This window comes from Sturnus vulgaris, chromosome Z, assembly GCF_052056855.1.
Source record: "Sturnus vulgaris isolate bStuVul1 chromosome Z, bStuVul1.hap1, whole genome shotgun sequence".
NCBI lineage: Eukaryota > Metazoa > Chordata > Aves > Passeriformes > Sturnidae > Sturnus > Sturnus vulgaris.
Genome location: NC_142283.1, coordinates 14,552,534 through 14,624,622, shown reverse-complemented (window position 1 = coordinate 14,624,622; position 72,089 = coordinate 14,552,534).

Here is a 72,089-nt window from a genome sequence, read left to right as displayed (position 1 = left end):
GATCCACATAGATAAAACCATTCAAAATCTGGTGATGGAAGAGCATTTGAACAGTAATGTATCATAAGATCTGTGTACTTTGTTACGCTATGGTCACACGAAAATCATCATGCTGGTCTTAACACGAGCTAAATGGATCAGGCATGATTGTGGCACACAAAAGAGGTTTTTATTAAGTAGATTAAAATAGCGAAACAGAATAGAATGAGAGAAGTGTAGTGAGAACCTGACTGCAGATGCATGGATGCAGAGGATAAGCTTTTTGAGGAAACCCTAGACAATTGGTGACTCAATGGATTGGCTAAGAGAGCACTGCATTGGTTGTTGATATGCTATGAAATATCATGGGGATCATATCAGTTAATTAGTACTATTAATACAGTTTTCTTAATTGCTTAGCAAGACTATAGATTACATTTTAACAGGTTGTGTGTCAGACTAAGAAAAGAGAAGTGCATTACTCGACTAGAAACAGCTGTCTTGAGCTCTTTGACCCAGCTGCCAAACATGCAAAGGTGAATCCACTGCAAATTTACTGCTCTCTTAATGAGTGTTGGGATTTCCCTTAATGCAGAATCTGCACCAAGTAATTTGTGAGATTTATGGCTTCTTTCCCAAAAGCAGAGCAAATTTTCTAATATATTGTCTCTGTATAGTTATTAGAGATTATAGATAACCTATTTTCTGGTACTAACAGACAAGGCATTTTCTTGAAATTCCAAGACAGACTGTAATAACACTAATCACAAAAATTCTGTCATCTATTTTTTTCTTTTTATCAAATAATCTTATCCTCATAAATGAAAAGTATATGCACAAAGGAAAAAAGAGTAATAGTTCAGATTATTTATTCCAAATTTAAATATAAAGTCACGCCTTTATAAGTGTATAAATCAACAGAGCTCATACCCTTCTAATTACAATAAGTTTTCAGCCTTCGATCTTAACTAGCTTCTGAGGTCTTTTCTGGATTTAAGCAATACATTTGGAATAGTTGTAGTCCTTATTGATAGGACTGAGATTTTAAAACTTGGTTCTTGCATGAAATGCCAGTAAATCAGTAAATTTTGCTTATTATGAAATAAAACCACACTTGCAACTATGCTAAAGGCCCAGTAACCTTAGAAACTAGCTCAAGATGTCAAGAAGTAGCCCATATTAAAAAGAAAAAAAAAATCAAAGGAAAACAAAACCAAAAACCTGTGATGTAGATCCTTATTATCCAATATTTAATTCTAAATGAAAGTGTGTGCAGGTGTTTAGTAACTGATCAGTATCTGAGAGCAGCATATGTATCCAGATCTGAAAATATTTGTACTATTATTCACACTAACAGTACTGACAATTCTGTTAGGGAGATATAATGAATATTGCCCATTGTTGTTATCAAGTTCAATATAAATTTTCAAAGAATGGAATCTCTATTTTAATATTTCAACTTTTGTTGTCAGCTTATGAGTATGAAAGTGTATGATACTGAAAATATCCACAAAACAAGGATGGTCAGAAAGTACTTATTTTGTAAAATATAAAGATGAGTTGTTTTGATATTTTCAACAGATGTTAAAAGTTTTCCTTTTAAAAGTCAGAGTACTTAACATTACTTATTAATACCCAGAAAAAACTTGTGTGTACTAATGAGGTATGGAATCCATTTATGGATCCACTGAACAGATACTAGATTTGTGATACTGTGCATTGCAGAATATGTCTCAATTTCTTTAAATTCATAGGGAGACAAAAGAAAGCAAACAAATTTAACACTATTAAAATAGCTCTTTTTAAAAAGGCAACCGAACAAAACCCCCAAGGAAACACAAACAAACAAAATTCCACATTTTTTGTAATTTGCACTTTTTCTTCCATTCAGTAAAAATTCCCCATTAGTGACAAGGAAGGGATAAATAGTATCTTACTCTTACTGTACTCAATGCCCTCCCCTCTGTTTTTCTTTTCCTTTCCCTTGTTTTTTTTCAAGTATCACTCACTGCCATGGAATAGCAGAAGGTTTTACCTAAACAACAGCCTGTAATTTTGTGGATACTTAACACAGTTCATATACAATATCAGTAAGTATGAGACATTTGCATTTCTATAGTTTATTCAGCAAATATGAAAAAACATGAGAGACCTAACCTGAGAGATCAAAACTGTTTTGGTTCACTTGACACCTTTTATTTTAAAATTGTGATAGAGCTAAGCCTAGCAGAGCCATTGTAATCAGACAAGGCTATCCCATGCTATTCTTCTATAATTCTTCTGGCTGATTAGATGTAACAACTGCTATGAAACCGAGCACTTTAGAGATGAAGACTTGGTAATTTGACCACTTGAAGAGCACTTCTCTCTTCTAGACAATAGTAATTATATCTCTTCTGGTGAGCTCAATAGGGTGAGAAGTGTGAATCTCAGACCATTCCCATCAGTTCAGTAACACGTACTGCGTTTTGCAATGTCAGAAGTTCACACCTGAGGTCCATGAAAATTAGTCAGCATTTTCACCACGATCTTTCCAGCCAGCTGTACTGTGACAGTATTAGTCAGGGGAGTGTTAATGATAGGGGAATCTACAAGACTTGTAAGGCATTTTACTCCTTTGGTTTCACAGGTCTTCCTCTCTCTTCCAGACGTGGTTTATCCTTCTGCCTTGCTGGAGTACATGGAGTCTGTGAGCCCCTAGACTGGCATTAATCTTCTGTCAGTGCAGCCTGTTTGTTGGGTTGCACACACGAGGCAGCATGTTGCCAGTTTTAAGAAAAAAGGATTTGAAACTGACTAATGAAATTTAAATGGGATTTTGTTTTAAATCCCCTCTAAAACTCTGACTGTATGTCTGGAAAATGGTATTATATAATCTGAATACTTAAAATACATAATATTCTATTTCTGTTAGAAAGTGTGGGCAAAGATTCATTGTTCCTTCACTATGCAGGGAAAGGACTCATAGTTGAGCTCTTCTATTTTCCCTCTGCATTAATCAGTTTCTTTCCCTTAAAATGTACATTTTTTAACGGGGTATTAAAGAAGAAGGGAGGAAAAAGAAGAAGTAAATTAATTTGTCTTGGACTTAAGATACTAAAATTTCAGTCAATTTTTGCTGTCATGGAAATCATGCTGTAATAACTGAAATACTTAAATACAAATCACTTATTTTAGCTAGATATGTTTAATTAAGACCAGGCTGGTTCATTATACTGGTGCAATAATTATGAACTTCTTGGATCACCCTGAGTATCCAAAGATTCTGACATGAAATTGATAAAGTAACAGACATTTACTAATGATTTAAATCTCTGTCAAAAAAATAATCTGGAGTCTAAAAAATCAATTGCTCTTTTATTTATATTTAATTTCAATTTCTGATCATAGATGCTTATTATATACTTTTGCATACTAAGCTACAACTCACACATCATCACTTCAGCTATTAAGATAATAGCAAGTAAAACCCAAGGGCACAATTTTTCTTTTTTCTTTTTTTTTCCTTTTTTTTGCCCCTTTTTTCCTATAGAGAGCCAAATTTTAAAAATATGTTATTTTATCAGTTTCAATTGAGTATCGAATACAATAAATAGGTATTCTGAAGTAAGTGTTTGGGTTTTAATGTTGAAAATAATCAGGTAAGGGATAATGACCCTTTTTGATTACTTCTATTTCTGTTCAACTCTAATGTGAGATGATCATAGAAAAAAAGGAACCACATAGGTTGCATTTATAGGCATTTTCAAATTCAAAAATCCAAATTTCAAAATCATTTAAAAATTACCTGATTTGCCACCAAATTTAAATGCTAAAATTGTATAATTTCTATAAACCTGAAAAGGCAATGTTGTCTTTGAAAATATCTCCAAATGCACAGGTCACCTCCAGTTCATTCTCCATGTCAGGTATGAAAGCTGACCATTTCACAGGAAGGTCTGAAGATTGATAACAAAACAAAAATATCATTGCTTTATGTGAAGAAAAATCTGATTGATCACTGCTGTTTATCAGTTTACCACAGTTCTTTAAGAATGAGACAGCTGGTTACAGCTATTTTAACCTCTTTTTACTCTTTCCCCTTAACTCATATAACTGCTGAAAGCACTTATAGAATTATCATATTTAGGAGAGGAAATAATGTTACTTAATATTTCTTCCAGGCTTTAAGAAGAGATATTTTCTACTAATTAAAACAAATATTTAAAATTATTTTATATTTTTGTTGTATCACATTTTACAGAGCTGGCTTTGCTCCAGCAAAGGAAATTGTATCATACATAGAAGTTTCTGTTCTGTTATTATTGTCATATGAAATTCTTCATACCTAAAGATGCCTTTGATAGATAAGGGAATTTTGGTGGTAATATTAAAAAGCATGAAATCGTGCAGAGTGGAAAAACATGTATAAAGCTTGAAAATAAATATTCTCATGCCATTTTTAAATAAATGCCATCATTTCATCATTTTTAGACATTGAGATACCTTCTCCTAGTCTTCAAATTTTTGTATGGATAATGAGATTAACATAAAACCCTGTAATTTATTTGAAAAGGCTTACATTTTAAGCAATACTGAGTAGTTTAATATTTCTTCTCCCTTTTCCAAGTCATGTGCAAGTTCCATAAGCCTTTACTTCTGCAAAGTCATTTTTCCTAATAAACATTTTTGCACTAGTGTTATGCCCCATATGGTTTTAAACAGACCAATAGTAAGCCATGATTAATAGCAATAACTCTCGTAAGCCATTGATCTAGATGACATCATCATACTAAACCTTCAGCTTCTTGCATGGATTTAAGAAATGAAGCCTGGTTCATAGCAGATAGAAAAAACATATGGTGAATTTTATTAGCCTTCCAAGCCAACTTGAAAATCCCAAGGCCTTCTGTGATTGCTTTTTTTTCCTAATATATTCACAATATTATAGAAATAATGCCTGGTGCAGTGGAGTGATGAGGAGGAGGCGGATTATCCTTGCATGCAGAAGGTATATTATGCAGTTAGGCTGTGGTGCCACACTGAGAGGAAAACTCAGACAATAAATGCTACAAAGCATCAGGAACCAGCAGGGAGGCATGAGTGCAGTCCTGGTAAAGTGCTCCAAAGTGAAAATCAAAGTAAGCATATAAGAGCAGACATTGGTCTGGGCTTTTTAATCAGGTGCCTGGAGCAAAGTAGAGGCAGGGAAGATAAATCTGTGGCTGTGTTATAGCAAAATGGAGCACTGCAGTCGATCAGGTCAATGTTTATGTTAACTGTGGTGGAAGTAACTGAACATTCACCTTTCACCCTTGCAAATGAATCAGCAGGTTAGAAAGTGCTGTTAATTTATAAAATAGCATGCAAACTCACTATGTGAATGGAAACTGGAAGGTAGGCAGTTTGAAACAATCCCTGATTTAGATGGGGTGTTGATATAGTGAAATGTGTAATCTGAATGCAAGTTGGTATTTTGAAACATCCACTTGCAACAGTGACAAGCAATTAGAAGAAACATGCACAAATTTGGATCAATGTAAATGAGTCAGATAAACATCTGCATTTTGAGAAGCTGAACAGGAGTTCAGCCAGGAGTTCTGGTCATTGACTTTGAGATTGTCATACTTGCAGTTTTTATGAGGAAATAATAGTAAAAAACCCCAAACAAACAAATAACTCCCCCATACTTCTCTATTTTCAAACTGTCTTCAGTATACCAGAGCAATTATTTTCCTGAGAATCCCATGAAGTTCTCAGGGAGTGACCTGAAGGATGGAGGTGCACAAATGATGGAAAGCAGAGGAGTCTTCAAACATCTCAGTATGAACTTTTCTCCAGCGTCCATATTTGGAGACCATGCCCTATCAGAGGCCAACTACAAAAGCTTTTATTCACCCCAGTGATAAACAGCAAAATGTCTAAGAGAGCAACTCACAGAAACCCCTTCAGCTACACTCACTAGCACTCTGGGAGTGCTCTCTCATCTGTCCTTCCAGAAGGCTCTTGGAGACTCAGCTTCAATCAGTCTCTCAGCTATCTCAAGTGCTTTCATATTTCCACAAGACAAACTAGCTTCCTCAAGGATGGAGACAAGCAGTTTAAAGTTATGTCAGACGTCTTTGGAAACAACTTACTTCCCTGAAGAGCTGGTGAAGAGCAGAGCACAGCACTCTGTCTCGAAGGTAAGCAATATCACCTTTAGGCACAGGGAAATGCAATTATTCTACAAACATTTGTGGGTGACACTGCATTGTGTTTTGAATTGGTTTGAATTTTTTTTCTGTCTTTCCTCAGATTTTGTGTATTTCCTACATCTAAAGCCAGTCAGCTCTTGACAGTTTCCAAATTGGAAATGTTGATCTTCACAACTGCTGCATTGTTTGCTCTTAGCTGTGAAGATTTCCAGATTTCCTCAGAAAGAGCTCTTAAATTCCCTGCTGCATGCTGTTTTAAAGGCTACCTATCCACAGTGTTTAGATGATAGTCACCTACTATGGTGCAGTACCCTGCCAGTGAGTTAACATAAATGGCATTGTTGTCCAGCAGGAGGCAAAGAATAGAGGTGGTATTAAGCTAATGCTGGGGGAATTCCCTAAGATGAAAAACAGTTCTATGCAATTTTTAAATTCATTATCTTTTCTGCATCATCCTTCCCTGAATGTTAAAAATATAGCATTGAAAAAACTAAAAAGATGAGCACAACCAATAATGCCCACAGAGGAGCTGAGTAGAGTTGAAACTGGTACACAGACTGCTTTGATTCATTTGAATACTTGTTATTTTATTCTTTCTTACTTGAATGAAGGTTACAGTCATTACTCACACTCTGATTTTGTTGTAAACACAGAATTTAATGAAGGGAAGAATCACCTGAATGCAGCCACTGTGGCTACATATAGGAACCCTGTTCCAAGTCCATAGGAAGCTAGTATGCAATGTAGAGAAAAACAGTGAGAGTAATGTGGGGGAAGAATAAAAAAAAAAAAAAAAAGCTTTGAGTACACAGAAATACGTTTTGAGTCTATTGAAAAGATTAAGAGGTCATTGTGTAAATTACAAATAGCATGATCCTGCCAGTTGCAACATAATGATCCAGAAGTTATTAAAGTCAAGAAATACCATGTCTAGAAATACTACAGTCTGATGTGCTGCAAAGATTTATACATCTTAAGACCAAGAATACGATAGCTGAAACCAGCTCTGTACAAGTTTCCATCACCATGTCTGGACAAACATCGCCACAGTTTATTGTATTCACTTTTCTAAGTCCTGAACTTACAAATGGCTAAATACACAAAAAAGACTAAGAGGGCAGGAAGTCCTCAAATGAGAAAACACATGCTGACTAATACCTTCAGTGTTTGTTTGTGTTCTTTTTCATTATCATCTGAATTGGATGATAATGGGCAAAATTATTGGACAAAAGATGCACCAGAGGCTTTATTTATTATAATTTCTGTAGGAAAATCAAACCAAGCCAAACCAGACCAAACTAAACCTCTCCCCTTCCCTGCCCCAGTTTTCTATACTTTTTTTTTCTTTTTCCTTTTTTCTTTTTTTTTTTAAGCATGATTTCACATTTACCTTCCTTTTGCATTCTTCACAATGATTAGGAGGCCCAGAAAGCAGAAGCAGCTGATAAGTGAGAAAGCCCTTTTTACTTTAGCTGGTGCCAACAACAAAGCAGATGCTCACAGTCAGGAGAAATAGGTCCTTCTGCTCTGCAAAGGCATCCTGTCAGGCGTTAGCCTCTGACAATCACATCATGAGTTACATGGTCTTTGTTAGCAATAGACGTTCCTTACAATATCAGTTGCAGAGACAATGCTAGGACTACAAACATAATTTACCACAGAAGTGTTGAAAAGAAAAGGACAAAGGACAGTGAAGATAATGAATAAGTTACCAGTATCATCCTAGTTACTCAGTTACTTATTCATTATCTGAATATTTGTATAGCTCTTTCAGTCTCAGGGAGCTTTATTTGCCAGTGGTTTTTAAATTAATTATGTATCTATTTATTTTTATTTTGTTCTTTTTGATAATTGTCTTGTTTTTCACCTCCTTTTCTTCTCACAAATTTCATTAAAATAACCACTTAATATGAATACAGAAAATGTTATGAACTTAAAATTACAGCAGCCAGGAAATTGAAACACTGATATTTCCATGAAAAGACTAATTCTGATGTAATACATATACTGTACAGTCTGTATGAAAGCATCTCTCAGTATAGACAGTAATCCAGCATGCCACATACTATAAGTGTACTGTGATCGTTTTAGCATTCCTATGGGAATTTTAACACTGTAAACTCTTGTAAAACCATCTGCATTTGATTTCTCACACAAAAAGTACATGTAGATGGGATTTCTAAGTGCTATAAAATGTTATAGTTGGACTGAAATCCTTAGGTCTATATTGATCCACAAAAACTGAAGTTGTACTTTTATGTAATTGGTAACTACTTATGCACCAAAGCACCTCTGGACAATAGTTATGCCATTTACATTGTTGGATCATACACACACAAAAACTGACCCTGCTATTTTGTTAATAAGTGAAAAAAAATAATAGCCTATGGTCCAAGATAGGACAATCTTAATAGCGTTCATGTCACTTAATTTCACTCCATGAATGAAATTATAAAATATGGATTCTGAACCTAAACCTGTGTGGAAGACCTAGTATCTGTCTTTGCCATTAAGAAGATTAAAACGTTTTCTTAAACGTCACCACTTATTAAGGCTATTATAGGGAAAAGGAAAGCCTTTCCAGGATATAAACAGAGAAAATGAGATTCCTGTGGTGAACCAATTTTAGGATAATAAAAGGTTTGGCTGAATCTGGAGATCTGAGGTAATCCACATTGAATTTAGAGTTTAACTTCCAATTGGACATATTCAAATTTTCCAGTTGATGTGGCTTGATCTTTCACACTAGGTAAACATCATTTTCTCCATTAAGGTGTTTTTGTTTGTTGGAATTTTTTTTGTATAAAAAAAAATTATGCTATATAATATAGAAACTGGAAAGGGATCTTTGCAAAGGAATTCATATTCTGTGGCAAAGCAGTCCACCTTTACTCATAATATATAGAAGAATGGAATTTTGTTCAAAACTGGTTGAGTGGTAATCAGCTAGTCCATTCATTTATTTTATACATGAAGAGCTGAGAAATTTTTCATCTCTTGCAGTGTTTTAGCAAAAACTTCTTTCTTGGATTTGTTTTACTTCTAATAGATTTGTACTTTGAACCTGTTCAAGAAATAATGCAACTATTATTGCAATATAAGGAGGACATCACACTAAAAATATGTCCAGAGAAGATATACTTTGATTCAATGGTTCTGTGAAATACTGTAACTAAAATAAAGGTGACTCACGTATAAACAAGTAATAAACTCATTAACTGATTTTTTTCATTTGCTTAAAAAAGGAACAATGCATTTTAAATCCGCACTCAAGAAGTTTTATAGAGGAATAAAGGGAAAAAGGCACTTGGGTATCCTAAGTGTAAAAATGATACAGTCTGAACTGTAATCAATATTTAAAATCCACTCAGCCTACTTAAATTTTGGTCTTTGTCAAGAATCAATCCTTTGTTTAAAAAAAAAAAATCCTTTTAACACCTTGGGTCTAAACGTCCTTATTCATAATCAGACGATAGACATGAGGAAGGAATCATAGCCTCCCTTTTTCAGAGGAAAAGAGGTACTAAATTAATTAATGAATTCCAGATTGAAAATTAAGTGCAACATCTAAACACCAACAATGGGCTGAATTATTTGGTATTTATTGGCAATGCACTAGTAGCTACACGATGACTTCTTCAAAATGTTTTTATTAATGAAATTAAATATTTGTGGATATCTACATTCATGTAGCCATAGATCATATAATAAATTTTATTTGCTCTCTCCTTTCTTGGCTGCCAAGATTCACATGAAAGCATCTTGCCTGCATGTGCTAGGAAAGCTTTTATAGTATCTATTAAACTCTAGATTTATTACCCCATGGCTAAATATACTCATTACATTTTTCTACCATATAGCAAATTCACCATTCTTTCTTTCCATATGCAATACAACAAAAAAACAAACAAACAAACAAAAAAACCAAAAAGTAATTACTTTTTCGTGAATGAAAAAGGGGCAAATTGGAAGAATTTCCAATCATGATTTGGAAGAACAAAACATTAATAGTGATTCTTTATTATTAATTTTAGTTTTGATTTATTATATATGAGATCTAGCTCTTAGTATTAAACTCTTGCATTCCATTGCAATCCTCAGCAACCAGTTTCAATAACTCATGCAAGATAATATATAGAATTAGCAGGTATTTTAAGGATAATATTCTATTAGTAAGGGTAAACATGCCTGCAATTTTTATCCTTTTAAAAATAATGCCAAATTTAACAACCATTTGCAAAACATTCAATAATTTTATCCATAAATGAGAGAGGAAATAGCACTAGCCCACACTGGCTTGCATCCACACATACATATATCCTATATTAGAAGGCTCCACGTCCTCTTTGTTTCACTAAGTGTTCATAGCTCCTTTCCCCTGGAGAGGATTTCTTTTTAATGATCTGGGCGTTCAAAGACAGCCCTAAGTTAAAAAAAGTGCAATGTGTTGTGATTTTTTGTTATTTCTTTTTGCCTGAAAAATATTGCTTGATTTTATTTCAGTTTGAACTGTCATATATGCATCAGTCAGTATATGTTTTTTCCCTCTTCCATGCATTTTAAGTCAGAAAGAACCACTACAGTTGGATGTTTTGTCCCCAGTGTATCAGTCTCATCTAGCAACCTAGTCTGGGCTACAGCACAATGACTTTTAAGATTATCCATAATTCTTCCATAAGAGCTCTACCAGTTAATAGCCATGGCAGTTTAGAATCTGCACCTTATTTCTACTCCCTCTCTGTCCTAGTGTTTTGTGGTAATGTTTATACTACTTGTATCATGATCACTTGTATCATGAGTACAATAGAAACTCATAAAGTAAGTTTTCATCAATGCCTTTAATGTTTCTAAAATACAGAGGATCTGACCATAGGCCTGTAATGAGTTTTGTTTCATCCTACCAGAGATTAAATACTTTGTGACTATAAACAATATGATTTACTCTGGAGATATGTACTGTGAAGTTTCCTTTGCATACAGGATGAATTTTCCTAAGAATTTACTAATAAATCTACTAGTTTCTGGACCATTAGGAAAGAAATTACTTTCTTGTCTTCCTCCTGGGTGCTCTAACCAAAGAAATAACACGGGCAACATAATTTGCATAAAGTTAAAACTAATTGATATTGTTTCTTTTCGGGGTTTTTTTAGGAAATCTATTTGTAATGAGGGAATGATTATTTTTGTTTGCTTTTACTGTTCAATTTTCTTTAATTAAATCATTTTGTTTATCAAATTTCTTTCTGTAACCTGGAACTGTAGTAGCACTGAAAAAGACCACACACTCCTCTGTGGGATATATAGACATTGAATCTGAATTCCCACCCTCTGGTGACTTCTTATCTTCTAAACAATGGTAACTCAAAAAAGTACATTCAAATTAACTGCTGAATCAGACTATTTTTAGCAACAGACTGAAAATACGTAATTTTAATTATCCCACAGGAATGTTGTATTGCTAATAGGCAATATCTCAGCTATCTTTTCCTCCCACCTCCAGCTCAGGCAGAAATATTATAACATCCATGTACAGCCTTCTGTAAAATAGAGATGAAAGTGAAATATACAGAAATATGACATTTTGAAGTAATTTTAACTTTATCGGAAATTATAAACTATGACTGCATATGTACTGCAAAGCATCACCATAGGTCTGAGTAGTAATTTCCCTGAATCCTAAATACGTAAGATCTTCTGTAAGATGGCTATATTTGTATAAAAAAAATTCTACATTTTCCTTTAATTAAATTTTCCTTACAAGTTCAATATTTTATTATTATTATTATTGTTGTTATTATTATTATTATTATTTCCCATGCACATACTGCACTTTAATTCAAATCTCTGCTATTTCCTGCTGAGAAATTCTACGTGTACAATTGTTTAATTATTTATGGTATAACAAATGAGGCATGCCATGTACTTTATATGACACAAGGATCAGTGTGTTTTATTCTAGTTGTGTCAGTAGGTAGCAGCAAAGCATATACAGAGGCATGTTCTGCATGCTGGATATCCTCCTGGTCAGTGTGCTGGTCCCAGAGATAGTCTTGTTATGCATCCCCAGCCAATTTCAGAGTTAACATTCAAGGCCCTTAGAGTCCATGCTGCCAGAGGCTGAATCCATTGATGAGATAAATTATCCCACTCCTCAGGGACAGAAACAAGCCAACTATCACTTGTCAAAGGACCAGCCCTAGTGCAACAGTACCTAATGTCCCACCATCCCACCTGCAGGCAAAGTGGCTGTTATGAAAGTGTAGTCACAGATAAATGTGATAGAAAATATGCTAGGATGAGAAGAATTTAGATAAATGAGAGCAGGTACAATGAGCCTAAAAATGTGCTTGCAATGGCTTTATTAAAAAAACTCTTAAAGCAACAGTGACCTTTTTTCCTTACTGAATTATACTCAGAGAGACTAGTGTGTATCATATTTCTATGAAATCCGTATCTTATCTTTTGCTAGTCAACCCTCTGTTGCTTCTGTTAAGGCTGACACTCATTCAATTTGTGTTTTTCTCAGGTTTGGAGAATGTGCTTTCCATTCAACGGCAAGCAATGAATCAGGGTCACACTATCCTGAACATAGACACTCCTTATCTGGTTTTCCAATTAATCAGATCCAGAAGATTAGCAGCCAGAGGAGTCACAACGATTGCCAATGTTGTATTGGCATTATGAGAAGACAGTTTCAGTGAGTGCCTCTTGAAATTCAGCTCCATTTGTGCTCCACACTAATAATGTCTTCAGTTGACTGAAACCAGCAAAAAAATATCCAGTTAAGTGTCATTACATGACTTCAGTTAAATGCTTTGTTTGAAAAGTCTCTCAGATGATATTAAGTTTCAGTGAGTTTACTGCAACATGATGTGAGTGAATATTTTATTCTAGAAGCTGCACTGTCATTTTAGAGCAGTAGTCTGTGCAGTTACAAATTAATTATTAATTTTATATTCTATTCTTTCTATTTCCCTGAAAATTAAGAAACTTAGTGTGACAAAAATTGCCAGAGAACAAAACAAACAAACAAACAAAAAAATTTAAAACAGATTAATTACAGTGCAGTCTGTCTGTATCACAGCTTCAGAGACATGATATGCCAAACTAAGCATAAGCTCTGTACACTAACTCAGACATGTCATGTATCATTTGTCTTCACATTCTGCAAACACAGACTCATATAAACCAAGATGAGATAGCACATTCCAACATAATATATTTTTGTCTGAATAATAGTTAAACAATTGCTTAATCCTATATTCTACCACAGAAAACATAGACATGATTTCACAAAGATGATAAAGTCTTTAAATTGGTGAATGGTAGGGCATTTAAAACAAAATAAAGAAAGGAAAATAGCAATACAGAATAAAGATGGAAGGTGGTGGTCTAAAGAAATTTGAGAAGGAATTACATCATAAAGAAAGACAATTTTCAGTGTCTATGATTGCACATGCTTGGCTACCCTGCTAAAACCTTAAGAGTTCTTACATTACTTATATAGTGACTAATCCATTTGACATCACAAATCTGTATTGAAATGTTTACAGAGCTTTAATTGGTTTAATTGATTTAATTGCTTTATTTGGTTTAACAGGGCTTATAAAGTAAATCTCACTTGAATATATTATCTGTCTCAATTTATAAGCCTCCATGACAGCCACTTCATCCACCAGTTCCCTCAGGATGTGTAGATGCATTTCATCAGGTTCTGTGGACTTGTGCACCTTCAGTTTCCTTTGATGCTCTCAAGCCTGATTTTCTCCTACAGTGGCTCTTCATTCTGCCTGTCCCTTCCTTTTCCCTTTGTGACTCAGGCAGAGAGGCTGAAGCATTTGCTGGTAAAGACTCAGGTAAAAAAAGTAATTGTGTATCTCAGCCTTCCCCATATGCTTGCTAACCATGTCTTCCCTTACCTTCAAGACAGGAATTGCATTTTCCCTACCCTTTCTTTCACCACCAATGTGCTTTTAGAAGCTTTTCTTGTTCCCCTTGACATCTCTGGCCAAATTTAATTCCATCAGGCTTCAAGCTTCCATAACCTGATCCCTGTCTGCTCTGACAATCCCTCTGTATTCCTCTTGGGGTACTTGTTCTTGCTTCCATGCTCCACAGGTTTCCATTTTTTGCTTGAATTTGTTCACATAGACTGGTGTTTCCATCTTTGTTGGGATACTATCCCTCCTGAGATTGGAGGAGGTGATATTTGAGTATTTGCTAGCTTTCTTGGGCCTATCTTACCTCCAGGACTTTATCCAATAATACTCCATGAAACAAATCCCTGAAGAGACCATGTCTTTTGTCATAAAGACCAGGACTGTGAGCTTTCTGAGGGCCTTTCTTTCTCCTTTAAGGATTCAGATTCTACTGGTTGATGGTCACTGCAGCCAGGACTGCCCTTGAGCTTCACTTTCCCCTCAAGTCCCTCTTTCTTGGTGAGAATGAAGACTAGAAAAACACCTGTCCTTGTCATATCCTCTATCACTTGGAGAAGGAAGTTACCATCAATGTTTTACGGGAACTTTTTGGATTGCCCGTGCCCTGCTGTATTGTCCCATGAGCAGATATTAGGGTGTTTGAAGGCCACCAGGGCTTGTGAATGTAAGGCCTGTCCTCTCTGTCTGAAGAGACACTGATCTGTTTGGTCTTCCTCGTCAGAGAGCCTGTAGCAGACCCCCACTGTAACTACACCTATCCCTGCCCTCCCTTTAATCCTGACCCATAAGCTCTTAACTTCTCATCCATCCCCAGGCTCCATGCACTTCAGCTGCTCACTGACATAAAGAACACCACTGGCTCCTCATCTCCCTGCCTGTCCTTCTAAAAAGCCCCCATCTTTCCACTCCAACTCTCCAGTGTAGGAGCAGAGAAATATAGGAGCTGTCTCACTATTTCTCTATGATGCTGCAAGATCACAGTCCTGCAGGTGTGCCCACATCTCTGACCCCTCTTGTTTATACCCCCATGCTACCTGTGTTTGCATGGAGGAAGCTAAGCTGACCTCCCCATGGAACCAACTTAGTGTCCAGAGGTGGCTGGAATTCCTTTGCACTGCCCTTGAAGTGCTCTCCTGTGGACCTGCAACCCCTCTCCCCACTCTGGGCCTCTCTCCCTGGCCCTGGCATTAAAAACTGGTAGGGATGGGATAGACGTGGAGCTCCCCTCTATTGGCAACTTCTCTTCTATTTCTCTTGTACTAAATCACAAGCCAAACTTCAAGGAGTGTTAAATTAAAGAAGAGAAAGCAAAGGAAGACAAAGGAGTTTATATATTTTTATATTTAGCATCAGGGCGAACAGTCCTCATCTATTCCTCAACATATCCTTTGAATTAATTGAAAAGTTGCAATTGTGAAATTGAAGCTTAGTCTTTGCAACTGAGTTTGATGGAAAACAATTAAAACACCTTGTTCTTTTGGGGAAGAAAAGAAATAATAAAATTTAAAAAGCAAAAAATGAGAATGAGTTCATGAGAAGCTGACAAACAAGGAATTGACCATCAGAAAAAAAGAGAATGGTCAGTTTTGAAAGAATTTAAAGGAGAAGGCCAAATGTGCTTTGCAGTTTGTAAAGCTCCTGACAAAGCACAATGAACCATAGAATTTTCCCTTAAAAGCGAAAAGTGTTGTGTCATAATTTGCTAAAATACACGATTAAACTCGATGTGTTTAGAGGAGCAGATGGCTCTGCTTCCAAGTGCTCTCCCTTTGGGCTTTCAAACAGCAGAGGAAGCATGAACAAGAAATAAAAAAGACTATCAATATACACTCATTCAGCTTAAATTCTAAGCTCCACAATCAAGAATATTTTGTACTGAGTAGAAATTTTCTGCATTTCTTCTATTTGTAAACAAAATGTTTAAAATATTTTCTTTAGCTAAGAATCTCTGATTCTTTATGGAGGTCAAATCTGGTCCCTCTCATCTTCACTGAACCAAGACTCTGAAAGAGATTCTGGGATTTATAAAAGGAAGAGATATCTACAAAAGGAAGTAACAAGCATTTTCCTTTTTATTTTTTTATTTCTCCATTATTGTCTACTGACAATATTTGAGGAAGATTTACACATTTTCCAAGGAGCTAAATTACTGAAAAAAACCATTTATCTACTTACTTTGAAGTGCTTTTGTCAGGAGATATAGCACCAGTCCTTCACAGCTATCCTAGCATTCAACTGATTTATTACTGATACTAAAATGACCTTTAAAAGGTCTAATGGTTTGGTTCCTTGTTTCCTTAGCAGATACCATTTTCGCAGCATGAAACCTCAGAAATTGCAATCAGTTTTCTGTTCTGTTTCACAGAAAGACAGATACTTTAACTTCAGACCTCATCCTGTTTTCTTAGAAGACAGTCTTGTAGACCACCTAGTCTGCTCTTTTCCTGAAGCAAATATAGGCATAGCAACTGAGTAAGAATGGCTTGGGCTGTCAGTCACTGAACAGGCAGCAGAAAGGGTTCATTCACTGACAATGAGGCTATTGCACTGTCAGATTTTCCCTCAGCAGCATATCATTTCAGCTGCAGAGGTGCTCTCCAGCTCATATTACTCAACAGTCCTGTGATGTTACTTTCTCTGAGAACTCCAGATGGGTGCTCTTATTTATAGTGGAATAAATACACAAATTGCCTAAATTTTGGTATACTAGGTTTTGGAAGGTGTGAAATGTTACACTTTCATCAATCCAGGAAGGGGGTGCTTTTAGCTTGTGACGTTTTGTCTCTGCAGTTACATGCAAATGCATGATAAATTCCAGAGGAACAGTCCTGAATGGTCATTGTGTCCATCTTGCACTGGGTCACCTGGTCTCTCTCATCTTCATCATGACTTCAGAAGTGACCATGGAATCTGTAAAAGGAAAAGACATCTACAAATCTCTTGCAAATATAAACCCAGATTTGCAAAGATAGACACATCACCAGCAGAGGTTTCTACTTACTGCAGTCTGGATATATCTTCTACCAACAAAAGGAAAATATAATTTTGAAACATTAGACCATGTGTGTAGACAGAAGTAAAATGCTAATAAGGCTGTGCTCAGTCTGGCCATTAAACTTCTTATGGGATTTAGGTTTTATTTTCTTGCTCCACTCCCATGTAATTTCACATGCCTTGAAATTCACTGTGAGCGTCTTGTGATGCTTGAGTGACTTTTGCTTCAAATATATCTACTGCAAAAAGATATAAGTCTTCCAGAAAAGCATGACCTACTGACTCTTCTGGAAAAGATTTAACATTAGAATCCCCCTCCAAACAAGAAAATATATGTCACTGTCCCAGACAGTGTCCCCTGTACTGTCTTCAGCCACTTAGGCTTGCTTGCTTTGGAGATCATGATGGTTTTTCTCTACCAACACTTTGATATTTGCTTGACCAGCAGCTAAATAGGCTCCCAGTCCTACCTGTTGAAAGTGTGCCTTGCAATGATAAGCTATGGTGCAAACAGGTAGAGCAAACCAAGCCACTGTGATTTATTCCATGAGAGTATATGAGTGTTTCAAGGATGCTACAGAAAGCTATCAATGTAAAATCAGATTTAAAGAAAGCAAGTGGAGCAGAAGAGATATGTCTCTTGGAATAATTTCAGCTAGAATAATCAATCCCAAGGTTTACAGGATTTAATAAGGATTTAATGGGGCTTCTCTGCGGCTACACCTCTGAAAGGTTAGCAAACTATTTAAAGAAGTTAAGCTGGACAAATTCTTTCAAAGCTCCAAGTTTGCAGTGCATTAACCTTGGTATATTCCACCTGCTTTCAGTGTGTATCCTTGTACAACTCATCGTTTCTCCTACTACTGAAAGACCTTCTGAAAACTATATGAACATACTGGATAGCAGTTTACCCTAACACATTATATATCTAAATGGTATTATATGAAATATTAAAAAAGAATTGGAAAATAACACTGAAAAAAATTCTACCTTTATTTTCTCTCCTGACTTGTTGGTATCTGGCCTCACTGACTGACTCAGAGACAATCATAACAGTCTTTTTCCTGTCAAACAAGTAAACTAAGAAAGTAAAATAAAGAATAAATCTATCTTCTTATAGATTCGAGTATGGAAAGCCTGACTCTGTAAAATAAAAAAATAAATGAAATAAATAAAATCCTTATTCTGTAAAATACAGAGTTACTCCAGTGTCTAGATCCAATTCTTTACATCATTCTACTGAAGACTTTACCTTCAATAAATTTCCAAAGGTGTGTGTTGCAGATTTATTTACTCTGAGTCCCTCCAGCAGGAAAAACACTTTGGATATTAAAGCTAAAATTTCAGTGTTGGGGTTTTCTGTGGTTTTGGGTTGTTTGTTTTGTTTTGTTTTGTTTTTCTTTTCAGCAATTGCCTTTTAATTCAGAGACACATTAGTGGTTTTATATTCCCTTTTTAAATTATGAAATGCTATACAATTAGAATTTATGTTACATCTTTTCTCTGATGAATAGTTGCTTTTTCTTGAAAAAGTTATTACCTATATGTTTTCTTCTGCTTTTTTTTTTCTCTTCTGCAGAAAATATATTTGACTCTTCTGCAGAAAATATTTACCTTAGAAAAGGTAATTATAAGCCATCACCTTTATTTTGTTTCCCTGTAGCTATTAATAAAAAGCTCAAGTAGTCTTCCAGGCCTGTCAAAAACACACACTGAAAAGACAGCTTTGCAACCAACATAAAACAAAGGAAGAAAGAAAAAAAAAAAAAGTGTGTACTAATGAAAAATTAAAAAGGTCAACTTGGTGACTGCAAGCCTGTCTTATTTAATAATTTCCCTGAAGAATAAAGACAATCTAAAATAATATATTATACTGGGAATAAATAAAACAAAGTACACAGGTGTAGTCAACTTGAGATTAGGGTATCAACAATAGAGGAATAAGAAGTACAGTCTTACATCCCAGATAGAATTGTTCACATAAGAATTTTTAATTTTTTTCTTTCAAAGAAAATATTTTGGTCTGCAGTGGTAACACAAGTGATGAATTAGGGAGTGTTGATAATATCTACATGGAATAAGCATGCTTCATTTGCCAAAATAAGCAATTGAACAAATTAACTAGATATGTGTTTGTATCAATGATAGTTTCAAAAGCTTAGAAAATGTGGGTTTTTTTCACTTGGCTCCTTTCTGACCACAAAAGCATAGTAAGAAACAGAATTATACTAGTCTTGTAAAGCACATGCACATAGACAAAATTTGGTGTAAGACATTTTACTCCTTTACACTGATTTCTAATATCCTTGATTATTTTCTACATGCACTCCTAATTCATCTCTTCCTGACATGGCAGTGAACATATTCATACCCAATTAAAGAAAAAATGAGTTTTGAAAAACTTGCCCTTAAGTGAACTTGAACTAGAAACTGATTTATATTTTTCAGCAAATGTGTGGGAATACTGAGCCCTTTCAGGAAATTCCTTGCTTTCATTAAGACACTCTCAAAGAATAAGATGAAATAACTTCCTTAGGACTCTGACCTACATCCAGCCCAGCTGGATGATCAAGAGAAAGTTCTGCATGCACTGAATTCAACAGCATGTCTGCCTACCTTAATAAAAGTAACTTGGTCATAGCAAATCATTGATTCATTACAATTGAGCAAAATAGAACTTTTATGTCAGACATCAAATTTAGTTTCTAGTTGTGTGTGGTAAGAGGGAAAATGAGAAAAAACATGGGTTGTAAAGGGGCTCATAAAATACAGAATCAGAATTTGGATTCAAACTTTCAAAGACTTATGAGTGGACACAAAAGAGAGATGAAAATCTAGCAGTCCTTTTCATTAAAAAACTCCAACCCTTTCTGAATGAATTATATGTTGCATAAATGGCGAAAGTATAGAACGTGTTACCTATGAAAGCCAGTCCACTCTGTGATTTATTATACTTTTTTTGCCTGCAAAGTAATACTTTGTTATTATAGCTGAATGGTACACAAATCCAAGGAAGGATAATGTCAACGGGAGGAAAAGGTGGAAAAGAGCACTCTTTCTTTACTTTATAATACACAGTATGTCTATTTTACAAAGCAGAATTTCCAGAAAAGCAGCACATGTAATTAATATATTGTGCCCCTTTGGGAAACAACTACAAATATGTGCCCTAAAAAGTAACAAGGCAGTTATACAACTTTTTTTCAGCATTCCAATAAAAAGCTCAAGCTCTTTTCAGGAGATCCCTAATGTCTCATGTCTCATATGCGAGTTCTAAGACCACAGATAATCTTTTTTACATGATCATAATCTCACACTTGCATGGAAAAACCTTTTGAAAATTTTAGTAGTATTTCAAGGAGGAAATATGTGTTATTTCAAGTAGACACCTTTCTTCCAGGTGGTTTTTAATTTCTTGAGTTAAGACCAATTTTTTTCTACTTAGAAGAGGTCTCTTTTCAGGAATAAGACACATATGAGAAAGCTTTTGATTCAAAAGTCTTTCTTTTTAAACCAGGTAAATGTTTTCCACCTGGTGAGATACATCACTAATGAGCAAAGACATATAATATAAGCTTGGACATTTATTTTGAAATTAAACTCAGGTGGGCTAACCTTAGGTCAATACAGACAGCAAAGCCACATATAGTCCCCGGACACACACAGAAGTTTTAATTCCAATAGATCAAATAAGGCCAAGACTTCCCTGCACACTCTTGTAAGTCCCTGTGCTCCCAAAAGATACAATGGAGAGGCCAGAAAATTTAGGATAAATGGAACATCTTTCATAACTTCTCAGATCTTACGTTGATTATGAAGAATATGTTTATCTCATCACATATCATAAAGTTTTAGCCTCTTGCTGTTCTCTGCTACAAATAAAAAAGTTCCATGCCATTATTTCCTACATGTTAGACTAGAGTCTGTAAAATACACCTTGGAGAAGAGAAACAGGACAGAGGCAGAAGATCAGAAGAATGAAAAAAGAGCTATCTTTAAGGGTTAAAATCAAATTTCCAAATAAAATCTGAAAACTATTTAAAACATTTTTATTTCTTTTATCTCTAGTACACTCAAAAGATGTACAATTTAACAGAACTTACTTAATTTCTTCCATAAAAGTGCATCTGATGTGAAAAACATATTCAAATATGCTAAAATAAGTAAAAGAAAAAAGGTGTCTATCAAATATAAATTGCCCATCAAAAAGTTTCATGTTTTAATGTGGCACAGATGGTTCAACAACCATTTCTATACTCCTCTTTATTCCATCAGTCAAAATATGTGACATTCCATTCTTCTCAACTGATAAACTTATTTTTTTGTTGTTAGTAAACATAAACTCTGGGCAGTATCATCTTCCACAACTGTTGGCATTGCAATTCCTGATACAGAAAATTCACTCTAATAGAGAAGGCAGCTGAGGGACAGTTTGCTGAAGCTAATAGGGATCCATATTCCCACAGAAATATTAAAAACTCCCAACAACTCAGATACTAGAGCAGCCCTTAGTCCTCAGTCTGTATTCCCATACTGAAAAGATTTTTTTAAAATCGCATGACCTGACTCAGGAGTGTTGTATGAGCATAGTTTATCTGCACCCAAGACATGACCTTGATTGCTAGCCAGTTCCAAAACAGAGCTCAGTATCCTATTGCAATCCCTTGAGCCACGCAGCTCCAAAAATATTTTCTACAGTGTGAAAGCTTCTGTTTTTTTCTCTCTTCTTTTAGAATTATTGAGCTCTTGCTAACCCTTGCACATAACATTCCTTTTTCCTTTGCAATGAGAGTTTTACAAGAGCATTTAAGGTGTAGAGTGAGTGAATATGCACAGCAGACAAATGGCCTCAGGATTTAAGAGTCTCCAAGTACGCTCAAACATGAATGGCTGAAACATCTCCAAGAAATCATTGCAAACTATTGTATTACAAACCTCCCTTTAATATGGATAAATTAAGGAAATTTGAGTGTTCTGAAACATAAAATAACATCTCATTTAAAGCATTCTGGAATAAAAGATCCACATCTAACATGGAAAACACAGACATTTTCAAGTAAAAAGAGTGACATGAAGTGTTAAAACAATTTTTTATTCTTACTTCTAATAAAGGTATATTTTTGATAGTAAAGAGTATTATTTCTTATCGGTTTTACAAAACTTTTAGAGAAAATTGATTAATATTTTTATTAATTAATGAGCATACCTAAAAAAAAATAAAGGAATATTGAAACATACTTTTAAAATCAAGCTAATCAAACTAAACCAGGTACAAAATATTTGTCTATTTTCATTCATTTTAATTTTAAATTAAGCTTTGACTTTTCCGTCCCTTTCCATTCTGAAAATCAGAATTAAAATATATTTGCCTCAGCTCTCGAATGTCAACATTGATCACAAATATGTATGTGGTGCATTCTCTGTGTTACTAGTATGATCAAGTATCAGAGAGACAGGACCAGCCTAGAGCAGAATGTCTTCTGGATCACATGAACTTCTGTACAGACAGATAATGGAATAAGTTACATGCAGATTTCCAGGATTAACTCAGAACATCTTGGCCTTTTAGCATTTAACCTAGACCATTACCATTATTTTTAACAGAGTTCTTATGTGTGAATAATCTATACCATCTGTTGGGCATAAAAACACAGTAGAAAAAATATAAGCTGGACACAGAAGTATTACTTCAACTGGTGTATTTTATGAACAGATGCTCAGAATAAAACCTTTATTCAGACAGACTCTGAAGATCAATGAACTTTGATTCTTCGCCCACATCCTAACCCTTCAAAAGACTAAATATGAGAAAAATCCTTATCAATCATGCTCTTTGAACAGCAAAATTACAAAGGAAATAATGACGTTTTCTTTTGCTGTGGTGCTTTTAAGCACTACATGTGAATATTTGAAATGCTAGAATGACAATGGCTAAAAAACCCTGTTTGACATGGTGCGAGTGCAGTAGATAGACTCACAGTGGAATCAGGCCAAAGAGTAAAAATAAAAAGAATGCAAATTAAGTGGTTAGACTCTGTATGTGGATGTTTACTGTCATTTTCACCATTGTGGGAATCCTTAAAATCAGAGGGTTTTGGGGAAGCTGCAAAAACGCAGACCTCAGAGACAGCAAACAGCAATTAGAGCTAAGCAGAAAGCATAAGGCATGTCAGCAGAAAAGTTATATGAAAATGTAGAAAGCAAGGACAAATAGAACAATGGTATGTGTATTAATGCTTGGCTAGAATAACTCTCTAAGCTGCAGGAAATTGTATCTAGCAAGATATTAGGAAGGTCTAAGCTTAATAATGGAGCTCTGTGCATTGTATTTTAAGGCTTACAAGTAGGTATTGTATTCGAAATAAGCAAGCATTGTTTTAACCAAAGGTACGTGTACTTATAGTGGTTGGATAGAACTACTGTCAGTATGTTTTTGCTTTTGTGATTGGTCAAAAAACTTTCAAAATGCGTTGTAACATCACGTTCTCGGGCTGTTGCTGAGGATGTGAGCTGCTGGCATCTTCCCGCTGACCCAACCTTGCAATGAGACTGATGCTTGGGAGGAAAAAATAATAATAAAGCAGCTCGAGATGTGTTCCACAGCAGTCCCTTCCCGTTTGTGCTTCTGTGCATAAAAGCCCTGGCTGGCATTACACCATGGCTGACCAGCCTGTTATTCATCTTACACAGACCTGAATATGCAGTGATTTCTTACAACAGTCGGACACTTCTGTTGGAGAAGCTTAGGTATGGAGTCACAGGCGAGACTGCATGCTGCAAAACAAAGTAAAACATGGCAGACAGCCTTTTGTGCACACTGGTTGCACCTTTTCGAAATTTTACGATTCTTTCATTGTCTATTCTTTCTTCTGTGATTGATCTATAAAAACATTATATTATGTGCATTGCATACGGGATTTGACAAGACCAGGAGGCTAAAACTAGCTTCCGTCACCAGTTTGTGACTGCAAATTTTAACTATAATCTGTCATCAATGTGATGGGATGACCTTGGATGCCAGGTAACCACCAAAGTTGCCCTATCACTCCCCTCTGCAAGAAGACAGAGGAGAGAAAGCATAGTGAAAGGTTCATGAATTAAGGACAGGAAAGAATCCCTCACTGATGGGCAAAACAGACTTCACTTGGGGAAATTAATTTCATTTATTACCATCAGAATCAGACCAACATAATAAGTAGTAAAACAAATCTCAAAAACATCTTCCACTTCCACTTTTCCTTTATAAGTATGTTATCACAGGGGCTTTAATACCTTAGCTAACTGACCTAGCCTTGGCAAATGGTGGGTCTGGAGCCTGGAGCATGGGGAAATTTTGTAGCAGCTTCTCACAGAAGCCACCACTGTAGCTCCCCATCCTGCTACCAAAACCTGGCCATGGAAACCCAATACAGCAACTACATAGGTGATTTGAGTTTCTTTGGAAGATATCCTGTTTAACTATATTTGACATGTGTGATCCAGGGTGTCTTTTCTCTTAGTATGTTCAAAATGATAGTGCAAATGAAAAAGGATTTGGTTTTTCCTACAAAGTTACCTCTTCTTCTTCTTCAGTAAGAAACTGGACTTTTGTCCTCCTATGATAGAAGTTCACACCATCACAGAAAGATATGTTGTTGATATATTTCAACTCCATGATAAAGCAGATGGGGGCTTTTATAACCAATGGTGTAGGCAACAAAGACTTAGGGACACATGAAGTAAATGCATAAACACAGACAGGCTAATTATCTACAGTAGAATATTTAGCAGGGATGCAGTGGTAAAAATTAAATTGCTTCAACCATGGTCATACTGTTTTTGTGTTGTTAGCATTTGAATTAGTGAATCATAAAAAGGACAGAAAAAGTTAAAGTCCTCACCCCTATGAGTTTATGTTATTGGTGCTCAAGAGATTCAGAGATTAGAAAAAGTTAACTTCTTAATGATGAACCAAACATAAGAAAAAAAACAAAAGAAAGAATTCTGACTATTTCCTTTTTGTTAAACTTTCATACAAACAACTTAGATCACAGGATTCCAGAAAAACAAATGTGCTGTTTATGGGATTGCACATTATCTCAAAACAAGATTTTCTCAAGGTTTCTAGACACTACCATGACAGTCATTAATTTAACAGATGAATCTTGACTATGTCCTTAAAGATAGTTTTTTAAAACACTTGTTGTAAGGTACATATGATAAGACAGTTTATATTTTGTGCATTGAGTGTCTTTAATATACCTTTATGATAACCTAGTTTCTGTCCATCTCATTGAGATACCTAAATCTTTATCTAGAAACACAGTTTTATCTCTTAGTGTCATAGAAGCCATTTTTCTTGTTCTCTTTCTTGCCCCAAGACATTCCTGATACTTGCCTTTCCTCTCCCCAGACAAAATAAGTCTTAGAAGTTCTTTAGTTTTATTAATTCATATTTTATTCATATAGAGATACAATGTGAGAACAAAATATTTATGTGTAAAATCACTAATTAAAAGAAAAGGTTGACAAGGTTGACTTACAGAGGAGTTAAATACAAATTTCTGTGCAACCAGAAAAAGACCTTGCTGGATTAGTCTGGAGAAAATTATTTTATAAAAATTAATTTTCTTCCATTAATAATATGTCTGTTAAGACTTTTAATTAATTTATTTATTTGCTAAAAACCATATTCACCTAGGGAGTAACTAAAATTTGAAACTCTACAGGCCATTTTATCAAGACTATGGATTCTTCAGAAAATTTTAGAAATACTGGAATACTTCTATAATACTATTTGATCTGATAATTTTCTATAGATTATTAGCGCAAAAGTACACGTCATTCTAATGTACAGTCTTTGAAGCTGTCTTTCTGAGGAGGTCAATATTTTGGAGAAAATTTATTAAAGTTAAGCAATTTGATAAAAATTCTATTTGTAAAGTATTTTCTGCAGAGATTCCAAGCTAAAGTATTATTTTCATATATTAAAAGCTAGTTGAAGAGCTCTGATATTTTTATGTGTGTCTTAGGTTGCAATACAGGGTGTGACCAAAAGTATGTATTCTATCACCATCTGTTAAAACCAGGTGGGGCAGTAATCTCTATCTTTTCCACAACCCATCCTTCCTTCAGGAAGATATCATCTGTCAATGGGCCATTGAGTTCCACTGAATGACTGATAAAATGACATCATCCCACTGGGAGATGCTCCAGCCAGGGGGAGGAGCCAAGCCTTTCCCACCTAGATAAAAACTGAGATTTGGAACACCAAGGCAGCCTTTTCCACTGGATTCCAGAGGAAAACTGGACCCTTCCACATCATCACTGGACCTTGGGAAGAAAACTGCACCCCTCTACAGGATCACTGCTTCAACAGAACCACATCTGTCACTCCAGGAGAACTGCAGCCACCATTGAATGGGACTGCTACCAACACCCTGACTGATGGGGTGTCAGGCTGTATTCTGACTCTGTCAGTGTTTTGGGTTTGTTTTTTTTAATACTGTATTTCTATTTTAATTTTCCTAGTAAAGAACTGTTATTCCTATTCCCATATCTTTGCCTGAGAGCCCCTTAATGTCAAAATTATAATAATATGGAGAGAGGGGTTTTACATTCTCCATTTTAAAAAGAGGCTCCTGCCTTTCTTGGCAGACACCTGTCTTTCAAACCAAGACATCTGCATGAATTCATAAGTTCCTAGAGACTTTTATATCATTGCAGAATATTTTCCTTTTGAATTCTGTATTGCACTCTTCTCATTAAAGCACCATAAATACTAAATAACAAAAAAAAGGATTAACGGAACAGAAATATGGAATGTCTTCACTTTAGAAACTGTTCCTGGAGATAAAATTCACTAAAATCTAAATAAATTGTGCAATACAAATACGCCTTTTTTCTTGGTGTTTTACAAAGAAATGTGCAATGAATCTTATGGACCTTCAAAGACCATGCAGGCCAGAATCCACCTGAGCATGAGCACAGTCGCACAAAAATAAGCAATATTTTAATTAATATAAGATGTTTTCACAAATTATATGAAAGTATATCGCTTTGAAAATGAGGCAGACAGTTATTTCAATAACTCAATATATCTCATCTAAATGGGTTGGTGTCAAAGGAACCAAAACATTTATATGTACTTTTAATGAGTTTTATCCATTCAAATAGATTCCCAAAAAGAGTGAGATTTCCAAACGATTAAGATAGTTTTACTCGAAAATATTTCTGGCCTAAGTGTGAGTACTGATGGAAAAATATTTTTAAACTGGGAAATGAAGAGTCCTAGGAAGTTAGTCTAACATATTTTATTTATGTATTTTTATGTCCCAGAAGATGAACAATCTCAAGCTTTATGTGGAACCTACAATTTCTAAGTAACAATACTACTGCCACGGTAAAATTAACCAGATAGGAATGAAATTATAAAAATGAAGTGAATTCTCAATAAGTGAGCTTATTGGTAGCAAGGCAGCCCAGAAACAATCTAACTACATCAAGCTGGGGGTTATTTCTAAGTATATAGCTTTGTTCAGAAATCGTTTTTGGACACTTGAAAAGTTGTCATAATGTATTATCATAATTTGTTAGGAGGTGACCAGTGGACATCTAAGTGTTTAACATCTTCCAAACAGCACAAGAATAGGAGAAGTTTGAGAATGTTTGATTCCAGAAACAAACAAAACCAGCTCTGACACCTTTCAAGCAGAAAGTTTTTATATTCAAAGTCTTAGGGTCTACTAATGCATTCTTTAATAAATTATCATCTGAAAAATCCACAAACAATACACCAGGAGCCCTCAAAGAGCAAAGTAAAGCAGTGAATGGAAAAGACCCTGGGTAATTATCAGATCTCTTTAGGTACCAGAACTACTGGATTGTTAAAATGCTGCTCCTATCCTAATCTTTTTTGGATTTAGAGAGCTCTGGACTGCCCTGGATAGGATAGTATGTGGCATTTGACATGAGTGAAATGTGTTATTCCGTATTCTCACTTAAAATTGCCTATTGCCTATTTCAAGTCAATGGCAAGGTGTCTCTGTCTCTCTATTTTATGGATATTAAGAAATGAAGCTATGACAAAACGCTGTCTCTTCACTTCAAAGGGCAAATTTTTTGTGCAAAGTTTACACAAGCTTGACATCACAAGCCTTACCTGCCATTTTCTTTAAACATTTCCAAGAGAATAAACTTATCAGAGGAAAGGTTAATATATGATATTTTCTACTCACTTGTATCAATTTAAATACATCTCCCAGACTTTATTTTTTACAAAAAGTTATTTATTAATTTCTTTCTTTTTATAAAAATGAAGTCTTCAGTGAATAGCTGGTCAGTGTCTAGTATTCTAGTACACAGTAGGCCAACAGATCACCCAGGGACACATAGTAAGATTATCAGAAGTTAAACATCATAGGAGATTTGCAAAACGAAAGACAGAAAGCCTCAAAACTCACAAAAAGTAAAGGACATGTAGATTGTCCTAGTTGAGATGGAGTGCAACAGAAAGCAATGAAAATTTAATGCACCAGTTAAGTTTTTGTTGAATATTTGCTTTGGCCTATGAAATGCAGCAATTACTGAAAGCACAGAGCACCTTTAATTCTCTTGGGCTCCAGTTCCTCCAGATACTGTTCAAAATCTTACAGAGTTACTTCCTGACTAATTCTCTCTCATATTTACTTTTGTTAACACAAATGCTTGCTGATCCTAGCCTTGCCAAGCCAAATGCAATGACAATTAATCCTACAGCTTGTAAACTTGAAAAATATATTTTTATACAGCGAAAAACATGAAAAAGTTGAAGTTTTCTTTCGCTAAGCAGTTAAGATTTTCACAATAAGGTTGTAAGAAACATAAGGGGAGAGGAAGAGGACTGTTGCTGTCTTTTTAAATGAAGCATTCCTAAAAACAGAGCTAAAAAGCTATTGCCCATATCTGTACATTATTTTTAAATACTTGGGATGTTACATAGAAAAATACTAAAATTATGTATCATATCAAGCATGCACTTTGCAACCACAGCTGCCTGTAAGAGTTGTGTCCACTCCAAAGAAAATATCAGATTCAGTTCAGGCATATGCTTTAAATAATCTAGGGTAGTGTGCAGTCAGGAATAATTTATTATGCACATCTGTAAGAGTGCTACATTTTAAAAGTTTTTATTAGAGCTTAACTCTTTTTTTTTTTAGGGGAAGGACAGAATCCTGACAGTTTTAAAGAATCAGTTTTCTTCTTTAATATAAATAAATAAATAAATAAATAAATAAATAAAATATCCTACACACTCAATTCAGTCCAGATTTTATTTAATCATTCTGCATGGTTTTGTGACTTTTTAACTTTTCAACATGATGAAACAAAGGATTAAAGCTCAAAATCCCCCTCTTTAAATAAAAACAGCTTTTACCAGGAGCAGACAGAAATCTTTGTTCCAAGCTGACAGCAAAGGGCTGCATTCTGCCCTTGACACAGCCACCCACTGCCATTTGGGGTGGGGGAGCAGTGTGCATGGGCTGAGAGGTTTGCTATTCATCAGTTTGCTCTAGTTTCTTTTAATTTTCTTTTGAGGTGTGAGGAGATGGATTCTGTTAAATAAATACCTTGCTGCATGGAGATATCAGTGGTCAAGGCTGATCTTGGTGTACATCACTGCAGTGAAGCACCTGGGCATACTCCTGCTAATTCCCCGTGTTCTTGGCAAGGTGTTGACTCACTGTCTTTCCCTTTCTTTTGCCTCAAGAGTTCCTGGCCAGGCAAGGGCAGGGGCATCCCAAATACAAGTTCTCCACCTGAAAGCAAAAATGTATTTAAGCAGTTGGCAACCTTCAGAAGGTGGGAACTGTGGATTTTTCTACATGGAGGCTAAGTTTTGCTAAGGGATGAGAGAATAGACAAGAGCTGCATTTTGCAGCCTACAGAACAAGCATGCTCAGCTGAAGCTTTCAAGTGATCCTCTGCAATTATTCATAATCACAGCCCTCATGTCCCTGGTTCCCACAACACTCAGCTTGCTGCTGGCAAGAGAAATCTGCAATTTCAGGCTTGCTACTTTTGTATTACCCACAGATCCAGGATGATCGTGCATCTCTGAACACAACAGTCCTAAAGCAGTGGTGTTTCTCTAGTTCGGGTAATATTTCCATCTTCCAGCATTTGTTTGCACCTCACATCTGTATGCAGAGCATATGTTGAATAAACACTTGAAGACAGGACATGTTTTCTAAATATACTGCCAGTGGGACATTGTTGTCTTGTGGAAGTTATCTTTTACTTTTTCAAATTCCAAGTTTTATTCTGTCTGACAGGTTGTGAGGACTAACTGTTCTGCCTTGATTGGAGTTGCACTATAGCTGGATGGCAAAGCCTGGAATAATTGTAGGGACCAAAATCTAATCCTACCCTGATGTTGGGTTTTGCTAAAAATAATGTTATTCTCCGTGAAGCATCATGTTCTTTCTGGTACAGCATTTAAGGTGAGATTTGGAACTTCTATTTGATTGTGTTTTATTGCCTTCTACCAATTTCAATGGATGTCCTAGAAAATATGTCAGAGTATCTCTCCTATCTTTTTTCCTAGTTTCAAAATAAAAGAGTAGCTTTTCTGTACTTTTTGTGTCCATATTTATTTAGGCAAAAATAAAGAAAGTTGTATATTTTATAAATTAAAGGATTTCTAAACTCTTTATCCAAGTGGAATATAACAGATATTTAAAGTTTAATATTATTACATATTGTTATTAAATAAATCCTTCAGAATGGGTAGTCAACCTCAAGTTCCTTCCTACATTTTACAATCAAATAAATTTATCAAACAGCATATTGGAAGATCATTTGACAAATGTGCAAAATTTACAAATATTAGCAAATTTAATTTGAATATACTCATATTTCATAGGAACTACATTACAGAAAACATGAAATTTTATGTGACTGAGTTTCATACGGCAGAACTTTATGAGGGAATTATGTTGCTGACACAACATGACATAATAAGCATATGTGCAATTTATGGCATTATCAAAAACTGGAGAATATAATGCCTACAAAGTTATTGAAATTTGACAGAATGCATTTGTTCACAGAATAACTCATAAAAAATAGAAAGGTTAATTTTCAAATCAATTATTTGGACTAATAATTGTATAGTGCCAGCTGATATATTATTCAAACATATTAAGATATGGAAAATCTGGATGACAATTGAAAACATGTTAAAATATGACTAAAAGACAATAGCAAGAGATGCTGAATGATGAGCAGTTTTGGCAGGGACAAAATTATCTGTTCTATTGTAATATTATTCTTCTCTGTTAAGGAAATATCTTAAGAGAAGCACTGATTTTTTTAAAGCAAAAGATGGCAAGAATTTGACTACAAATATTTCAGAACACAAAGTCCTGCTGGAGAAGCCTATAGCCAGTGGATTAATGCTCTGTAAACATACTTGATACAGCCCTTGTTCAGCATAACATTTTTTGACAAAGCATATAGTACTAATAAAAGGCAAATTAACTGCTTTATGGACTCTTTACTGACTTCAGCATTTTCACACTATGCAAACTCCAATTAATCACAGCTTCTGGACTGAAAAATAAAAGTTACAGAAGCTAATTTTAATCATATTAATTATAGTTTCTATTTTTAGCATCGGTATTTATAATCACCATTTAGTTAGATTAACTAATTTTTATAACAAAAATAATTGATGTAAAAGGCTCTGTACATTCTAATATCTGAACAAAAAAAGCCTTACAAATATACCTTCCTGCTGTGATCCATTGTGATGAAGATCTCAGGATTGGCCCCAAACGCAATTTTAATACAATTTCAAGTTAACTAAAACAACAAATACTTATCAATCATGATGTGAAAGTAATAGCTCTACAGCCTTCATTGGTAAGAAAATCACACTCTAATAGAACTGTAATCATGCAAAGACTGTACATAACCAGTAAGAGGTGACTTTTTGTGACATTCATTAACCCTGCTATTAATAGTAACATATTCCCATGTTTCAGCAGAGTCAAGAAGCTCCAGTAACTTGAGTTTCAAAATTGCTGTGTGTGTGTGTGTGTGTGTGTGTGTGTGTGTGTGTGTGTGTGTGTGTAAAATCTGTGTATTGCATCCTGCCATGTTTAATTTGTATCATGTGTGCTCTTTGGTATGGCAACATGCAGCTAAGTGCCCATAACCTCATAACCTTTAATCTGAGAAAAATTTTCTACAACTGAAAAGTACTTTATTCTTATTTCATATATCAGGAAATTAATGCAGAGAAAATAACTGATTTGCAAAGAATACTACAATCTTTCCTGGAGCAAAGAAATAAAAGTAGGATAATACTGCTATCCAAAATATTGGACCACTTTCTTCTGAATCTTTTCCCATAATCTAATATTTTACCCCAAGTAGGGGGAAAGGAGAAAACTATCATTTCACTTAAAAATATAATAAGTCGTAGGTCTAATTTTAATTGCAATTAAAAATAAAGTAAAAATAAGATAGCAATCAAAAAGCCCAGTACCTTGGGCATGTGCACATTTATTTTAGATTTATTTTTATTGTTAGGGTTTTGACATATTCAAATGTCATGCTTTTTGTTCTTCCCTACATATTATTTGTTCTCTCCCCAGCATTTTGGGTGGTCATTACTAGAGTGAGTCTTTTTTGTTTTCTTGAATGATCTTTCTCATAGCAGATCATGCAGTTATAAAAAGAAATTCCCTCACCAGAAGTCAAAATTTTCTCACAAATGGAGTTGTGCCTGCCAAAGTGATGCTATTAAGGTCACTGAGATATTAACCTTTCATGCAATTAAAATGTCATCCTGATATCCATCTTTTAAGCTTGGCTTATGAAAACCAACATGTGTGCTCTAAAATATTTTTAGAAAAACATTTTTGTAATGAATGATAAAAATTTTCCATTGAAAAAATAAGATTGGTATATTTTAGTGGTGCTGAGTTTTCTATTATTATATCTAAAATTTCTTTCAAGATTAAAATGTTTCTTAAAATACTTAGATTTCAGAAAATTTTAACCTACATAAACAAACAAAAACAAAACAAAAAACAAAACAAAACAAAACAAAAAAAAACAAACAAACAAACAAAAAAAACCACAATAAAATATCTCCTGTTGGTTTTGTTTGTTATTTCTTCTCCAGGTCAGATAAATATTCTTTGGATGTAGTGTAAATAGAATTTGTATTCACAACTATTTTTGAGGGCTTACAATGAGCTTCTTCTGCAGTCAAATGCAAAGTAAAAATTTGATCAGAGGGATCAGGTTAGATTTTACTAATAACATTTTTATTAGTTAATAACTAATAAATGTGCTGCCAATTACGATTGATAGGATTTCAAGAATAATTATATTATTAAATATTAATATTATTAATAATTTCAAGTCTCTAAGCTGAAAAAAAAGAAAATTAGTGATATTAGTGTGACATATTGCATACTTCCAGCTTTCAATTTGTTAATTTTTTAATTTAGTGATCCTCACTACACTAATTGCCAGCTGTTTCAAAAGTATCTTGCATCTGACAATTTGCATGAGCTCCTCTGCAATCCCTGAGGAGATTATGATTTCTCTTTTTATCAAGAACAGTCAAATACTTGAAATTAACTAATGGCAGCAACTTACACTCCTGGAAAATATTTAGTATAAGAGAGCAATAGAAACAAAAAGCATTGTTTTGGAGCACCACTTGGAAGTGTTTGAAATGTGTGGTCAATTCCTGTTGCCATTACATACATTCAAGACATCAAACTATAGTCCGGAATTAAAGAAACCGACATAATGGAATATACCACAAATAGATTTTTGATACAGGTACAAATTAATTCCTTCTTTTGAGAAAGTTTATAATTGTTAGCTGGAATTTTTGATCCTCTAAAATATAATTCATTAGTTAATGGTATTTGTAGCTGCAGAGGCGTCATTCAGGATCTCATTACTCTTGTTCTACTGCTGTTTAGCAGGAAGGTTAAGATTAGTAAGGGACAGGAATCTTACAAAACTTGCAGACCAAGAAAAGGTAAAATACTTATAGTGTTTTTGAATAATCAGCTCTAGGACTAAGATATGAATAAAAGAAAATTTTGGTGAAGGAAGAATGTAGCCATGGAAAGGGGTATTAACCCTTTAGATGCGGCAGAAATAAAACACACAGCAACATGGTCTTCTTTCATTATAGGAAAGAAAGAGACAAGTTTATTCAGAAACACACTTGTTTTTACAGAATGACTCGAAACTGCAAGAGAAGAAAAAGGTGATTGGTTCAGACAGAAGACACCCCATTCCCAGGGCCTGGTCACACACCACAACAGGTGTTCTATCTTTATTATTAATTCCTCTCTATTTTGACCAAGTTGTCATCCTGGGAGAAATTCTCCCTAGCCTTCAGCTGGACCAGCTTATTGGCTGGGAACAGAGCTGAGAAGCTCCGGCCTGGAATATTTTCTGCTTTAACATTTTCCACCTGTAATTTTCTTGTATTCTCAATATGTGTGCCCACAGAAGAAGGCATGAAGTTGGAACTACATGAATTAGGCATTTTAACTAGTAAACAATGATACTGAAATTGCAACTTTTCAAAGCAGAACTGCATTTCAGATGACTTTATTACAAACATACCCTCCATTTTTTGGTGTGCTTCATACATCACTAAATGCCAATTCTGAGGAATGGTGTTTTTGAATTGTTTCATTTTATGAACTGGTCTTCGCTGCAACAGGGAATTCCTTCTACAACACAGACTGATGTTCATATAATTAACTTTTCTCCACTTGTGACATTGAACTACTATCAGTATCAAGATGAGCAATTTTGCCTACAGTTTCCCTCAGAATACTGCAATCAAACTGTGTAAAGCTCCACTGGTCTATGCACCCACTGACCACATCAAGGCCTTCAGATGCTTGTGGTTTTACTGCCTTGTCCTTTAAAAAATCCTGTCCATTTCTGTTGCTTTTGTGCAATTCATTCCAGCACAGAACATCTGGTTCTTTTTCAGCTTCACCCTATTTCTCACAGTCACAGAACCTCAGTTATTGATCTGTCTTAAGTCCCTTTCCAAAGATACAACTGTAACAACCCTACCTGTGTTCAGGACTAAAGCCATGTGCTTAAACTTCCATGACATTTGAAAGTCAAGCATATGTGCAATTGTATGTGTACATATTATGACCACCTTCAATGACATATTTTTCAGATCACTTTTAAGCTGCTGTGACTTTTACAAGGGATGCTGTGATCCTATTTAAAACTAATTCTGTAGAACTTTATAGATCTTTTTTCCATCTTAGATATGATGGAAATTTTTTTTTTAATGTGTCCACTTGCTCACTAGGTACACACTATTCTTGAAGTAAAGTCATTTAAACCCAGTTCAAGTGTAGTACATCAGCATTGAGGAGCAATTTATCTTTACTCTCATTTCATTTGCAAACTTGTCCTCTAGTGACGGGGCTTTAATTCTTTCTCCTTCCATTTCTCTACACTTTCCTGTAACTGTTCTGTAATGATTAATTCTAAAATATTTTAGTAACTCAGCCATGCTAAATAATTTAAATTTAAGTGCCCTCACAACTTTTCTACATCCTCTTTTCCCTATATGATATAAAATCAAATCTGTTAAATCTCATGTTGGCCACCAATAACTCTTTCTGTTTCTGTCATGTCTTAATTACTTTCGCCTTAAGTCTTTCACTTATGTGTGACAATATTAAGTAAAGTCTTTCCATCATTGTTAATTATAAGTGTGACTGTGAATAATTATTCTCCAAGTTTGCAGGGTTTATTTCACATCTACAGTGGAAAGTATATAACTTATTTTAATACCATATTCAGAACTAAATTCACACACACAAAATAGTAAATTATTAAGAGATATGGTGGTGTCTTCTAATAATAGTCATATATGTGGAAAGATCACAAATCAGTTTCTCAGAGATCAGAAGGATTATTCCAGATTTAGCCCATTTTAATGAGGGTGGAGATAGATACAACACATAAACCAGGCAATTTGCAGTGCAGGGTACACAATACAGCTCAATTCACAGAGACAGTGACTTGGTATGTTTGGCAACCCAGATACAATTGCAGACCATCTGAGTCTGGTTATATTTTTGGCTTCATTTGTCTGTAGTAAGCAAGAATAGCACCAGAAAACCACCTTGATAATTAGTAAGGGCTATAACAACATCTGGTTACCAATTGGTAGGCACAATATCACATAGACATAATTCTGCTTCACTCTGCTCACAAAATACATCATGAAGAATGAATCCTACTTGTGACACTCAAGAATAAAACACACACTTAAATTTTTACCTGTTCTAAATTAATTCTATTCAATTGTCTGATTAAGAAATTCTATTTTTCCAATGAGAGATTACTATGCATACATAATTTAATATACAAAAATCTGGATTAATTGCATCCCCATGGCCCATCTTCACATTCTTGAAGGTGTTATTAAAACCTTAAAGGCTTCCCAAAAGTTGAAGTGTATTATGGGTATATTAGCCAAAACTCTTCTCCATGAAAGTGACTTAATAAAACAATCTGAGTACAGAGAAAAAGAGTGAAAAGATGAAAAGGGATGGTTACTTTAAGATCTACTAAACCTGTGCTATCCTGTTGTAACCCATCAATAGGCCAAAGTTTTCTAACCTCTGGCCTAAAGACAAAGTACCTATCAAATAAATTCAGATGGGCAAAATATAGAATAATACTATAATACAAGTAAATAATAATGATAATGACAATGATAATGATAATGATAGAATAAGAATAAGAATAAGAATAAGAATAAGAATAAGAATAAGAATAAGAATAAGAATAAGAATGAGAATATGAATGAGACTATAATTACTAGAACAAAAATAAAAATAATAAATGTGTTAATGTTGTTCTAGAATAAAGCTTCTCAAACAGGCCTATCACTGATGAAGTAGAGACAAGAAAGCTAGGAAACCCCTGAGAAGAACAAGTATTTAATTCTAATGTAGAGTCTGAGGTTGAACAGAGGGCCTGATTACAAACTGAAGTTTTGAAGAGTGAGTTTTAAAGTGAGTGACCGTGGATGAAAGACATAGATAAGTCTACTTGTGTATAAACAAATTCTTTCAGGCTTTCAGGTTAAAAGAAGAAAAGACTGAAATGTTTTGTGGTAGAACAAGAAAATTATGAAAGACAAAAAGATTTTTTTTAATGTGAGAAATGGGTTTCTTAGCCTGAAGAGTTAAAATGCTACAGTGAAACAATTTTTCAGCAGAGATAAATAAAAATTAGCATGATCTTCCACTGTCAAATAAAGTGTAGACCTCAACATTGCTATTGTAAACTTAATACAATATTTTAGTTTTCTATAGTACTAGGGGGGATTTACTCTTTTTCCCCCTGTTTTTCCTAGTTTTCATTTGTGCATTTGTAAATAAGAAGTAATCTTTAAGAGATGTCATCATGAGGAAGCGGTTGCATAGTGAGTTATTTGTGAAGAACATTATTGACCCAGAGGATAGACTGAAATCTCTTATAACAACATTTGTGGGAAAAGTCGTGCATTTGCACTAGAAAGAGGTGGCTATTGATTTAAAATTAATTTACCATCAAGGAAAAAATAACCATGGTACTCTATGACTTCTTTTAACTATATTTTTTTTCTTCACTATTATTGATGTGTTTAGCATTACAGTACCTCTGTGAGGCAAGGAATTACCAAAAACTACACTTTCACAAAGGGAATTGGGACACGGTAGGATTGTAAGCCATTTGCCAATGGTGACACGGGATTTAGGAGAAATAACAGGAAACTGAATGTGGTAGATGATTTGGCTAAAACAGACCAGGATTTAGGCCAGGTTCTTTACACAGAGGGCATAAATCTGAGACCCTGGGAGGCGAGCTGTTGGGAAACAAGACCTTAGACTTAAGGGCAGGCCCCTGCCCTGCAGATGCAGAGTCTCTGGCCTAAAACCATGGGATTTGTAGGAACACGTAAGGGCATGGCCAGACACATTCCTAGCTCTCCTTCATGACTGGGCCTTTGCCCTCAGGTACCCCTTTGTATTGTTAAGTCTGACACCTCCCCCGGGTCTTTGGATGCTGCCTCTTGGATCACATGGTCACGGATAGATTAAAGGATTTCTCAGGCACACCATCGCAACCATCCTGTTTTTTATAGCCATATTCTGATCCAGTGACATTGGGGAATTTGTCGCAAAGGAAACATCCACCACCCCCACTCCAGAGCGACAGCTGAACCCTTGTTTGTCAATTCAATCAACATTTTAAAATCAAAAGGATGGCTTATCTATCTAAGCCTCTAGCCAAAACTAAAATTGTACGCCATTGAGGACTTTTTGTAAACTCTTCAGGTCATTGTTTCCTAACAGGTATTCTTTCTGTATAGTCAGTGGGTGATGGGAAAAATGCAACAAATAAAGTAAAATGAAGAACATTATGTATTTCAAAACTATGAGTAACAGATGTGTCAGTAGGGGTCACAGGCACTTATCTTCCTTATATCATTAAGCCTTTTCTCTAAAGGTCTTCCGCTGCATTCTATGTGACATTTCAGATCATACAAATATTTCAGATTTAATAGCTACTGGAAAACTGTACATTAAAAAAAAAAAAAAAAAAGGCTTTGAATTCAACTTTTATGTACTCCCCATAAGTTAAAAACAGTATTATTCCAAATACTACGGTTCTTTGCTGTCTTTGGTTGCAATACAGGATGTGACCAAAAGTATGTATTCTATCACCATCTGCTGAAACCAGGTGGGACAGTGATCCTTATCTCTGTGGGAGATATTCTCTGCTGATGGGCCATCTATTAAAACCAGTAATCTCTATCTTTTCCTCAACCCATCCTTCCTCCATGAAGATATCATCTGTTAATGGGCCATTGAGTCCCACTGTATGACTGATAAAATGATATCATCCCACTGGGAGATGCTCCTGCCAGGGGGAGGAGCCAAGCATTTCCCACCTAGACAAAAACTGAGATCTGGAACACCAAGGCAGCCTTTTCCACTGGATTCCAGAGGAAAACTGTATCTTTCCACATCACCACTGGACCTTTGGAGGAAAACTGCACTCCTCTACAGGATCACTGCTTCAACTGAACCGCATCTGTCAACCAGGAGGACTGCAGCCACCATTGAATGGGACTGCTACCAACATCCTGACTGATGGGGTGTCAGGTTGTATTCTGACTGTCAGTGTTTTTGGGTTTGTTCTTTGTAATACTGTATTTCTATTTTAATTTTCCTAGTAAAGAACTGTTATTCCTATTCCCATATCTTTGCCTGAGAGCCCCTTAATTTCAAAATTATAACAATAATAATTATAATAATAATAATAATTATAATTTGGAGGGAGGGCGTTTACATTTTTCATTTCAAGAGAGGCTCCTGCCTTTCTTAGCAGACACCTGTCTTTCAAACGAAGACATTTGCAAAAAAAAAGAAAAAAACAAAAACTTATTTTAATGACAGTTTTCCCCCAAAGACACATTTTTGGACTGTATTAATAGAACAGTAAGGATTGCCCCTTTGTCTGGGAGCACTGATGTGGCTGGCTGTGGGTGACATGCAGGAAAGGGAAGAACTTGGTTATCACCTAAATGGAGCTGACACTAACTTGATTTGGGTTATGTAGTTAGCTAGGATCTGCTGTGCAGCTTCTGCTTTGTGGAAGACTTAAAGTTATAATTTATGGCTTAAATACATTCATGAAGGACTTTTGCTTATTTTAGCAAAAGTGTATAAAAGCTGCAGAGAAGACCATCAAAACCCTGAACGAGGCCCTGAATAGCTCACTGTCCATTGATGAAGATAAGAATACATTCCCAGAGAGACCAAGCTGACCACCTTTGCTGTGGAGAGCACAGCCCCAGGGCTATCAGCTGCCAGGCTCACACAGACCCTCACACCAAAGCTGGGGGGAGGAAGGAGAGGTTCTTGGGTGTGTGGTGAAAGCCTCTGGCCCGAGGCAGTTAACACCCATCTTGTGCTGTGCAGATCAGCTCAGCTGTGAGGCCCCTTCCCCCCAGGAAAAGCTGCACCCACGGGAAGGACAGAGGAGGGGGTGCCATGGCCCATCAAGGCCACCTCCCAGAGGAGTCCCAGACTCTGCACCAGGGCACTGCAATTGATGCAGCAGATCCACAGGGCTGCAAGGGACAGGGTCAAACACAGTCCCCTTAGGCTGGGCATTCCCACCTGGCCCAAACGTGTTTTAATCCACTAGATCCTACACTTTTCAGTGGCAGTGGTGGTGGGACGTGGTGAGGGACCCTCAGCACCAAGAAGGCCAAATGGAGGGGACCAACGAGACGTCATTGGGATCCCCAGAAGGGTGACATGTCTCCACCTAATCCGTGTCACTGCCTCCCTGTCCTCCCACCCCTAAAGCACACCTCTTTATATTTCTTTATTTCCTCTTTTTTTCTCTTTGCCTCTTTTACTATTAAATAAAACATATCATTTTTTTGGGTGTATTTCGAACCTCTCTGGTTCTGATCCGTTTTAGTCACAGAGCCTTTGTTTCCTTTGTTTTTGGGGTTTTTTTGTGTTAAACCAGTTCATAAGATGCTTGTGATCAAAACTTTGTTCTCTTTGTTAGGTATACTATCTTTCTAATGTTATTTATGGCCCTAGTTCTAACTACATTTCCAGATGAGAGCAGCTTCAGGAATTATGTTGCTGCTGCAAATGTTAGCTTCATATGTACTACTCATGGCAAGGCTGTGGCACATGGTACGTATATGTTTGTCACTGCCTGGTTTTAAGCATATTTATCTATTAGAAAGACTGGTAGCTTTATTCCAAAAGCATGCACAACTAGAATAAAATCACTCTAAAGGTGTAAGACAAGAAATAAAAAATGTAAACTAATTCTATAAATCCAAGTCATATTTTCTACTTGACAAATAACCATTATCAATCTCATTCTGAGTGTTTAAAATTTTAAGAGTCAAAACAATTGAAAAATGGAATCTTTTATCATAAACGTCAGAAGAAAAAGTCATCCTTCTCAAGTGTCAGAGTGCCCTAAATTCCCAAAGACAATTCATTCTGGAATTATAAAATCAGAAAAGTTCTAAAACCACACAAAAGCTATATTTTCTTTTCAAATGATTCCACACTCTGAAGGTGCATTTTCTTATTTTTAGTTTAACAGACTAATCATGCTATTTTTTTCCCATCTTTACTACAACTTGCAAGACAATGCTGAGACTTAGACTATGCAACACTTTCCATTCCAAAATAAAAACCAGTCGACTTATGATACTATACTTTGCCTCCTTCTGAAATATAAGTATTAGCTGAAAAAGTGATTCTTGGAACATAGGTCAAATTATTCAGATATCTTGAAGGGTTTTTTTAAGGGTAACTCCTTGAAAATTAATCTCTCAAAGCATTTTTAAAAAATAGTAATCTATAAAATTCCTTCATATTTTAAATTCCTCTTTGTGGATGGTATCTCTCTGAATTTATTTATGCTTTCTTAAAAATGTTTCATGAGATGATTCACCATTCTTAATTATCTCCTCTGTGGCTTTTATACTTACAATACTGATGCAACAGAATCATAGATTCATAGAATATCCTGGTTTGGAACAGACCCATCAAGATAATCAAGTCCAACTTTTGGCTCTACACAAAGAAAGCCCCAAGAACTCTGCTAGGTGCTGTGACAATTTCTCTGGGGAGCCTTTTCCAGTGCCCTAACACCCTGAGGGTGAAGAACTTTTCCCCGATGTTCAACCTAAACCTCCCCTGACACAATTTCATGCCACTTCCTTGCATCCTGTCGTGGGTCACAAGAGTGAAGAGTTCAGTGTCTGAACCTCCTCTTCTCTCTTGAGAATGTTGAAGGCCCCAGAAAGGTCTCCCTTCAGTCTTCTCTCATCTTAGATAAACAGGTTAAATGGCACCCAAAGCTGCCCCCAGCACTCGAGGTGAGGCTGCCCAGCCCAGAGCAGAGCAGGACAATCCCCTCCCTTTCCCAGCTGGTGATGCTGGGCCTGATGTCCCCAGGACAGGGCTGGCTGTCCTGGCTGCCGGGGCACTGCTGACTTGTGTTCAACTTGCCATCAACCAGGACCCCCAGGCCTCTTTCTGTGGCACTGTGGCACTGCTTTCCATCTTCTCATTCCCCAATCTATGCACATATCCAAGGTTGTCCTGTCTCAGGTGTAGAATCCAGCCCTTGAAATTGTTAAACTCCATATGGTGATTACCCATCTGTTGGGGGTTGAATTGTTCCCTTTTCTTTCTGTGGATTTTTTCCCATTGTTATGCTAAGTATTTGTGGCTACATCTTAGTAGTAACACTTTTCTCTCTCAGGGGGGTGGGGGATAGGGGAGACAGGAAAAGGAAAGGTGGGACAGGGCGCTGGGCTCTCTCTCACTCGTGGAGTCGGAGGAAGACGGCCAGGGCTCCTGCACAGTGTCCTCCCCGCCATCCCAGCGCCCGGAGCCACATTCCCTGCCATCAGACATCGCTCTGCTGCCTTCCCACCTCACCCTGCTACCTCCGGGCACTCTGCCGAGCCCCACGACCGACACCGTGAGGGGGGAGTCTCTCCTCCATCCCTCTCAGCCCTGGGCCGCCGCCATCACTCCAGCCCTCTGCGACTGCGCGGGCCCTGCCCTGCCCCCAGCACCGGGAACTGAGCGCAGGGAGAGGGAGCCTGTGGCCAAAAGGGACTGGAACTGAGCTACACTGTCCTGTTCTGGTGTCAATTTTTATAGTTGTTGTTATTTATTTTGTTTGCCTTGTTAGATATATCAGTAAAGAACTGTTATTCCTACCTCCCATATCTTCTGCCTGAAAGCCCCTGATTCCAAAATTACAATAATTGGAAGGGAGGGAGTTGCACTCTCCATCTCAGGGAAGGGGCTCTTGCCTTTTCTTAGCAAATACCTGTCTTTCAAACTGAGACACCATCTCTCTAATTTTTTTAGATCTTTCTGCAGGTCCTCTCTGCCCTCCTCTTCCTTTAGGAGTAGATGTTTGAAAAGTAGTCAGCACTGATGGCCCCAGCACCTACAAAAACATTTTCACTGGGAATTTAATTACTAGCTCCCTGAGGAGCCTGAAGTCTGTTCATGTTCAAAGCTGAGGTTTTGCTAATACTTTTCATCTTGTTGAGGTTTTAAGTTCAGTCTCTTCATGATTGCTGTGTCCAAGACAGATGCTAGTCTCTATTTTGCTCATGAGATTTCACTCTATTGACAAAAATCAGGGAGGACATCTTCCTGATCTGACTCCTTTAGAACTTGTTAATCTTCTGGCCTGGGTTGTAGCAGCTGTTTGATGGTCCCAGTTGATCTCAGGCAAGTTGAATGTCTTCCATAAGGACAAGAACAGTTGACTTCGAAGCATCCTTTAGCTCCTCAAAGTATAATCCATAGGTGTCATCATCACAGCTAGGTGGTGTCTTGGGTTACAATTAAGGTGTAACCAAAGTATGTATTCTATCACCTTCTGATGAGTTGTTAGTGGTGGGTCATTTTATGCATCTGTCCAACACACACCCAGCCTAAAGTGGGAGCTGCGAGGCTAATTCCTGCTAATGGGCCATCAAGGTATCAGGACCCCCCGGAATGACTCATAGAATTACATCCTCCCATTGTAAAAGTCCCCACCTTGGGTGAGGTCCCAAGCATTCCTGCCTGTATAACACCTGGGATTTGGGACACCACAATATGACAACTGGATTCCCAGAGGACAAGAGCTTGATAACTACCACTGAGCCTCAAGAGAAGGACTAGATCTTCCTCCACAGGACCACCACTTCGACAACATTTATCACTCCAATGGGACTGCAACCTCCATTCAATTAGACTGCTATCATCACCCCGACCATGAGGGTGTAAGGTCATATTCTGGCTTTGCCTTTTTAAGCCAGTGTTTCTGTACTATTGTCTTTATTGTAATTTTCCTATTAAATTGTAGCTCTGACTTGAAATCTCTAGCAAGGTATTTGCATGGAGTTAATTCCTCCCACTGGTTTGCCTCCAAACCAGCACAGGAGGTCTCTGGTAGATTCACAGTGACATCCATATCATTTTTTTTTCTCCTTGAGTCTTGCCCAGAGGATCTCAACTGTGCCACTGCCAACTGAGAGCTCTATACATTCTATCCTTTCTGTTACATACAGTACCCTCTGTATGTTCTCCCCTGCCCACCCCTCCTGTGGAGCCTGGAGCCATCCATCAGGGTACTCCAGACACAGGACTCATCCCACAGGGTTTCACTTATGCCAGTGGTGTCAAATCTCTGCAACTAGGACAAAGCTTCATCTTCTCTTATTCCTCATGCTCTGTACATTAGTGTGAAAACACTTCAGGTACGGTACTTTTTAGGCAACATCTCATGAAGCAGATTGAGGGATCCCATTAGGGCTTGTTTCCTTAAGTTTTGTCACACTGTCCCACCACTCATCACTGGCTAGCCTGATATCTTCTTTTTCTCCCTTCCAAACTACTTTAAATATCCATTAATGAGCCCCTCTACCTCCTGTGCTAGAAAGCATATTCATCTGTGAGAAAGGCACATCCTATCAGATGTTGAACAGAACATGGTCAAAAACCCAAATAATGTACACCAGATAATCCATGTGCACACTGATTTTTACCAGAAGCGTTGCTTACTTCCATTCTTCTTTAGAAGTGTCTCTATCATGACATTCACAAATGTGGCTTCTCTTTGAACATTTTTTTCCCATCATCACATATTTCCACATTGCAGAGGGAATGAAGTAAAAAAAGTCTCTGTATGTTGGCATACATAACATAGTAAGATCTCACGGGCACATTTCCTTTCTTAACCTTTCAGTAAAGGACCTCTTAGTAAAAAATGTGGCTCTGCTCTTTTCTTCCGTTTCCTCTCTGCCACTTACAGATTTCAATCTTATGGAGTCACAGCTAATACTCAGTGACCTGCTCTTATGTACCATCTTGCAGGAAGAGGAGTAGGATTTTTTGGCACAGACTGAGCGACACTGCTCAACTTCCCAAACTGGCAACAGCAAGTGCTTTTCAGTGCCCACTGGCAGCATCAGGATCATCAGCATAAGCAAGCTGCTTTTCCAGGAACACTACAATCTACCACGTAGTAAACTGCTTCTCCATCCAGCTTTAACATAGTAGCGGCTATTGTTATGTGCCATTAAGTTCATAGCACACCAGGATTTAAGAATCTATGCTCAGAAAAATAATTCATCAAAGCCTTGGCAGGTGACAACCATCAGGAAAGTTTATTTCACCTATAGATAAATAGATTGAAAATGTATTAGTGGACAAGCAAATTTATTGAAATTACTAGGTCTATTACATCACATTGTTTGGAACTGTACACTGCCAATTCTCCCCCTTCAGTTCTTTTGAAGTAACTTCTGAATTGACCAAGTTTCCTAAAAGAACAGGATCTGAACAGATGAAAGTGATTCAAGATAGTGCCCTGAGTAAGAGAAAAGCAAATGAAACTCTACAAAAGCCAATCAGTAGACACAAATGCCTAGCTAATTGTGAATCTATTTTGATTGCCCGGTAAGTGTGTGCACGGGTTTAAACTAGCCATGATGTTAATTATTTATTTCCTGAATATGGGTACTGATGGACAAAGAAGGGGTGTCAGTTCTTTTTTAAATCAACAAAGGATTTTAAACGAACAACATTTTTTCATATATATTATATTATATTATATTATATTATATTATATTATATTATATTATATTATATTATATTATATTATATTTACAGATTAGATTTCACTTTCTAGGACATTCAATTGTGAAAAAGCCTCTAAGACTCCTTCCTGCTACAATCTCTGTCATGGTCAAAAGACAGAAAAGAGAGTTTTCTTGTAGGAATGTCTCTCTCCTTTCTCCTGCTAATATATATACATATATATATACAGCCCGTCTCTGATTTGAATCCATTTGGTCAGTTTATGGAACTGAACTCCTCATGTTCAGTAGTCCATCAAGAGCTGCTAATAGATGAGGGCATACCAGCCCCTACCCCATAGAAAACTGTCATTCTCCCAGCCAGTTTAAAATGGAGATTAAAATTTAATTTAGCACCTAATGAGGAAAACTGCCTGCTCTTCTACCTTAAAGACAAATATGTACTTGAATTTTAAAAGTGACTAACTATTTTGTAATTATTATGCAACCAGAAGGGATAATTTTTAATTTACGAGAATTTTTTTTTCACAATACAAGTATTTCCAAATAGTCGTATTGTTTTTCTCAAATCCCAAACATGAGGATGGGTATATTATGGGTATATTATATACTTAACCCAGTGTGCTGGTTTGACTTGGGAAGAAGAAACTCAGAGAGCAGTTCTTTTTAAGGGAGTTTCTTCTGTGGGGGATTGGGACAGCTTTAACACTCAGAGAAAGTTAGTTCACACCGTGAACACACATTTTGAAGGAGGTAATCCAGAACTGAGTCTCTGTCTCTTCCAGCAGCAGTGCAGGTAACAGGGCCTGGCCTGGCCCCACTGCAGGCCTGTGGGGCTGGCAGGGGGGCAGGGCTGGGCCCTGTGTGGGGAGCTGGCATGGCCCGGCAGGGACCAGGGGTGGCCATGGATGGTGGCCGGAAAAAACTCAGGCAGATTTAAGATCCCAGCAGCTTTTCTTCCCCCTGCCCCTTTTCAGAGTGGCCAGTTTTGGAGATCCTGGCAAAGCTCCAGCATTGCAGCCTTTTTTTTTTTCCCCCTGTTCAAAATCTTAACTCTTTCAATGCTCAGATAGAATTTACAGATTTTCCAATCCTTTCTGGAATGAAAGAGAAAACGGAGATATTCTGAAGTCAGTGACCCAAGAGCTAAGTTTTTTAGATGGAAGGAGAGTGAGGAGATGCTGTGAAGATGTCTGAAATGTCTTTTTGTAAAATGGTAGGGATGAACTGAATATTCCTATAAACCATGGAGAAAGACATGGGGGGTTGGAGATGTCCATTTGATAGATCATTTGACCAAAAGCACATGTGTTGAGAATCTTTGCCCCAAGGAAAGAAGGGGATCTTGGTTTTCCGAAGATGAAGCCTGAACAGAGAGAAAAAAAATGAAGAAAACCTTTACTGTGGAACATTTCGTTCTTAAAAGTAATACCCCATGAATCAGACATGACCCACACGTGCAGCTCTGGGAAGGCTGTGGAGTTGGGAGAAGTGTCACTATTGCAGGTTCCCAGGCGGATGCAAATCGTGAAAATGAAACCACGAGAGAACTGTTTTTCTTTCTTTTTGTGGAAAAAATCCCTATAGCCTAACAAGAGGAAGCTTCTCTCTCTGAAAGCGAATTGAAAAAGGACTGTTTGAGCTGGGAACTGACCCAAGTAATTTTTGTATGTTTGTTTTGTTGTTACAAAAGTTAAGAAAGGAAAGAAAGGAGTGGTCTGAAAATCTTATTCTGAATGGTTTTTTTCCCTCTTTGTGTAGTTAATAAATTTCTTTTTATGCCCTCTTAAGTTTTAGGCCTGACCTGCTTCTGCTCCTGGTTCTGTCTCACAAAAGAAAATGAGTATTTTTAAATTGGCAAACCAAAACCATGACACCCAGGCATATTTTTCCATGCTCAGTGTTGGGAAATTATGTTTATGTAGTTAACTCCCTGTATTTAAGGCAATTTGCTTTTAACTGGCATAACATATAGCAGAAAAGAGATGAAGCTAAATAAAAACAATTTTGATATCTGCCCTGCTATCCAAAATTTTCTAAATTAATTTTAGCACTTGGTTCCCAATAATGTGTGTATTACTTTTGCTAAACCTACTCAAAACAGTGTTTCTTCTAAACAGAAGATTTTTGTCTATTAAGAATATTCGCAGATATTCAGAATCTATGTGTGCTTGCAAGGTTGCTATAAAGACTCCTGTAGCATTCACAAACTAGTAATAAAACCATAAATTCAGTCCTCAGTTCACTCATCTTATGTCAGGGGACATAACCAAGAAACAAAGTGTCACCAAGACACTTTAACCACTGCAAACCTGACTGGGGTGGTAATGCTGATTTGACATAAAGGCAGTTCTGAAAAAAATTGATCTCCAGCAGTGTGCACATGACTGATAGGATAAAATGAGCAGGTACATGGTTTGGCAGGGGCATGTTGTTGATTGGTTTTGAGTTTGTTTTGGGATGGTTTTCTTTTCTTTTTTATTTTTTCTTTCTTTTTTTTTCTTTTTTTCTGTTTTTTTTTTCTTTCTTTGTTTTTCTTATCTTTTTTTTGTAAGAAAGAATTGATCAATGGGCTATTTGAGAAAGTGATTAATATTCTTGGGCTGATTTGAGTCATAATATATATTGGACATATGAGTTAACAATCACTACAAAATGGTGGGCTAGACAGAGATGTCCCTATTCTTCATTAGGAAATGGTTGATGATTCATTTTAATAAGAGCAAGAAAAAAAATATGATAGAGTGGCAACAATTATACAGCATAGTCACTGTCTAGTTCATCCTAATATGTGGCAATATTAAAACATTATATAGTTGAAACTCATTTGTTCTCATTACCTTATCCATGTCATCATCATTATTGACTTTAATAACCACCAGGATATGCTAGTACTTGAAGAAATCATTCCTTCATTTTCCTTGTTTCCTTCATCCTTTTTTCCTTCTGAAACAACCACTGAATCTTATAGAGATGAATGTGCACATTTTTTTAGATGATTAGTGTCTGTTTGTATTTCTTCTGATCCTTTCCTTGCTCACTGCCTGCCCCAAAATATCCTTTGATTCTGTTTTTTGTGTTAGCTAGATTTATAGTCTTCTCTGTAATAAAATGTATTTTTCCAAAACATGGCTCTGCAAGACAACTTCTATTACTTACACGTATAGAATATTTTTCAGGAAGGGATGTAGTTTTACATATTTCGTCACTATCTGCACATAAGCAGTCTTATAGTTGCAAAATTTTCTCTTGGATATCTAAGTAATCATTCAAGAAAGCTCCCTTATTTGAAAGCCTTTTAGTGATTAAATCAGAAAAACTTTGGATTCTAAACAAAATTGTGATTTGAGGTATATATTGCTGTGAAGAATTCAATATTGCATGAAGCCATAATAAGCAATTTCATTTTCCAATAGACCATAAATAAAAGAAAGGGGGAGAGAGGAAGACAGGGAGGGAGGGAGGGAAATATTATTCAAAAGTACATTAAAAATTGTGATACCTTTGAGCTGTATGAAGCTTGAAGAAAAACCGACAAGGAGTTTGAGCAAGGGAAGAAAGAATTGCTGCATATCTGGAGCTTGTCAGTCATCTGTTTTCAAGACAGAAAGCTGTTTCATGTACTACTGTATGTGACTGTGGGCTCCTTTGAAAGCACTCATTACCATCATAAAAGTGACCTCTGGATATGTTAGGTATGTATTAAAAGTGAATATTGTTTTCCAAATCTGACTGAATGCCCACACATAATTCTGAGCACACAGAAAGTTTGCTACATTCCGTATTTTGTAATTTCTGTATGTGTCCCTTTTTACTAGCTAGGGTTGTTGGCAAACCAACAAAAAGATTGACTGTGCAGCCTACTTAATCTATACATGGAAAATCCTAACAGAAAACTCTCTGAATAAACAAATGCGTCAGGGATGTTTAAGACTGCTGTCTCTTCTTGAGTGAGTGTGGGCTGGCAGACTGTCCTCCTGAGGAAACTTTCAGTCTACAAAGAGAAAAGGGAAAAGTCTCTGGGATTCTCCTGCTGTGGCAGACCTGGAGCCAAGCAGACATCCACAAGCTGCCACATGCTTTCCCTCCCTGGGGTCTTTGCTGGGGTCAGAGCTGGTGGAGGGAGAAGCAAAAGGCACCGACTTTGCTGCAGCTCCCGGTCAGCACCAGAGGAGGGAAGAGGGTGACTGAGCTCCCCAGTGAGGCCGTGGTCTCACCACACCTGTCCCTCGCTGGCAGTGTTCCCAGAGCCTGATTAGTCCTTGGTCAAAACACGGCTTCACAGTCCATGTTTCAGCAAGATAGACAGTTGAACTTCTCATCTCTGTTCTGGCACTGCAACACTTTGTTTCAGTCTCTAGCAGGAACAGCAGAGCACCAAATTATAGTCTGAATGCCAAAGTCACAAGAATCAGAAACATTTGTCCAGACCTTTCCCTATCTAAGAAGACATTGCTTCTTCAGATCATACAGAAAAATATAAGATTCTCTGTGCCTGTTTGGAACTCATTGTGCTTGATAACATTAAAGTAGTTTCTGTGAAATAAAATAAAATCTGCTCTGTCTGACCACTGTAAGTAAAAACATTATACCAAACCATGGCATTTTAAGTTTAAATACACATGAACATACCACACAAGCATGAAAATAGGAGTAACAAAATCATGTCACCAAATGGAACTATCTCTCAGGCTGTTGTTTGCACAGGAACTGTTTGTTGTTTTTTGAGCAGGACACTCGGAAGCAAAGCTGATGAGAAAAATTAAATTACCTTCGAGATTTCATAGTAAACTTTTCGGCACAAAGCAGATTGTTGTTTTTTGTTGGTTTTTTTTAATTCTATGAGCTCATAAATAAATAAAATCTTAATTTGCAAATGAGATTGTTATGTAACCTTGAAAAGTTCAAGCTGACCATGACAGGAAGACATCAAACCCTTATTATGTGAGAGAAGATCCATGCACTTATGTTTTGCTATCACCAGCTAAACAAGCACTCACAAGCCTCACCAGGTCAGATATCATTTCCCATTACAGAATATTATGGAAACTAAAAGCAGTAACTTTCTCCCTTATGCATGTGATTCATAGATGTATGCACAGACACCTTGTCTATTTTAGGATGTACATTGTGGGATTTGACAAATGTTCAAGAAATATTACAGTGAACTTTTCTTGTTTTCACCATTTTTCCTAGGTCTTGAACCCTAAAAAAATTGTTGGCTAAGGGGACTTTTGTCTGGCCCTGGAAGATCAACACATTTATATTCTTCTATAACAGATGAAAGACTTAATTGACTTGCATAAAAATTTAAAATGGAAGCTTAAATGTTACTTTCACATTTGAGTCAATGATTTTAAGGTGTAATGACTGGTTATAGATACTTTCTTTTTCTGGTTAACATGTTTTTTTCCCCTCCAGTTCATTTAAATTTATAACAACCTTCTTTGCGTCTAACAGTGACAATATAAAACAGAATATACCATCACAAATGTTAGCATTATGATTCTATACATTTCACAAGGAATTGCATAGCACCTTAGATACAGGACACTGATAAAGTAACTTACAGCCCATTCTTTATCATACAGAACTTTAATGGGATAAAACCACTTGAAATAAAATAAAACTTAGTGGTGTTGATTCACTGTTACTGAGAAAGATTTTCCTAAAGCAATTTTTTTTTATTCAGTGCCTTCTAAATCCTGAGATAGAATATCCTCTGTGAATATTTCTTACATACATCATATACATATACATATACATATACACATACAAGATATACCTGAGAGGAAAATGGAAAACATAATAAATCCTATTTATGAGTACTCTTGAATTGTAGGGTAACATCATAGGAGAGACAGTGCTTTTCAAAGAAGATAAATTGCAGGAGAATTGATATTATTTGTCATCCTTCCCCATTGCAACTTTTGCTCTGTATTTATTACTGTGAATTAGATTTTTTGAGTGAATTCCAATCCGCATAGAAGCCTCTCAAATGGCATTCAAGGTTTTAATGAACTGATCAGAATTAGTTTAACAAATCCTTCATGTGCATAGAGCCTCTGATTACAATGAAACCATTACAGCATATCCCTGGGGTATGAGGATTCTTTGAGCAACAATTAATCTGCTTGAATAAACTGCAGACACAATGAGCTGCTTCAACCACAACTATATTTGGGCAGTTTCTTGGAGTCAGTCAGATTAACTAGCTGATATTTATCTAAAATGATTGAAATGTACCAACTTTAAATTCCGAATAGAAATAAATTGTGTAGGGAACTGAGTAGAGTGAATTCATACCCCGGTGCTCCCTGTTTTGCACCAGACACAGGAAAAATCCTCTATCCTTCCTGTAAGTTTCCAAAAGAAGACTCTTTGTATTTTGCCAGCTGATATATTTTTCTGAAGTACAATACATCTACAAAAGAGATGAACACTGACTCCTGCGTGTTGAAGTTATATAGTAAACATAACTACTATGTAGTAAGTATTGTATATTTAAAAAGACGAAGTCAATTTAATTTCATTGGTTCTCTCTTACGGCCTTCAAAATTGCATATGTTCACGGATAAGAGAAAGAGGAACAAGTAAAAATTTGTGTGAAGATCTAGAAAATTTTTTATTTACAGCAAATTTTAAGGGGCTCATTTGGTTTAAGACCAAGGCTAGCTCCTGGATGTATAAGCCAGAGAAGAAATTAGCATATGAACTTTCAAATGCACATTTCAATAAGTTTATTCACTTTTTCATAGAAATACAGAATCACTTATGTTGGAAAAGACCTTAAGGTCATCAAATTTGATCACAAATGTGTCACTGCCAAGTCCACCACTATGTCCCTGAGTGGAACATCTACATTTACATCTTAAATACCTCCATCAACTGTACTAATTAAAAATACCTATTTTGGGAATACCTGTTTTCAGGACAGTCAGGCAATTTAGCTAGTGCAAATTATAATTAACACTTTTCTGTGATAATAATAATTTCTACTCTGAGAACTTTACAACCATTCATTTTTATCTCTAGGTTTACTCTGTTAAATCCTGCAAGATGTGTACTCCTGAAAAATGATTCTGATTTTAGTAGGTAAGAGTTTTGGGGTTATAGACATGTCATGAATTTAAGGATAGAGGTAGATGGAGGTGCTTGAGTCCTTGAACTAGCTACGTAAACCCTATCTACCACAAAAGACAAAGAGGTAGGTTCTGATCATGGGCAGCAGAACCAGAACAGGTTCAAACACACTGTCTCTGCAGGGAGGTGCCTGAGAGATGGGACAAGTCTCAGAAAACAAAAACCTCTATCTTCTGCAAAATAGCTGAACTGGTGATAGCCATCCTTTAAAAAGGCATCATCTCCCTGCTTCTGAAAATCTGCCTCTGATTTGAGAAGAAAAATGTAATCAAACATGGAATACTGAAAAACCCTGTTGCATGCAATTTTCCATACCATAAAACAAGGAAAGAAAGGATTCTCAAAAGAAGTTAATTAACAAGAATCACTACTATTCTTTATTTTTCTTTTCCTGTGAGAGAACCAAGGGGGTGCTTATATATTTATTCAACTTTGATGTAAAGAAATAAATAATATTAGTCTTTACATGCATATGTTAAATTCATACAACCTGTAATCTCAACTTTCTCCTTACAGGTAATTGTGAAAGAAATCTTGTATTTTCGGAAATGTAGGAATGAACTTTCAGATGTATGTATCTTGAAAAGTAGTCTCTATAAGCATGAGAAACTCTTCTTTGAATATTTTCCACTGTTTTCACCATTACTATGTTGGTTCTGAGTATTGCACTTGGGCAACTATAGAAAGTAGTACATGGTAGAATCACAGGATTCCCAGCATACAAAGCTATCATGTCGCTCTGTAAAGTCACTTTACCTTCAAGGGAATCTATGGCTCCCCATGATTTAGTACCATCAGCAAACCTACTGTGCACTCAGCTTCTGTATCCAGGTCATTGATAAAAACATGGAAGAGTAGGCCCAAAAACTGATCCCTGAGGAGCCCCACTGGAAACTGACTACCAGCCAAGCGTTGCCTCAGTTAGTAGAAGTCTGTGCCTGGCCCTTCTGGCAGTTTATCCATCATGTTTGTGAATATTTCCTGCTGTATGATGGATAGTTGGTCCAGAAGGACACTGTGAAAACCTTACAGTACTGAAAGCTGGCTTCAGGCTAAGAAACATAAAATAAACGCCCAAATATCTTTGAGTTTTAGCTCAAGGACTCATATGCTTTTTGATTTTCCTGACGCACATGAAAGGTAATTGAAGGAACTAATTTTGAGCATGTCCTGTCCTTTTGATGAATCTAATAATTTCTTAGAAACATCCTGCATTAACTATTTCCTAAGAGCTTTATACCATTACATTATGTTCTTTCTCAATTTCAGAACACATGTATCCATTACTGATACAGAACACAAAACTAATTTCCATTTGTCTTCACCCTTTTTTCAGAAAAAATATGCATACCTTTATATTATGCTTCAATTCCTTGTTGCATAAATAAAAGTAAATATTTTCTATGATATTCAGCGACTAAGTTGTGTTTAGAGATTATATTGAAATAAATTCCAAATGAAAGAATCCCTTGCTAAATAAATTTCTGATTACCTACATGTTTCTAGGACTGATAAAATAAAATCCATTCCTTTCTGTCACTAATCAAAAATCAACCAAACAACAACAAAAAGATTGTTTCCAGCAACATTAAATATCTAGAAAATAATTTTAGTGTTTCTGTGAATGCATGATAGGTAATTTCAACCTTTAAAAAATATGCTTCAATAAACCCTAGAAAATTAGGTGCTAATCCAAGAGTTGAATCAGCTGAGCTGGCTGAAAATTTCAACAGACCGATCCTCACAGAGGTCAGGACTTCTGTTTTCATAAGGTTATACCAGGGGGGAAATAGTGCAGCCATATTTTTTTGAACTTAGTAAAGGACTTGATTTTGTCCTGTAGATATTATCTAATTTATGTTTCAAATGGAACTTAAGATTAATTTGTTAGGGAATGGGGTTGGGGAATTTAACTAAAACTGGCTCACCTTCAAGTTTTTGTGGATTTTCCAGTCCAATAAATATTGTTAGACTTTGCAACTAACTCCAACTAGCTGCAGTGTCACATATCAGAGATGAGGGGATTATTGCTTCGTACAGAATAAGAAGGGTCTGTGAGTCATATATAGGCATTCATATATTGGTTGCTAAGTTCTGAAGGATTGCACTATGCAGACAGTTACACAAACATAACTTTTAAATGTATTTGAGGAAAACAAAAAATTAGGCACTAGAATACAATTTCTTGTATTATCACAATTAAGTGTAGCCTTTGGGACTATATTGCACAGAAAATACTAACACTGTATTTCAGGAATATTTATCTTGTGAGCACAGCTTAGAGTGGATTCAAATCATATTCCAGTGCAACTCCTCTCTTGTAAATCAGGAAACATTCCACTATGTATGCAAACAAACAATAGGTGTTCCTATATTTTCTAATGTTTAAAACATTTAAATGAGTCAGATAACATCTAGGTTATTTCCTTACAAAATATTTATATTACTTCTAGTTTTCTGTGGGAAGTCAACTAGTTGGGATGGATGGTGGGCCGAACTGTGACAGTTTCTGTATCTTGAATATAATGGTAGATTAAATTATGGCTCGGATTTTAAAGCATGGTGGTTCAATTCAATTACAGAGGCTTACTATATTGTATATGAAGTAACACAATACCACAGAGCAAGAATGCAAGGAAACTACCTCAGCTTGTGCTTGTAAAATGAGTAATGCTGAGGTTAAATAAACATGGGCAAACTTCAGGTACATGTTCAGTTACTTTTCTGTTATTCATAACCTTTTGTTTATATCTATTGGTCTCTTACCATTCTGTATCCCTTGACATTATTTATGTCAAATCACCAGAGTGTCTGACACATTGTTGTGTAGTCTGACATGAGGATGTAGTGAAATAATGAACTGCTGAAGAGAACAATATTTGTCTTGGCAAACTGGAGTCACTTCAAATATAGATATCATCTAAGCACCATGCAAGAATAACATTGTATGGAAAATAGTGTATTTATATAGTCCCATGTTTTCTTCTGCAGCAACTTGGATGTGTGCTAGTCACAATCTGAGAGGACATTGAATTGTTGAAGTTTCTCAGTCCACCTTCTGCTGAGATTTCCCACCTGAACCCCAGGCATGCTGTCACAAGTCATACTAGACAGGCTGAATGTCCATTTTGTGTTGAAATCTATGTATAATTCCATTATGCAATCTCTATGTAGTTCTAAATTGACAGTATAAATGTCAAACATAGTTAAGTGCAGCAGATCTCTTTCCAGAATCAGAGACTTTTGGTACAAGTAACGCAGTGCATTCAAAACAGCATATTTGAAGTTTCTTTAAGCTGAGGACAGCACATCTGTGAACTGAGGAAGAGAAAGATAAAACAGGTTTAAATACACAGATGGCTTTATTTTAAAATACACTACTCTTTGGTAACTTCTCAACAGAAAAACTGGCTTGGTAAAAAGACTTAGTGAAAGATATTCTTTTTGATTGGCATATTGCAGCAATCTTCAGAGTAAATCTCCTAGGTAAAATAATGGAAGGTCAGAGTGCTTTTTCATTATATGAGAGCATTACTTTGTTTCTTTCAAATTAAAGAAAACTGCAACTTCTTTCTATGAAAATACACATATTGTATCTATTGTTATGCTAAAATATAGAAAATAATTATGGTAGTGAATATTCTTGAAAGGTTATATACTGGTTTAAATTTTATCCTTCCATTTCAGGAAGAACCTTTGAAAAACAATCAACTCACTAAACATCTGAAAAACTTCAGTCCCTTAGTTTCAGCTTGGTATAAAATCTACTGTCCTCAGTTGAATTCTATTTATATTCAACAAAAGTTTTGGACATTTATTGGGCCTTGAGGTCAGCCCACTGAAAAAAAATTATGGGTTTAACTTAACCCTTATTTTTATTTAATCCTCACTTTTATTCGGGTAATTTCGATTCCATTGAAAACATTACTTTTTGGGACATAAGTCTTAAATATAAATATTTCCATTTTCTCATCTTCACTTCTTATATTTCACAGCAGGACATTGGTGATACAGAAAACAAGACTGAGTTCAGTTACCAACATCATAAGTAACTGCTGAGTGTATATATTCCTGCACAATCTTTTTTCAATCTAACATGCACTTCAAGTGCAAAAAATGCAAGTTCATTAATGATAATTAATTGACCTGAAAGAACCTATCCGTTAATTTCTGTATTATTCAATATAGATAGAAATTTGACCTGATTTACTCACTTGGAGGATGTTTTATTCTGTGAGAACAACCTGTGCCAAAGTGCTTAGGCCACCTTCCATAGTCCTCAGAGCATTAACTCACACACCTCAGCTTAACCATCAGGGCTTCCATTATTGCACACTATCAAATGAGTAAAAAAATGAGCCACTTCTTTGTCCTTGCATTTGGTGAAAGACAGATCAATTACCTGAGTCATGCCTTTGCTCAAAGCTATAGTCAAAGGCATTATGCTTGTATTTTTCACTCTTAATAAAAGCCCTGAAACCTGATACTCGGTATTGTTTCTGTGAACTTAGACCAATGTACTAATACTGATTTTTTAAAAGACTTGCTATTTCTGAAAGGAAAAAAGGTTTAAAACCCATTTGTTTTGTCTCAATTTGCATCTAATCAAATTAGTAGTCACAGTGTCTCAGGGTCTCAAAGCAGTATGTTTTAACTCTATTATCAGCTTGTTGAAATTGTCAAGTCTATAACACTTTAAAAAAAATACTTTTCATTTCAGACAATATTTAAGATTAATGTCACAAATTATTTGCTGAGGGTCCTTGTATTCAACTATATATTTATTTGATTTTAGCTGCTCCTTCACAGATCTTTTCACAATAGAAGTGAGTTAGGAAATTAGAGAAATCATATAAAAACCTCACTATTAACCTACTGAGAAGGCTAGTAGTGTGTTTGGAACTCTATCTATCAGTGGAGACTCTTTTAGAATAAACAAGTTACTTACTTGGTACAAACTGACGAGACAAAAATGGTCCTAGATCCCAGCAGCCATAACTATAATTAATTAGCATTCAATTTAATTTCAGTTCGTCAAATTCTTGAATGTGACCAGACCCAATTAATGCCAGGAGTAAAGTAGGCTTGCTGATCACATCATGAAAATAGTGCAGTGTCTGCATGTAGGGCAGCAAACATTTTATACATGTTGCATCAAAGTCAATTTCTTATACATTTTTCCTAAAACTTTGAATTTAGAGAAGTGTACATTTCCAGGTAAAATAGCATATTTGCCTTTACCAGTAATTAAGAAAAAATTAGATTTCTTCTCATATTAGTTACCATTTTAAGTGACTATTATTTCTTGTCCATGCTGTTACATAATTGTCTGGATCACTTAATCAAAAATACACACAAAAAAAAAGCTGTATAAAACCCTTTCCAGAAAAGGAAAATGACTAACTCAATTGCTAACTTTGAAATTAATGAAATATATATTTTTGAGAGAAGCATAAACCTGTTATGATTTATCTGACCTGCTTCCAGATGGCGCACAACTTCCTTGATTTTTCTCTCACATGCTTGTTCCTTCCTGCCTGAAAAGTTGCTTAAATATCATAATGATTGATACCTTCATGTAGCCTAACATCTATAGCACCTATGGATAAAGCACATGCGTATCATAAATCTAGATTAAAAATTGAATTATCACCTGTAAATGCCAGTCCTCTTAATTTTGGAATATAATGTCTTTATAAAATTTCCTGTGGACATTACTTTGATTCCAGCACCACTTGTAAGTGCACTTAGATAACAAGAGTACTTCAGCACCTACTGTTTAAGTAATTTCAAGAGTTTCAATACAAACAAAATCTTATAATGCAATAGAGTATCTATGAAAAACTCATTTCATACCTTTGTACAGTTTATTATATAGACTTTCAAATAAGTTGTAGGAGCTTCCTCTGCTCCAGCTGGATCAGGGTATCCCATTTCCTTCTGCAAAGTGTTGGCATTTTTCAAGCAGGGATAACATCCTCAATACATTGTCCGTCGAGGATGTAGCAGTGAATGTCCTTAATAGTGTTACCTTCCTTTCCTTTTCTTCCAAAGAGGAGGAAAAAAGGCAAAGGAACCTCTCATCAGCCTGTGAGGTTTCTGAATTTGGGAAGTATCAGTAGAACAAAATTTGATCTGAAATGCAAATGTGGTACATAATATACAATAATGGTTGCAAGCAGGGACATAATAATTACTAATAGCAATAGGAAACCTGCTCCCATTTCCTGCTAACAAATCACACACTGATCTGCAAAATCTTGTTTTCTCAATGACCTACAAAATATAGTTTATACTATCATTCTAAAAAAGTGAACTATGAAAAAATCACTTCCCCTTTTAAAACCAGACATTCCGTGAACTACTCTCTCTAATTTACTGTAGACTTCAGCTTTTATATCAAGTCATCATATTTGGTGATTTCCAAAAGCCAGAAAATCCCAGCATTTAAAATTCAATACTCAATCTATATTTCTTTATGAAATTTTGTTTCCTATATTTTTCTCTATTCCACTAATACCACCCAAGTCTTCTACCAAATATTTCTGTTTGTTCTACTTTTGTTGGATTACACATAGGCTTTTCTCTGAAAACAAGAGGGAAAAGTGCAGTTGCTGCTGTCTCCATCCTCTGCTATTATATGAATTGGCACATCCACTAATGCTTGATTACACAAATGCTAAACCCTCTCCATGAGCTACTGGGTCAGCTTGCAGACTTCCTTATTATTCTCCTTAGGTACATGCTTCTAAGCCATGACTTCTTTTTCTAAGTCCAGAATCTAAAATTAGAATTTTACATCACTGCATTTAACAATTTCTGTTAATTTAACCCTCTTTGTGTCAAAATTTTTGCATAAAATTAGATTTGATTTCAAAAATTATCAGAATACTTTTGGTTGGTCGGTTGGGTTTTTTGCTTGTTTGGTTTTTGTTGCTTTTTTATATTGGAGTTTGATTGTAGTTATAGTGGAAAACAAAAGGCTGATAAACTTTATTTTGAAAGAAAATCGTGTTTGCTTTGCCTAAATGAAAAACAGATGTAATTTGAACTATTTTAAGTGAGTTTGTATAACCCCAACAGCTTGATAAGCTATTTGTTTTAGAAGTGTGATATGAAACTTAAATATCACCTGTATTCTCTATTAACTCCAGATACATCATGCATTATCTTCAATTAACCAGTTCCTCTTTCTAAGCTGCATATGACAATATCTAAAATTTGATTTAAATTTCCTCTAACAAAAAAGCCCCAAAAGACAGTTTTATCTTTTAGTGAAATTCAATTATTTAATGAAACACAAATAAAAGCTGATTTTATTTTTATTGAAGTGCACAGAATTACTTATGCCAATTAAAATACTATTTTGTAAAAATTAAAGTATTTCATATGCAAGAACTTGCTATTAAATACTTGTATTATCCAAACTGTTCTTTATGTACAACCAAAAGTAAGTTTTAGTCAAAACTCAAGTGAATTTATCACTAAGGTGTTTTCTCATTAAAACTCTATTGTTTAGTAGCTGTAAACAGTCTTTTCCAGTCCTAAGCTAAAGCAAGGCTCATATGCCTTGCATTGCTCTTTTGACTAAATCTGTTAGCATTCTGTTTGAAGTCAAATATCTAATTAAAGATAAGAGGGCAGGATGAGGCAAAACACATTCTGTGTTTAACTGTGAGAAATCAGAACACTGCAGCTTGTGGGATTCAGTCCAAAATGGTTATCTTTATCTTTAAATTTGACTGTTTTCACTCTTAAGTAAAGAGTCTTCAACGTGGTTTTTTTCAGCTGCTTAGACTAGCTCTGAAGTGCAGCAAACCAAAACTAAATCTCTACAACCAAAGAGACAAAGATCCTGTCCTATTTTCATGATGTACAACTGTGCAACATGCAAACTGTTACCTTTGACCATATCACTTTTCTCTAACTAGAAAATTGGTAAGTATTCCTCAGAATAAGCAAGGTAGTACTTGCTTACTTACTGAATACAGTAGGGTCTGACTTTTACCTACAATCCTGTAAATTGTAAGAGAAGTAATTCCTGGTTTTGGCTAGAGACATTGCAGTGAAGGATAGAGAGGTGTAGCTCTCCTATTAGCGCCTTCTAGAGCAGTTATATGACCTGCAGCAGCTAACTGAGGGTGTACACCTCTCTCCCTTTCTCCCTTCTTCCCCTTATTCCTTCTCACCCTAGTCAGATAAGGGCTACATTCATCCTGACTGTGTTCTCAACTGTAACTGTCGTAAATTGCATGCATTACAGACTGATCTCTTTTCACTTATATTGATAAACCAGATATGTATAGGAGGATTTCCAGATCTCAAGCATGATCCTAAAGAGTCCGTTTAAAAATATCATTATGCAACATTATCTTCAAGAAATCTAAAAGTCCTTTTCTTTGGACCTACGCTGAATTAGGTGTTTGACTAAGGTTGAATATAAAATAAGATAATGCTTTAGGCATAAAAATGGATTATTATATTTGGAACACAGTGAAAAAAAATTAAGACATGGAATCAAACGAGCCAAAAATTTAGAAGTCACATCATCTTTCCTTTATCCTATACTTGTTAGAAGAAAAGACCAAACGACATTATACCATAAAGATACTACTTTCAGTGAATACAGTTTCTTTCGGCTGAATTTATTTTCTTCAAAGTTAGTATCTCCACAAATGTGGTTACTAAAACAATCTATGGTGGTAGATTTAGATACTGAGAAGATCAGCTGGAATTCGATAGAAAAGAAAGGCTTTTAATCAAATTAAGCTATTTACTTTATAAGATCAGTTTACTTGTCAATTAATTCACAAGTTTGCTTCTATTTATGTTTTTGTCCTTTAAAACAATTAGCATAGGTTGTCTTCTCTTCTTGGCAGTTCAAAGCACTATCTGAGTTTGCAGAAATTAAGCATATGACCTACATCATCTCCAAAAGTCATGGGGAGAAAAAAGAGAAATTTATTTAGATAACTGAGTTTTCAGCTGTCAAGTTACCCGAGTATAACTTCCTTGGATGTTCAATACCTTGCATCACCACAGTTCAGCAGCAGTGTCTAGGCAGAATCACACCTTGATGAATCAGGCATGCTTGCACTATACATTTTTCTTCCTTTACAAAAGGAAAATATATGATTGATTAGAAGCTGATGAAGCAAAACCAGCATTAACATCTGGGAGAATTTCATTATTACAATTGCTGGTTCTTAATTCTGTTCCTGAAAGTCGCTTCAAAGTTGATCTGAACTTGAGCCTGGGAACAGGGTACATTGCACACAATATGTTTATGCTGGGCTAAGGACTTAATCAGCATCTGTGTATAATTCTACTTATATTTTTTTACTTAGTTAATTTATGGCATTTTCTAGAAAGTTTATGAGGAAAAGGCAGCTTGGAAGTCCCATAGGACAGCCGATCCCCAGGATATCATTGCTCATGTTAAAGAGTCAATGTATTGTTTTAATCCCTTTCTGAATTATAAAACCATTATTCAAAGATGGAAAATTTTGTGCTTTGAACTGCCAGACATTTATATTATGCTGTATGAATTCTCACATTTTAAATTGATTCTAAAGGAATCATGTCTGAAAATCATCTGTTGTTTACATTTGAAAAGAAATTTAACATTGTGTTTACCCACAGATGGGATGGATTGAGCACTGATTTCTACTGCAGCTCTGTCACTGCCTTTCAACAGTGAAAATATTTATCTTTGGAGGCAAAATTCTTCTTCCCAGGAAACTAGCAAGAAAAAACATTGGCAGGAGGATCCCTGCTTCAGATTTGTATGGTTTATGGCCATTGCAAGAGCCAGCATAGTGAGGATGCTGGGATCTCTACAGAAGTGAGTAGTCAGAGATAGGAATGAATCAAAAAGAGAGTATTATGAAAATAATGCTATTGTTCAATCTAATCGTCTAAAAACCCTGAAAAAATAACAATAATAAAAAACAGAGGAGTGCCTATATTTTTATCTTTGATTTTCTTAGAAAGCAGAGTACTTTCAGCACTGTATTTGATGCACATTTCTGGGCTCTGATCCACTGATTTCAGGAATAGGTGATAGACAAAATAAGCCTTTGATGCATGCTGAATAAGAGGAGTTTTAATCTATTTTTTCAGATCAGTACATAATTTACCTCATAAACTTTTTTCAGAGTCTTAATCATATTTAGTTCTCTAAAACTAGGGATACATATTATTCATATATAAATAATATGTTTTTGTGATTCATGTTTTAAATATGAATCACACAGCTGGTATAAAGCACTTTTCCCTGAACTTCTTTTCCTACTTTTGCCAGCTCCTTAAGGTTGCAGCCAAAGTCAGACCTAGACCTCAGAAGAATAAAACAAAGGGTTTGCTGATGTGACTAAACCACATCTTGTTCATAAACAGGGCCGTTTAAAAGTAGCTCTGCATAACAAATCAGGACCAGCTAGCTCTGATCTTCCAGTCTGGCCACCCAGCATTAAATATAGAGATAAAGCATTTTCTGCAGCTTAGTTGAGTTTCCAGAACCCCACAGTGTGGATACTGGCTTCAGACAGCAGCAGTACAAGTCAGAATTGCACTTATACCAGCCAGGAACTGCTGTGTGCCTGAGGGACTTCTTAGCTACACTCAGCTGTGCAAATGAATCCAAATTAAAGAAGAAAGCCAGCCAACTAAGTTGTCATAAAATTGCCATTAAAGAATTATACAATTCTTCATTAAATCCTTGGCTTCCTATTCATATAGAGATGTGTGGGTTAGTTTGAGAATTTGCAGCTGAGTTATTCCAGGTGTATTAAACTAACATGTAACTGACATGTAGCATATTGCTTACTGTCCCTTAGGAACCGCATGGAGAAAATACGTTGTATCTCTGTGGCTAATAAGATGGGGAAAACATTTCAATAAAAAAAAGGGAACAGTTTTAAGTAGCATTTTAACACCATAATCAAAACTATACCTCTGCATTTTATCAAAAACAGTTCCTTGCTGTGAGACAGAAAATATAATCAGGATATTTGAACAGGTTTTGCCAACTACCAAAATAAAAAATGAGTAGACGAATGGACATCTGAGTGGAAGGAATAAAGGCCCAAAGAGAAATACTCACAATAAGGAATATCTAGGCTCTTCACAAAGAGCATGCCAGTTGCAGGCCTCCATAAATGTACTTCATTCATTAAGCAGAAGAACAGGTTTGAAACTGGGGGAAATGAACAAAACTAATGCATGTTTTGTGCTTGGTCTGAGGGATGATGAAAACACAAGGAAAGACGAGCCCTGAAGGAAGCTACTGTGGCTTCATGGTGTGCCTTTCTCGAAAAGCATTAAATTTTTAAGTACTCCCAGCATCAAAGTGCAAGAATTATTATTTAGTCTATTTATTTCACAGCTGTAATATCTGGTCTAAGACTGGGTAAAGTTTGTTTGAGGAGCTATGGACAAAATGTGGAAAGAGGAATTTGAATTAAGGAAAAAAATAAAAAGGGTAGAAGCTGAAAAAATCTTCTGTCACAAATCATTGTAATTAGTTTACCAAAGCATAATTATATTGATATACTTCTTAACTTCCCCTGGGAGTATTTTGGATATTCATTATTAATGTTAAATGAAATGTTACCATACCAATTTGTAAGCCTAAGAAACCATCATGGTTCTTTGAACAGGGCTCTAAGTTCATGCTCCTGCTACACCTTGCCAACACATCAAGGGTGAGTTGTGCTGAACACACCCCTGTACCCACATGCTTTTTCTGAGGGAAAAAAAAAAAAAACAGAAGAAATTTAATTAATCAGAAAAGGTCTCCAAGAGTTTCTTGTCATCCTAATTTGGAAACAATGGTAACAAAAGACACACTAGCCAAGTTGCACAAGGTTCACACAGATCGTGGAAGATATTTCAGACTTCTGTCAGTGCTTTATCTTTTCTAAACTCATTCTAGAGTAATTTTGCTCTGATAGCCTGATCCCAACAATAAAGTGAATATCTGACAAGCTTCTGTTTCCATGGTCTGAAGTCTGTATTTCAAACCAAAAAATATAAAGTAAAAACTGTCTTTTACTTCTTTGAATTGAGAAATCACATAGGCAGAACAAAACCAGTAAAAATTATATCTCTGATGGATTTAGTACAGACAATTAGTAATTGATGGATTAAATACTGCCATGATCTCCCATGATTAAAATATCACCAATTCTGGTCATGTACTGTTAAATGCTTACATGCTAACCTTATTGTAAGGATTTTAGTGTCAAATAGACTACTTAGCAACACACCCCCATTTTCTTTAGTCCTTTTACAGAATATATAATAAAATGAAGGGATCTGCCGTTAAGCTAGTCAAAACGGTTATGTATAAGAAAAGTTGTAATTTCAAAATAGGGAAATTTAAAGGAATGTGTCAATTTCTATTAAAATGTCAGTGGGAAACCTAGAAATTCAGAGAAGAAAAAACAAAACAAAAACTGCAGAATCTCTGTAGGCAGTACTTATATACATGAGAAATAAATAACATGAATCCATGCTCCTGCTTTCAGTTAGCTGTAATAAGAACTGATTCACTCTCTGAGTCCCACATAAGTACCAGTGTCATCAGTGCATTTGTTATTCCAGGAGCTACTTTTCTCTTCTACATAAAAAAATACATGTTATGTAATCTCATTTTTTGGCACAATTGAATTTCTAAAGCCAAATACCCTAATCTTTTATATCCTTTGTCCAAGCCTGTAAAATACAACTACACAAGACGGGGAAAGAAAGGAAGGGTGGAAGTCAACAACTAGCAGTTTCTATGTACAGCTGTTATTCTACCTAGCCCAGCATGCATTCCCACAATGTGCACATTATGTATGATCTTTATTATGATTTCTTCTCACGTGTACCCAAGTCTCTAAATTCTGGGTTTTGGCTCCTTTCTTTACCTTTGGCCATTGTGATGCGTTGCTCTTGGCTGGATATGAGGTGCCCACAAAGCCAGTCTATACCTCCCTCCTTATCAAGAAGAGAGGAGAGAAAATAAAGATCAAGATAAAGACAGTTTGATAAAGTAAAAGCAAAGGTCATGCATGCAGAAGCGAATGCAAACAATTATTCTTTACTTCTACTTCTAGTTGATGATGGCCAGTGCCTGCCCTTCCTCTACCTTTCCCTTGGCTGTTATTGCTAAGCAGACTTCATACAGGATGGAATTTCCCTTTCATCAGTTTGTGTCAACTGTCCTGGCTATGTCACCTTTCAGAATCTTACCCACCCCAGCCTACTGCTCAGTGTGGGAATGCTGGAAGGACGCCCTTGATGCAGGGCCAGATACATTCAGCAACAGCCCAAACACTGGTAAGTTACAGAACCTTTCAAGCTACTAACACAAAGACCTATAAATTATTTTTTTTCCTCCTCACTGCTGTTACTTCAGTCTTTATGCTTGATCTCAGTGATTCCCAGTCAAAGAGCAAGGCATCACCTTTGTGGTTCAAACACCATAAAGGTAAGGCAGAGTACTGAGCTTAAGATAATAAATGCTGAGGTACCTGCACTGGGTTTGTGAAGTTTAAAGAAGTATTGAGCATTTTTATCTTCATTATATGAGACTAAGTCACAAAAAGGTTGCAAACATCTGATCTACACCAGTTTAAAAACCAGTTTAAAAATTGACTCTTTCTTTCTTTCTTTCTTTCTTTCTTTCTTTCTTTCTTTCTTTCTTTCTTTCTTTCTTTCTTTCTTTCTTTCTTTCTTTCTTTCTTTCTTTCTTTCTTTCTTTCTTTCTTTCTTTCTTTCTTTCTTTCTTTCTTTCTTTCTTTCTTTCTTTCTTTCTTTCTTTCCTGTCTTTCTTTCTTTCTTTCTTTCTTTCTTTCTTTCTTTCTTTCTTTCTTTCTTTCTTTCTTTCTTTCTTTCTTTCTTTCTTTCTTTCTTTCTTTCTTTCTTTCTTTCTTTCTTTCTTTCTTTTCTTTCTTTTTCTTTCTTTCTTTCTTTCTTTCTTTCTTTCTTTCTTTCTTTCTTTCTTTCTTTCTTTCTCTTTCTTTCTTTCTTTCTTTCTTTCTTTCTTTCTTTCTTTCTTTCTTTCTTTCTTTCTTTCTCTTTCTTTCCTTTCTTTCTCTCTTCCTTCCTTTCTTTTCTTTTTTCTCTTTCTTTTCTTCCTTTTCTTTTTTCTTTTTTCTTTTCTCTTTTCTTTTCTTTTCTTTTCTTTTCTTTTCTTTTCTTTTCTTTTCTTTTCTTTTCTTTTCTTTTCTTTTCTTTTCTTTTCTTTTCTTTTCTTTTCTTTTCTTTTCTTTTCTTTTCTTTTCTTTTCTTTTCTTTTCTTTTCTTTTCTTTTTTCTTCTTTCCTTTTTTCTCTTCTCTTGTCTTCTCTTCTCTTTTTCTCTTTCTTTCTTTTCTTTCTTTTTTCCTAAAGATCATCTTCCCTGGTTGTGGTGCTCTTCAGTCTGGTGTCTAAATTTGCTGCCTAGCAGTGAAATCCCCTTCAAGAACAGTGTTATGATTTTATTTACATTGTGCTAGAAGGATGACAGATTCAATTGTCAACACACCATCTCCCTTTTAATGTTATCATTACATATTTACGTATTTGTAATGGAGAAAAAAAAAGGTGTATGTTACTATTTTGGTTCAAAACATATAAACTGCTCTCTAGCCAAGCCATTAATGTGAACCTCAATAGAGATATATTCACTGTTCCTTATTTTTAATACAGTCTAATTTGCCAAATATATATATTTTTATTCAAGAATTCTGGTGCCTGTCTACATATAATCCAAAACATTTAAATATTTAGCATCACATAATAGCTAAAAGTTTTTGTACACGTACAAGTAAACTTTGAAGATTTTCACCTTGAAATTTCTGTATGTCATCAGTGCTTCTGGAGAGTTGTATTTTCTTTAAATGTTAAATGCAAAATATTTCACATATTCAGACTTTAGATTCTGCATTATTTAGCATTTAATCAGTTTCTAAACATGTACAAAAATAAAGCTTATAGCCCTTTGTCAAAAGCAATTCCAATAATTCAACTTCATGTAGTAAATATGACTTTTATAGAATAGTTTTAATGAAGGAGCAATCAATAAAATAAAGTTTTGAAAAGTAAAACACAACTCTGTGTCAAAGAGTTTTATATGTGACATGGATCCATTAAGTAAGTGAAAAGGCCACAGCTCACTTTGTCCCGTACTCACTAGTTTCCCAAATTGTTCTCCAGTCAAGGGAACTGTCACCTAAAAAATTATTACGATAGGGAAATATTCTCAGTATATTTCACAGGCATAACTAGGAGCTGTGCAGTCCTTGAGAAGTATCTCTGTCTCTGCATGAAGTCCACTGGAGTATTACAGTGCATTAGTATTTATTCTGGCACAGTGATCACTACTGGATCCATCTTCAGGGTCCCACAAATTTGTTGTAACAACTGAGATCATCATTTAGAATAAGGATGTGTTCACTGGGTATAGCAGTGAAGTTTAATTCTGGAAATACTGGAAACTAGTATTTAAATAACAAACGAACAAACAAAAAATCTATGTTTCTCACTTTTGTGGTAGGTTGGAAACATATCAGATTTAGCACATATTTCGCATGTTTGATTTCAGCAAGATGAGGAGGTTCAGTTAATGAATGATTCAGGATTTGTAATAGCAGATTCTTTGTAAGAATAGCTGATGTTCTTGACCACAAGACTTGCTTGATTCTCTTTAATGCTTAATTCCTTTTCATATTACATCATACATCAGTTTGTTCATTTTCTGCCACCTCACCAGGGAACCAGAAAAGTTCTCTTTCAAATTTTGGCCATATGTATGAGTATATTATTATCCATTATGTACACAGACCACCTGAACTATCATCTTTCACTCTGATAAATACATTCCTAATGCAGTCAATACTCCAATTGTTGCTGAAACAGCTACACTCTAAATCATCTGTATTGTGAGGATTTGAGGCACACTATTTTGTGATTATCTACTCACCTCTGTCATTTAAACTATTATACCTCTTTTGTTGTCATTGGAATGCTGTGAAACTAAAAAAAAAAGAGAGAAAGCCAGGTTCATAATGAAATTCTGTGTTAGAATAAAATGTCAGGTCTTGATGGTCTTATTTTTGAGGAGGAAATAAATTATAATTTATAGTGATGTTAGGTCAAAAGATAATGTTGAAAGCATGTATACATTTACACACACACAAATCCATGTATTTGATATAGTTTTTATCATATACACACCAGGAGAAAAAAAAAGAAAATATTCCATTTTTTCAGTTGCACAGAGTACTTCTGCCATAGCTTGCTACATTGTCTACTTTAAATGTATGGGATGGTCAAAGAAATGTTCAGTTTCTGAGAGCCTGTTTTTCACAGGAAATGGATTATCAGAGGGTAGGTATAGAATGAGTTATAACTGTTTCCTCACACAGCTATATTATCTACATGTAAGTAGGAAATATACTAATGTACATCACATAAATACAGAAGTTTATCTCATTTTCTTTCCCTCTCCTTCGTCATTTCTTTTCATTCCTTTTCTTTCCTTCCTGGCTGTATAGGAGAATTTTCTTTTATGTGTGTTGTATCTTACTGTCTCTTCAACAAGGACTCAGTACCACATTTTTCTGGACTTCAGTATCTCAACAAAACAGGGTTAATTCTGCTAAGACTTCCCAACTGAATTCACAAGTTATATAAATCCCAGTATTTAAATATAAACCCTAGCATGCAATAAATATGCTGAATAGCTATTAGATAATACAATTAACTTCATTTATCTGTTAAAAGAAGTAAAACATTAGTAAACAAGATGTAGCCAATGTAATAAATGACTGCCACATTACATTCTGGAGGTTCTTGTCTTTTGAAAGTTAATTTTTACCTATAATTTTCTTTTCTTATTTTGTTTGCATTTTTGTTTTTTGAAAGTGCACGGCCTACAAAGTCCCAATTTACTGAACCTCCAGGACTGTCACCTAATCCTTGGGCCACTCACCCAAGTAAGTCTACTGTCTGCCATGTTAACTGTCTAAACACTGCCAACAGTGCATTGCCATGCTTCTTCTGTTCTGTCTGCCCATTTTGTAGCTATTAAGCTGTGGGCAATTCAGGTTCATGAGCCATCCAATTTATATTCTTATGACAAGATATTATCACATGAGGAGACTTCATCTTCTGAACAATCCAAAGCTGCAACTATGAAGTAGTAAATACTAGGAAGGGTGAAAGGGTGAGGACGTGTGTGTGCTTCTGTGTGTGTGTGTGTGTGTGTGTGTGTGTGTGTGTGTGTGTGTGTGTGTGTTTGTGTGTGTGTGTGTGTTTGAGAATAGAGAGACCTTCCTAATGTCGTAACACAAAATTTCCCTGAATTTCAGATGAGTGTCCTATCCCATTTTGGACCATAGGCCACCATAGCTTTGTTCATCTCTGTCCCAGTACTGTCCATTTCTTCACCCCAAATACCAGGGTAATAGGCTACTCTTGATGAATTGCCCTATTTTTTCTGCACTGTCCTTCAGGAGTGCAGTGGGACCAATGTTACTAAAGATCTTCAGCAATGACACAGATAAAGGGATCAAGTGAACCCTCAGTAAGTTTACAGATGACACCAAGCTGAGTGGTGCAGTTGACACTCCTGAAGGACAGGATGCCATCCAGAGGGACCTGGACAAGCTCGAGAAGTGGCCCCTGGGAATCTCCTGAGGTTTAACAAGGCCAGGTGCTGGTGCTGCACCTGGGTCAGGGCAAGCCCTGGTGCCAGCCCAGGCTGGGGATGAACAGATGGAGAGCAGCCCTGCCCAGAAGGGCTTGGGGGTGCTGGGGGTGAGAGCTGGACATGAGCCAGCCATGGGCACTCCCAGCCCAGACAGCCAAGAGTGTCCTGGGCTGCATCCAGAGCCCCGTGGGCAGCAGGGCAGGGAGGGGATTCTGCCCCTCTGCCCCACTCTGGTGAGAGCCCACCTGCAGAGCTGCCTCCAGCCCTGGGGCCCCAGCACAGGAAGGACATGGAGCTGCTGGAGAGAGCCCAGAGGAGGGACACCAAGGTAATCAGAGGGATGGAGCTCCTCTGCTATGACAAAGGTCAGAGAGAACTGGGATTGTCCAGACTTTAGCCTGGAGAAAAGAAAATTTAAGAGTGCCTCAGTTCCAGTCTTCCACTACCTGAAGGGAGGTCACAAGAAAGATGGAAAGGGACTTTTTACAAGAGCATGTAGTGACAGGACAAAAGGGAGTGGCTTCAAACTGAAAGAGGGTAGGTTTAGATCAGATATTAGAGAATTCTTTGCTGTGATGGTGGTGAGGCACTAGAACAGGCTGCTGAGAGAAGTTGTGGGTGTCCCCTCACTGGAAATGTTCAAGGTCCTCTTGGACAGGATCTTGGAAAACCTGGTCTAGTGGAAGATGTCCCTGTCCATGGCAGGGCAGCTAGAACTAGATGATCTCTAAGGTCCCTTCCAAGCTAAGCCGTTCTATGATACTATCATTCTTTGATTCTTTGCTTCTGTGATACAGAAGAAGCTGGTTCATTTTGTTGATAGACTGCACTATTTGAGAACAATAACAACAACAAAACAACCCATCCAAGACCTTAATCTTAAATCCATATTCTGAATAGACACGTGCTTCAACAGTAGGTTCATTTCTGTACTTTGGTTTACAGATACTCTCATTGCGATTTCCCTCTGTCTCCTGTGTCAATCTGATCGCTAACCTAATCGTCTCTGCCAACTCATCTCAAAGTTTTTGATAATACCTCCTCTTAGTCACACAAATTCTGTCTTCCTTTGTTCCACCCTGCAAGTACCTAATTTTCAGCAAGGCAGCCAGCCCCCTGCACAGGAGTTACCAGACAAAGCAACCCGGATCAAATTCCAATTTAAGCTTCCCCGCTCTCAGTATTATACTGCACAGCATCTCCTGACAACCTACAGGGGAAAGAAATGACAGAAAAGGCCTTGCTCAACTCCTGAACAGAAAATGCTTACTTCACTCAGCCCATGACAGTTCTGTGAAAATTCAGCATGCTCATGACAATCAGCATCATAGAAGAATCTAGTAGTCATTCTCTGCTAAGTTTTTATGAGGTATCTGAGCTGCAATTTCAGAAAATTATGCTTTTGTTAAATACAGACAATAGTTTCATAATCTCAAAGGACAGTTCTTCTGTACTCAATAGCTTGAAT